This window comes from Aulonocara sp. 'chitande type north' Nkhata Bay, linkage group LG15, assembly GCF_057382095.1.
Source record: "Aulonocara sp. 'chitande type north' Nkhata Bay isolate Kocher_YH1m ecotype deep benthic linkage group LG15, A_spYH_male_GT1.1, whole genome shotgun sequence".
In the NCBI taxonomy this organism is placed as follows: domain Eukaryota; kingdom Metazoa; phylum Chordata; class Actinopteri; order Cichliformes; family Cichlidae; genus Aulonocara; species Aulonocara sp. 'chitande type north' Nkhata Bay.
The window spans coordinates 30,370,475-30,442,563 of NC_141358.1; the positions used below are offsets into that span (position 1 = coordinate 30,370,475).

Consider the following 72,089-nt stretch of genomic DNA (forward strand, 5'->3'; position numbering starts at 1 on the left):
TGGCTTTCCCAGTTTAAACAACTACTCTGAGGTGTAAATTATTCCAACCCAAGCACCACCACTAAGAAAAGGACACAAAAAGGACCTTTATTTGGCCCTTGATTGCTATGACCTTTGGGGGCAATGGTTGTTCCCCGTGGTGTTGTGGAAGAGGTGCTGTCCCAAGCGTCAATGCTTCATGTATGATATTCATTAATGATGTGACAGTGGAGCATAAGGTAGACCAGCAGAGTGGCGCAATGTCCGCAGCAAAGTGAATTTGCTGATGGATGCCAAGCTAGCTGGTTTTCCCCACTTTCAGCAGTGCATAGCATCCTGCTACTTCTACCAGCAGTGACATTATCAACATTATGGCTAACAGCCATCCATTTTTCTAATATTTGGAACACCCAAATTTCCATTTGAAAGTTCATTCAAAATGTATTACTATATGGCTTAAAAAGAAACTAGTGCTAGTGATCTGGTTGATGTTCAGAGGTTAACAAAGTAATTATTTACAATGAAATAGATGTTTCAGAATCTTTAAATAATTTCCCCATTACGATGTTAGAATGTCTGTATAGCAGAATGTGAATATGATTTATAAATAATTTCATTAACAAAGATCATTGTTATTATATTTAAGTCATTCTAGTTTTCCATACATGATCACATACTAGTAGCCTGATGACTATTTATGCCATCTGTCATCCATAATTGCTGTCTACATGCCTATATGTAGAACACAGTTAGACAGCAGATATTGTGACATCAAAACATTCTTTTTGCCCTTTTTTGTTTTGTAATTCTTACAGTTCAGTCATTTCAGGGCTCTTTTTTGCTCTGCTTTAAACCGCCTGTCTTCTGAACAGCCTGGTCTAATAACTCGTGTTCTAAGCTGTGTGGGTTCAGAGAGCCCAGGAGGGACATGTCACTGTGGCTGAAAATATCAATAAAGTTTTATTGGTCTGCAAGGACTGGATAAGAAAATAACAAATTATAGAACGCACTCTGGCACTGGAGTTACACGGCATTACATAACAATGCATAAAGCTAAGATTTAGTTGGCACGTTGGAAGGGAAATTTAGGACAGGACACCTACCGTAAAGCAAATGACTGGCCTGATAACTGACAGCATACATGAAAACATTTAAGGCATCAGTCTACTGGAAATTTAAAAGCATGGATTACCTTAGATATAATCGGTGTAATCACCAATCTAATGAAATCTTGCTCGTGTGACCTCCCCCTCCATGGACACACTGAGCATGCAAATACAAAATAACAAATAAATATGAAATAATGGGTCTTATTTTTCTGACAAGGAGAATATCTTTTGGCCTATATTAGAGGTTCTTTATGGAGCACACTGGACACAGAAGTTAAACATTGGGCCAGTAGGCCTTGATTGAAATCATTTCTGCTTTACATTGTTACAGCGATATGCCAAGAGCCAATCCTACAGAATATAGCCGTGGGTAATTTAAATGATTCTAAGATGACAAAGTTTACATTTCGGAATGATAAGTACAAAGACTGCCAGTTGCTAACATGGATATTCTCAGATTGGATGGTATGGGTGACCAAATTGTTGAATGTAATTTAATGTTTTAAATGCGCAAGTTGCATTTATGAAAGAATATGAAAGTCACACAATTTTTTCTATAATGTATATATTGTGAGGATTTCAATACGGAGATCATTTGGGGGGGGAAACGTGATTTTTACAAAGAATTTAATTAAGCAATTTGGCAATTAGACTCTAATGGTCTATCATAGAACTGAACCCCAGCTGTGAGTTAGGACAGAGTCCCTAAGAATCTAGTAGTTGATGAAGATGGAAGCTTTAATGGGGCTCAGAGTGACCAGGTTGGGGCACTGATAGGAGGAGGCGGATTGCACAAATTAGAGTGTGAAAGACAGAATAGCCCTGAGATTTAAAATATACAGAATGGAGGCTGATTGGCTCATGGAAGATGGGCAGGAAGCTGACTGGACTAGAACAGAGTAATGATTTCATTATTAGTCATTATTATTAGGGAGCTGTCACTTGGTGTTCCCTCTCTCTGCGGTAGAGTATCACTTCCTGTTCCAACACACAGTCGTGTTTTTGAGTAGCTTATCTGCAAAGCAAATTTAATTTAAAAACTTTAGATAACTTATTTTTTCATAGTATAATTTTCACGTGCTTCACCCGAAGCACTCTCTGTGTGTACTCTCTCCCTAATTTATTGCCAAAGTATTCACTCACTGTGTCTTTACCGTTTCGCTAGCTTAGTTTGTAGCCGACTCGCTAGTAGCATGGCCTCTTCACCCGTCCCTCCTGCACTTTCCTGCTAATTGTGTCAGATGTTTAGTTACTTCTCAGCCTCCTTTAGCAGTAATGATACTTGTAATAAATGTAGCTCTCCAAAAGTTGATTCTGTTCATCTGGACGTAGTGTTTTCAGTGGAAGAAACATTTCATCACTCATCCAAGTGACTTCTTCAGTCTAGAATAAATGTAGCCTTTTTGCAGCTCTGGAGGCCAGGATTACTGAAGTGGATACTCGGCTTCGCACCCTTGATACACCTGTAGCTAGCCAGGCCCCTGTAGCCGGTGCAGCCGAAGATAGGGTAGGCCCTGCTAGCTGCCTCCCGGCAGGCACCGAGTAACCAGGGAAAGATGACCAGTGTTGGGAAGGTTACTTTTAAAATGTATTCCAGTACAGAATACAGAATACATGCCCCAAAATGTATTTTGTAACGTATTCCGTTAAGTTACTCAATGTGAGTAACGTATTCTGAATACTTTGGAATACTTAATATATTGTCATGCTTTTTACAACTACATGAATGTTGCTATCACATCCTGCAAATCCTTGTTTGTTTTTCTTTACCAATTAACTGTTAGGCCCAACTTAAGATAATATATGTAATATAGAGGAGCAAAGACTTGGGTATGTTTGTATAAGCTGTTTTGTCTTCTTAAAGATAATAAAAAAAAGCACAGTCTTTCCTTAACATTTTTTTTATTTATAAAGCTGACAAGTGGAAGACAAACATAAAATATGCCATTGAAAAGTATTTACTGTTATGGTCACCAACATCACTTAGTTAAAACAAAAAGTAGCCTTGCACAAGGAGAAAAAATATCAGCATTTTCAATGACTGTTTTCTTATTAGGACAAAAAAAGGCAATATATAAAATTATACTCAAAAATGAAAAATATATTATTTTGGCATTTACTGTCAATATTATTCTTCCACCAATAATTTTAAATTACAAAAGATTTTTCAATACAACTCAGATATTCAAACTCAATGTAACAATGAGAAATTACATTTTAAACCTTACCCCTAGATATAATTTTTAAAACAAGACATATGTTTTAATGCAACTGAGCAACATTAACTTATGGCCATTTAACAAAGGCATGCAACAAAGAACTGTCCAAGGTGTCAGTGCTGAACTGCTTGGTTGAAAACCTTAATTGGCCACAAAAATCAAATAATTGGCGAACAATTGCAGTAAACATATGAGGTGCTGCTTTTTGAATGCATGCCAAAAACAAATACTAAAGACTACAAAATACTGAGGTTGCAAGCCCTATCTGTGAACAATATCAAGATAGTTTCAGCAGACTACCTACATCTGTTTCGCCTAGTCTATAGTCCAGTAAAGGCGGTTGTAACGCAGCAAGAGCACCTGTTCAAAGTGTTTGTCTGTCATGCGGTTACGGTGTGGGGTGAAAACAAGTCCTCCGTGGCTAAAGAGACGCTCGACAGGAGCACTTGACGGCAGAGTTGTATTGTATTTTAAGAAGAGGGCTCTGATCAATGGATATCCCTTTAATGAGGTCAATGTCTTATCTGAATCTTGAAGATACCTCTGTACCTCATCCTCCGCTGTAGAACAGGTCACCTGTGTACTCTGAAAACTGAAGAAGCTGTCGTCATCATCTTCCGGCTCATTTCCCACTGAGGCATGTCCAGTGGTGCTGGTGTCATTAGAAGGTTCTGTGTTGAGGAGACGGGCCTCTTGGACCATTGTTCTTCTCATGGATTCTCTCTCATCATCAGCAAGCCACCAGAGTCGAAATTTTGGGATGGTGGATGCTGCCATCCTTGCTTCATGGGAGGCTAATACAGCTGCAAATCGAGTGTCAATTGCTTTAATGATTGCTAAGAGGATGTGAGTTGAAAATTGCACTTGTGTCAACTTTTCAGATAACTTGGCTTTCAGACTGAGAAGGGTGGGAATCACATATCCGAAATAGCAGTTCTTTTCCCCCTGGAGCAGGTTGACTGAGTAGGCAAGTGGTTTCAGAATGGCTGCATACTCTTTGAGAAACACTGTCTCTTGAGGATGCAGTTTTGCCACCTTCAGTTGTTCACAGATTTCATTGAGCTGACTTTCAGGTAGATTCATTAGCTTCTCGATTGCATGGTATTCTGAGCTCCACCTAGTCACTGAAGGTACAACACATCTCATTTGGGCAATTTCTTCAATTACATCAGAAGCACCTGATGAGCGATGAGCCTTATTCCAGATGGCTGCACATTTTGCCTTTGCACTCCTATATAATTTTCTGGAAACACCCTGCTGTGAAGCAGCTTTATCAAGGTCAGTCGTGGCAATGAGATTTAGTGTGTGTGCAGCACATCGATGGTGTGGTGGCAAAAAGAAGTTCACCTCCTCGTGTTCTTGCTCCTCCTCAAGTACTGTAGTGACATCATTAAATTGTACATCATCTGTGTCTTCCAGATCATCTTCTGTTTCTGAATCTCCATATTCATTGAAAGCTTTTACAAAATTGCTCCCATTGTCTGTGACTGTAGCACTAACCTTGCCTTGGATTTGGAATTCAGCATGAACCTGACTTATTTTGGCGGCAATAACATCATAAGTGTGATGGCCTCTTATCCTCTCACATGCCAGTGCAGCAGACTTGCGATCCAATGTGTCTGACTCGACCCAGTGACATGTAATGCCAATGAAACTTCTGTGATGCGCAGTCCAGATATCTGCTGTTGTGCACACATTTTGAGTATGTAGAAGAATTTCAGTTATTGCTTCCTTCATTTTTGGAAAGGTTTTCTCAATGTGAGTCATCAATGTTTTTCTGCAAACAGGACTCCTGCCCCCACTTAGTCCTTCAACCATCTTACGGAATGAGGTGTTCTCAACGGTAGAAAAGGGCTGCACTTCATTGACTATGAAGTCAAATATCAAGGAATTTACTCTCCTTTGGGTGATGGCTGGAGTGCTAAGGATGGCTTGTTTGAGAGGAGGAGGGGCTGTGTCTTTGCCATCATCAACATGATCCAATGTATTTGCTTTGGGTAAACTGTGTATAACCCTGGGATGCATCCTCTGGAAAAAAAAAAAAAAGAGAGAGACCAACCAAAAAATAAAATATTACTGATGAAGAAATTGTTTTGTATTTGAGATCACTGCAAAAAGGTTGGGCAACTGGACGAATATCTCGACTATCAACAATAAGTTGAGCCTTTCGCCGATTGTTTTTACAAGAGGAATTTTTTAATTTTTTTTTGCCCATGAGTAAGTATAATAATAATAATAATAATGTTGGTTGAAGGTAAGAGAAGCAGTCAATGGAAAATATAATAGTGGTGTTTTAACGGCATAAACAAATGCAGCGATTCATTTACTCAAACTCATAACAGAATGAAAGAAAAGCAGTAGTCTATCTTCAGAAAAAACAAAAAACATTTAATTTAAATAAACAAACCACAATGGTGGGGAGGGATACAAAGAAACTGACTTCTTTTTCCACTTTAACTGTGTTCCAGTGTTTATGTCTTAGATACTCGACCAAAAAACAAATAAGTTAAAAACCAAAATGTCACTTCCAGCGACCATAAAAAAATATCAGAGGTAAAGTTATGTTTTTTGTGCAATTTGGTGCATCTCGAATAAATAAATGAATAATCCAAAAAGTAGCTATGTTAATACAGAAACTCCAACAAGAAAAAAAGAAAAAATATCCCCCCCAAACTAAACTTTCTATTTATGTTCTAAATGCGCAAATCAGTCCGTGCATTATTACATTGCTCCGCCCATTAACAAGTCACCTGCACGATTATGTTGGTTATCGTTTGACTGACGATTGTCGGTTGGAAAAATTTTTAATCTCGCCCAACCTTAATGTCCACCCTACTGTTAATCATTTTGGGATGGCTTTCACAACTGCACACCATAATTTACAGCTCGTTAATGCTATCCATCAAGTTTACCCGTCTATGAACTAACGTTAGCTAATGCCAGCTAACAATGTTAGCTAAAATCACAGCAATATTATATCGAAGCTACTGAAGTGGCACATAGCCTAGGTAGCTACCACAACTAAAATAAAATATTTGCAGTATGTTAACTTTAGTTTTTTTAAAATAACTTACTTTCAGATGTTTTCTTAGGTTGGAGGTGGAGTCTTTTGACGCAGAGAGCATCTTCTTCGCTGGCAAGCAGAGTTTGCATTGCACTGTGAAATTCCGCCCATCCCTTTCTTCTTTGAATATGAAATGTTGTTGGAACTTCCAACTCTGAAACGCATTCCTGCCCAACGTGCACTGCTGACTCTGTTGGCTGGCTCCGGCTGGCTCCGGCTCCATTGTTTGACTAACGCCACCAACAGGACGCTTTTTTTTTTTTTTTTTTTTTTTTTACAGCCTCTTCTCGCGTGTTTTGTTTGGGTTTTGAGCCGCAATGCGCGGCGTGGAATGACCAAAATTACAGAGGACCGCCGTGTATTCCATTTATTTCAACAAAGTAACTGTATTCTAAATACCACCTTTTTAAACGGTAACTGTAACGGAATACAGTTACTCATATTTTGTATTTTAAATACGTAACGGCGGTACATGTATTCCGTTACTCCCCAACTCTGAAGATGACGGCTGGGTGACGGTGAGGAGGAAGCATAGTCTTAAACTGAAGCCCCAGGTACACCACCAACTTGTTCATGTGTTTTTCCCCACTCGGCGACATACTCTGGTAATTGGCAATTCTGTTCTGAGACAGAATCGCCTATTGGAAAAGTTAGACTGGTGTATTCCTCAGTAAAGATGTTAAAACATGTTATCTAATGTTATTCTAAAAACATTCATTAGTGCTGGTAACAGGACGCTCAGTTACTTATGAGTTCCATTATAATACACCCTAAAGCTTGACCCTCTAATCTTTTCAATTTACATAATTCCTCCTGAACATAAAATCTCTAAGTTGAAATAATCTTTCACACCTCTGCAGTTGAGCTGTTAATTTGTGGTTGTTTTCTTAAACTGAAACAGTGTTTGTGATTTCAAAATGACAGTGACAAACTTGGCATAGAGTGTAGTTAATGGGCCACAACAGTGACGCAGGCTGAGGAAAATACTGGCTGGCACTCCAGCTGGCATGACACAGCAACTGGTGACATAGTGAGAGGACATCAGGAGTCATTTCCCCCACAGGACATGACTCAGCACAAAGTTACAGGCTTTTCCTTTCCTAATTTCTTCCAGGAAAGATGTGAATATCTCACGATGCGTTTACACTGCATATCAGGCTGTAGCAAAGCACAGCAGCCCCTCTGAGTGACATTCAATTACTGCAGGCCCTTTGGTGATGTTTTTACATTTTCTTCCTTGGACGACAGCACTCTCATTTCCATATGAAATTATACCATCGGTTCTCTTGGCAGCTGACTGCGGCTTGATGTTTTTCTTTTCTGCTTTTTTCACACTTTCCTAATTTCCCAAGCTTAGCTGAGCCAAGAGGGGGTCCAGGGGAGAAGTTCAAGCAGCTGCTGGAGCCATGTGAGCATTTCAAACTTCATAAGTTTGGATGAAGTCTGCTTGAGATCAACAAGCAGCCCGGCTTTATACTGATTGGGGGGAAAAAAGAAAAAGAAAATACATTCCAGTGCTGCTCTGCTTTCTGGAGATAACAGCTTTTACAGTAGAAGTCAGCAGGTGGCTTTTTTATCCTAAACAGAAAGTTTGGTGGTGGGCAGAGTTCTGGATGAATGACCAGCAGCAAGTGCAGTGTTTGTGCATATGTTTTTAATGTTTGTGCTGAAGCTTTTTTTTGCAGTTGTATTCTCCTCACACATGTATGTTATTTTGTATGTTTTGACAGGTCACTCATATTTATCCTCTATGCGGCAATATCTGACAAAAAAAAACTATGTTTAAAAGGGAGAGTGAATCTGAGGGCTGCAAGATATCCTTTGCATCCTAGTGGTAAAACCCATGTCAAGGGAACACTGTTGCTAGGTAACTGCCAAGTAGTTGATGTTGCAAAAGACTTCACCTGGCTCTTTTTTCAAAGAATATCCAAAGATTTTTTTTGCAGGAATGAGTCCTAAAATCCATAGGTTACCATTTTTGTGATTTCTGTTCCCTCTCCATTAAATAAAGGTTTTTACATGCAATAAGGCCTGTAGCTAACACAAGGTTGAACGCTTTTCACATTTTCTCCTACAAAATAAAAGAGAAGACTCGACAGCTGACATTGTATTGTCCATGTATAGTTTAAAATGTCCGCATTTTACATCTGCTGATAAAAATTAGCTGATGGGAAAGTACCAAAATCAAGTACAGTTCCAGTTTTACAGAAGTTCATGAATTTAGAAGGACACCGGTGTATCATTTTTGTAATTCAAGTTTACGGTCCTTTGAGGACTCAGTCCAGTGTCCTTGGTTACTAGCCCAGTTCTCAACAAAATCATGTTCTTTCATTAGCAGTAACATTAATCCGAAGTGGGATTAATGTTGCTGTGCACAGTCCCTGCAGTAACACCCATTGACATTACCTGACCACTGCTCTCGGGTTACTAACATTCCTAATATAGAGATGGCATGTTCCGTCTGGTATCTGATGTCACACTTTGGGCTTATGACTGTATCACTAAATCATCAGGACATTAATATGAAGGAACGGTGTATAATTCCCATTTTAGGTCCTTTTTATACCTTTGTATATCAAACAACAGTGTGAATAAGCAGTTGTAATGGGCCGGAAATGTTGCAAATATTCTCATTAACATTTACAGTTAAGTACAAACTAATGGAATTCCACACAATACAAACATGCATGTACTCTTAGTTTGTATCCCTTCCCTCAGAAGGAGTACACACTAAGTAACAAGAGAAACAACATCAGTAGGGATGGGTATCGAAACCCGGTTCTTGTTGAGAACCGGTTCCCACTGTTTCAATTCCTTGGAATTGTTTGCCATTTTTGCAAACGATTCCCTTATCGATTCCAGTCGCCCCAAATGACGTCACCACGTCATTTACCTGAATGAATGTCGTGTTTTTAATTCCGCTCCGGACTCGTGAATCTCAACCCAGCAGCAGCGGTAATGTTTTAGTGTTATCGCAGATTGCCCCGTACATGGGGCTGCACTGCGTTAGTGCGGTTAGCTCGTTAACACATTAGCGACGTCCAGTAACGTCATTATAACAAGATTAACCCTGACAGCTGCTTAACCAGGTGAAGGGACACTTTCTCTCGGTTGAACACGGAACACACACGCACACATACGCATGTACACTGACACAGACCTACACTCACCCTCCACCCCCCTCCAAATGCCTTCGAAACACCAGTATATATGGTTGGAAGGGTAAGATGGAACGGACTGGAACGGTTCGCAGCCGAGTGTGAAGCAGCGGGAATGAGGATCAGCACCTCCAAATCTGAGGCCATGGTTCTCAGCCGGAAAAGGGTGGAGTGCCCACTCCGGGTCGGGGATGAGTTCCTGCCACAAGTGGAGGAGTTCAAGTATCTCGGGGTCTTGTTCGCGAGTGATGGGAGAAGGGAGCCGGAGATCGACAGACGGATTGGGGCTGCAGCTGCAGTAATGCGGACGCTGCACCGGTCCGTCGTGGTGAAGAGGGAGCTGAGTGTAAAAGCAAAGCTCTCAATTTACCGGTCGATCTACGTCCCTACCCTCACCTATGGCCACGAGCTGTGGGTAGTGACCGAAAGAACGAGATCGCGGATACAAGCGGCAGAAATTAGCTTCCTCCGAAGGGTGGCTGGCCTCTCCCTTAGGGTGGGTGAGAAGTTCGGCCATCCGGGAGGGGCTCAGAGTAGAGCAGCTGCTGCTCCACATCGAAAGGAGCCAGCTGAGGTGGTTCGGGCATCTGACAAGGATGCCCCCTGGGCGCCTCCTGGGTGGGGTGTTCCAGGCATGTCCCACCGGGAGGAGGCCCCGGGGCAGACCCAGGACACGCTGGAGAGATTATATCTCTCGGCTGGCCTGGGAACGCCTTGGTATTCCCCCGGACAAGCTGGAGGAGGTGGCTGGGGAGAGGGAGGTCTGGGCCTCTTTGCTTAGGCTGCTGCCCCCGCGACCCGGCCCCGGACAAAGCGGATGAAGATGGATGGATGGATGGATGGATGGATGGGTAAGATGGTGCTGGCAAGGCTGGCAGCCTTAACCCAGTTTCCCTCGGGATGAATAAAGTATTATCAATCAATCAATCAATCAATATATGCGTGTTGCATCCAGTCAGTATATAATTGTATCTTGCTAGTCAAGCTTGCTAGCATTAGCTGTTAACTTCAAAATTATTCAAAATGTGGATCCCAAAATCTGTGGGTGAAACTAGAACTACTTTCATTGAAGGAGGGTATTTGCGTTTGGGAACTTTGTCTGGTTCCATTTCTACACAGGACAGAAAAATTATCATGAGCAAACAGTATAGTTTAGCATTTATTTTATAAATCTGCTGCTGCGTCATTGAAATGTAAATATCTGAACATATAAGTGAAATATGGGCCTATGGTGTTTAACAGTTTATTAAAGACTTCATTACAGACACACTAGAAGACTGTCTAACTATGTTCAAATTACTTTGGATGCATCTGAGCTCCACTCTAATTATTTACTGGTGACAAGAGCACAGTGAGTGGCTAATGAACAAATTTAATGAAGCTTTTTTTGCTCATGGACTCAGTCGAGTTAGTGGAACAATTTGCCTGAAAAGCTCCCAGCGTCATCTAAATCCACTGTATGACACACATTACTGAATTCTGTTCTAGCTTTAATATTTTCATAAAATACTAAAACCATTCAGATAAATTAAAAAGGGTAGTACTGGTAGCTCAGTTACCAGTATTACCCTCAGTGACCTCACTGTTTAGCTCCAGTGTGCCCAATACACGGCCTCCACACTAATGTCAAAGAGTTTGTGACCTTCACCAGATGAAAGAAAGGTCAGAGTGGCTTTTAGATGATGAGATCGATAAATAGCAGGTGCACCATTTCAAAAAGTGTACTACTGGAGCCATGCAGTCACTTCCAGATATAGATTAGCCCACTCTGTTTATAGAGGGTGGGTATAGAGGGTATAGTGTTGACAACACCATGAGTTATTTACCTTTTTTATGCCTGAATGAATCAGAGGTCAGTTATAGGTGGCTTGGACTTCTTTAAGTTTCTTGAAGACGTTTCTTCTCTCATCTGAGAAGTTTCTTCAGTTCTAAGAGTCTCCACCCACCCGGGGTCTATTTAGCATTTAGACTGCTAAATAGACACACACACACACACGTCTATTTAGCATTTAGACTGCTAAGCACAATGAATCTGAATAAGAGCAATTTTTAACAAATGTGCAGTATGACTCTATAATCTATTTAATGAAAGCAATGTCACAATGTCATAAGCCGGAGAACCAACAGGAGGCCCTCATTGTTCCTAACCTTGTTTAAAAACCCTGCAACCTGTTTTTGTTTTGATTGAACAAAAATCTAATAAGCATCTGTTTATAAAGTTGGTAAGTTCGGCAGCTTGGTGTAGCACTTTCTTTGAAGAGCTCCTGTGTTTATGATGAGTCTGAGAAGCATTGGTGTCTGGAAATGGAACTGAAATTATTACACACTGAGTAACACATTTTTCTCCTTGTGTCGTCAGATTTGCAGAATTGCAGAATTTCATATTATTATTTCCCAAACTTACATTGTCGTTGGCTGTCGTGGCTTTTGACACGAGAAGGGGATTTTTTTGTGTGTCTTGAGTCAGAATCTGGAGTTTAACAGTCAGACATCTCACCATCTGCCTGGTAATAATCAGTTTCTCGCTGCTGATCAGCAGCCCTTGTAATCCCCGACAGATATGAGGATCATTTTGTGCCATGAAGTCGTAATGATCTCAACCCCCACCTGAGCTCAAGCATCTTGTGGTATAATTGAAGTTGGGGAATAGTGGATTCACTGCTGTCTTGGTGATATTATGTAACCTCTGTTTGCCAATGCCTGGCAGTGTGACTGACTCAAGCTGACATCAAGTTGCCATGCAGGCTTGTCCTTGCGTGCACCTTTCTCTGCCACACCCGGCAGTGGCGTGCACAGACATTTTGGGGGGCAAGTGCTCCAGGGGGAAAAAAGGGCACTTTTTGCATATGTGGAAAACCTTTTCTTTTTATAATAAAAAAATCGCACAGGTTAAATGCAATTTGACTTTTATTTCAAAACATTCTCTAAAAATCAAAAATCACACCACAAAAAGATAAAATCTGTATCCAACTCTAAACTATATACATACATATTCTCAAGTGTCCATTAAATGGAGTGTACTGCTCTAAAGAAGCATCCTTCTTGGTGCCATGTCTTTGTAGATGTTGATGACCTCGTTGTAATTGATCTCCACATCTTTCTCAATGGCCAACAAGAGGAGATCAGACAACCTTTCTTCTCCACACAAACTTCTTAGTTTATTTTTGATTATTTTTAGCTTTGAAAAGGATCTTTCAACTGTCGCAGTTGTCACTGGTAGTGTTGCATAGCTCTGAATCATTTTGACAAAGGCAGGAAAGATCAGCTGGCCATTGTTTTCCCTCAGTATCAGAAATATTTCTCTGAGGTCTTTTGAACTAAAGCTGGAGTGGAAGACCTTTAATTCTGTTTTGAGCTGGTCCTCATCTTCTCCATAGAATTCACAGAGGATGTGGACAGCTTCAATGGCTTCTGGGTTTGGTGGGCCTACCCAGTTAGCATGCACAGTTAAGGGCTGGAAGGACTGAATGATTCTGGCCGTTGGGCTTCCAGTATTGTCCCCTTTGAACCTCCTGTTCAGTTCCCCAGTCATGATGTCCAGAAAGGTGAAATATACACCACTCCTGAAATATGCCTCCACTGACTCAAACTGAGCACCTACTTGAGACACTGTGGTGCTGTGTTGGAAACGCACTGGAACTTTCCGCTTTCTCTCCTGACCAGGCACCACGGTAGGTACTGGAATGTTGAAACTCTCTGCCTTCTCTGATGCACATCTAAATATCTCTCCAAATTTCTCCTCAGACCTCATGGTTTGCAATGTGTGAAGCACACCATCAATTACCTTGTAGGCAGTGGAATGGTCCAACCCTTCTTCCTGCAGAGAATCTGATGCCAAAGCAGTGACTTCGAATACTGGTGTGGTGATTTCCATGCAGAGAATGAACATAAAATTAATGGCATTTCTGTACATCTGAGCATCACCTTGGGCCAGGTTAGGTGGGTCACTGTCACTGATGTCATCAAGGAGCATCAAAATGGCTTTCAAATTTCTCTGAAGTGCCTTCAGTGCTTTTTCCCTGCAAGCCCATCGAGTATCTGACAGCTGCTGGAGCTCCATAACACGTTGTCCAGGAAAGAGAGACTCCTGAAATTTGACCAAGGCAGCATGACGCTTTGGGGAGCCTGAGCAAAAGGCATACAATTTCTCCACCAAGTTGAAAAATGTCACAAAATGCTTGCTGGACTTTGATGCCTCCACTAGTACCAAATTGAGGCAATGGGCTTTGCAGTGCACATAGAGGGCCTTCTCATTGTGTGCACGGATTCTAGCTTGGAGACCTTTATACATGCCACTCATGTTGGCTGCTCCATCATAGCCTTGACCATACATGTTCTTCATCTCTAGGCCATTCTTTTGCAGAAGCAAGAACACTGTATTCTCCAGCTCCTGGCCTGTAGTTGTATCAACATTGCACACTTCGATGAATCTCTCCTTTATTTGCATATGATGAAAATATCGCACAACAAATGACACTTGCTCTTTGTGTGAAACATCAGAGGTTTCATCAAGTAGAATGGAATACATTTCAGCCTCTTTTATTTCACGTTGTATCTCCTTCCTGATGTAAGTTCCTAGTGCTGCAATGATGTCATTTTGACTTCTGTTGGAAAGCAGTGACACCTGGGGCCTTGTCTTGGTGGCTTTAACTGTGGCAATTTTTTCCAAATGCATTTTCAGCACACTATCGTAGCGGGAAAATACATTGACTAATTCACGAAAATTGCCACGGTTATCACTGGACTCACTCCCATCATGACCTCGGAATGCTTGTCCCTGACGTGCAAGATACACTGTTAGGTCAATTAATCTTGTCAGGATTTCTTTGTTTGTCTGCCTCTCTCGCTCTCTAACTTCCACCCCTTTTACGTCTGAAACATCAAATGCAGACTGAAGGGCCTTTTTCTGGAAATTGATCCATCTAACCATGCTTGTCATGTGCATCTCTGCGCTGGAGTGTTGTTTGATTTTTTCAAGAGCAGTACTCCACTTTCTGATGCCATCAGTTGTCCAGGCTGTTCTGCTTTTATATTTTTCATCCGAGAGGAAAAGCCGACAACTAAAACAATGCATTGAATTAGCAGTGGGTGAGTATTCCAGCCACACATTAGCAGAAAACCACTGTTTCTGGAATGATCTCCCCTCAGTTTTGGGGTAAGGTATATCAGGCTGACATGGGCCCACATTGCAGCACATTGAAACGTATCTGTCATTGCGCTTTATTTTAAATGTATGGATGTGTGTTGGATCTGTTGGGTATTGTAAAGCTGCTAACTTTGACATTATGTGATCGATCGGTTCTTCCTCATTGTGGTCTTCAGAGAGCACTACATCAGTGTCTGTAGGCCTAACTGAACCTGTTGCTGCATTGGTCGCGGCTTCATCTGTTTCTATATCTCCCTCTTCTGCTATGCTGGTAGATGGCATAGAGCTGCTTCCCTGCTGTGACTGACTACAATGGAGCAATAATAATAATAATAGTATTATTATTTATCATAATAATAAGCTTAAACAGATCGTTTTAATAATAACCCATACTGCAAGTCTTGTAACATAGAAATAACTTTCGTAGGTACAAAATAATAGTTAGCTCAATGCCTGCTGATTAAGTTCATTAAAAACTAAGTGTGAACAGCTTTTAAGATTTTTCAATAGAATTAACTGCAAGGAGCAGGTTACATTAAAACATTAAAATAGAACCTGACTCTGCCCTTGACTCTGACCTTTCATCTTCATTTTCCTTTGCTTTCATCCAGGAGAGCAGAGAACTGCTTCCCTGGGCTGCCTGTTGTAGTAGATCCCTTTCTTTCTCCTTTCTCAGCCTCTCTTTCCTAGGCATTATGCTTGCTGAAATTAGTAAATAAATAGACCAAAATGTATGAGAACGAATAAGACTGACTGTGGTCATTACAAGAACAGGGCAGAATGGTCGTTTTCACAGGCAATTGGGAACTGCCTATTTTTCCTTTAGCAAATTAATGTGTTAATGTTGCCAATATGTTACACCAAAAAAAATTAACATGTCTAACCAGTGCTTCTCAAAACTTTTAACATGCACCACCCCCAACACCGTACCCTTCAAACTACCAATAACAACGTCACTGTTCTGTCACAATCAGGTCACAACACAGTGCGTAAATGTCTGCGAGCATCGCTGAGTCAGTAACAACCAGTTAGGCTAAAGACTGCATCTTTAGACAGTTGGACGGTGTTCTAACTTTCTCACAGGAGACACCTACTAAAGACAGTCAAAAACATTAATTTCAATCTTACCAAAGTAGGACAGTAGTTGACGTTAGTTATGGAAAGGCTAATCCACAAAAACGGAGAAACGTCCATAATTCTATTATTCATAATCATGTCAAGGTTTTAGGTTTTTCTGCAGTTCCATCTCTAAAAAGTGTGATGTCTTCCCGTCACTGACTTCAGTTTGAAAACTTTGTATTTATTCACAGATTTCCGTGAGATCATCCTAAAATTTGTAACGAAAAATGGGCTCAAAAGAGCCCTCTGCCTAACGGCATGTAGCCTTATTGGATTGGCCGTGAGCCCCGCCCCCCTCAGGGACTCCAGGACCGCGGCCACCCGCAGCACATGCTCCGCCCAGGTGTCGCTGTGGATGATCACGTCATCCAGGTAGGCGGCAGCATACGCCGCGTGCGGACGCAGTACCCGGTCCATGAGACGCTGGAAAGTGGCCGGGGCCCCGAACAGGCCGAACGGGAGTGTCACGAACTGGTACAAACCGTACGGAGTGGAGAAGGCCGTTTTCTCCCTGGCCTCGGCAGACAAGGGAATCTGCCAATAGCCCTTGGTTAAGTCCAGCGTCGTGAAAAAGCGGGCCGTGCCTAACCGGTCCAGGAGCTCATCGACCCGAGGCATGGGGTAGGCATCAAAGCGTGACACTTCGTTCACCCTGCGATAGTCGACACAGAACCGTATAGACCCATCCTTCTTCGCCACCAGAACGATGGGGCTACACCAGGCACTGTGCGACTCTTCTAATACTCCCATCCTCAGCATTTCCGCCAATTCCCTCTGCACGATTTTTCGCTTATGCTCCGGGAGCCTGTAGGGCCGTGAACGCACCGTCACGCCGGGCTGCGTCACGAAATGGTGCTCGATGAGGGACGTCCGGCCGGGCAGGGGGGAGAACACGTCCGCAAAACGCTGTTGCAACGCGACAACATCCGCTCTCTGGGCCTGTGTGAGATGGTCGTCACAAGGGAGGGAGGTGGGAATGATAGAATTTGGCACCTCAGGCCCCAACTCATCTCTCTCCTTCACCAGGCTCACCAGAGAAGCGGTTTCGACCTCTCGCCACTGTTTGAGGAGATTGAGGTGATAAATCTGCGCGGCTCCTCCCCTGTCCGACCGAGCGACCTCATAGTCCACGTCCCCGACACGCCGTGTGACCACAAAGGGACCTTGCCACTTGGCGAGCAACTTCGAGCTGGAAGAAGGGAGTAACACAAGCACTTTATCTCCCGGTGAAAATTGCCTGAGTCTAGCCCCTCTGTCATACAGGCGTTGCTGACGCTGCTGAGCCTGGAGCAAATTCTCCCGTGACAACCTCCCCAAAGTGTGGAGTTTTGCTCTCAGGTCCAACACGTACTGAATCTCATTTTTGGCGGGGCTCGGACCGTCCTCCCAGCTTTCTTTAATCAGGTCGAGCACCCCACGTGGCCTCCTGCCGAACAGCAGTTCAAAGGGAGAAAATCCCGTGGAGGCCTGGGGCACCTCCCGCACTGCGAATAACAGAGGGTCTAGCCAGTGATCCCAATTGCGTTCATCCTCGTTAATGAACTTCCGAATCATGGACTTTAAGGTCTTATTCAGCCGCTCCACCAGCCCGTCAGTCTGAGGGTGGTAGACGCTGGTCCGAATAGATTTAATGCCCAGTAATTCGTACAGTTCCCGCAGTGTACGAGACATAAACGACGTGCCCTGGTCAGTCAGTATCTCTTTCGGGATTCCGACTCGGGAGATGACCTGAAACAGTGCCTGCGCCACACACTTAGCCGAGATGGTGCGCAGCAGAACTGCTTCCGGGTACCGCGTTGCGTAATCCACCAGGACTAACACAAAGCGGTAACCGCGTGCACTCCGGTGAAACGGCCCGATGAGGTCCATGCCGATGCGCTCAAACGGGACCTCAATGAGGGGGAGAGGGCGCAGAGGCGCTCTCGGTATGGCCGGCTGGTTAACAAGTTGGCAGTCCGGGCAGGACGCGCACCAGCGGCGCACATCCGCTCGGATGCCCGGCCAATAAAATCGGGCCGTTATTCGCTCCAGAGTTTTCTCGTAGCCCATATGCCCTGCCATGGGGTTATAGTGGGCTGCCTGGAAAAGTGTTTCCCGGCGGCCCTGCGGCACCAACAACTGGGTGTGTGTTTCTTCAGTCTGAGTGTCACGACTCACTCGATATAAACGGTCATTTAATAAGACGAAACGCGGGTAGGTCTGCGCGGCCTCAGGGCGCACCACGTGACCATCAATAGCCATCACTTGGTCAAAGGCTGAGCGTAGGGTGCCGTCACGAGACTGCTCCAGTGGGAAATCACCCATGGGGGACACTTCCGGGGCTCCTCCCCCCCGGAGTCGGTGTCGGACGACCCCGCGTCACCGCTGAATGCCGCGCACACGCTACACCCCGCTTCCGGTCGTGATCGCACCCCCGCGTACTGCCCCAGTAGCTGATGAAACCCCGGCCAATTGGTACCCAGAATCAGGGTGTGCGACAGGCGCGGGCTAACCGCCGCCGTTACCCTATGTGTATGGCCCTTGTATTTTAGCAGCAGCGGCACCATGGGGTACCGGTGCACATCACCATGAACACACCTCACCTCCACCCATTCTGCCTCCAATAATGCCCCGGGGCGAACCAAGCCTTGGTGCACGAGGGTCTGTGTGCAGCCCGTGTCCACCAACGCCTGGCGTATATCCCCTCGAGTCCTTACCCGAATACTGTATGTCCCTCCTGGACCAGGGGAGGGTGCTGGGGCGCCAGCAACGCGGAACACCTGCCCCACTTCCATAAGCGGACAATCCCTCCTCAGGTGTCCCGGCTGCCCGCACTTCCAACACTCCGGCCCCGGCGTTTGTGCTGCCCTCCGTGGCTCGGGGGCGGCTCCACTCGGCTCGGTTCCCCTGGATGGCACCGCCGCCACGAAAGGGTTAGTGGGGCTCAGCGCCGGCAGCTGCTCTGCCTGCCCTGGTGCCGGCACACGGCGCCTCGGGGGCCGGCACTGGGGCCTGTTTGTTCGGCCTCCGTCCGGCGTCCCCGGGCTCCCCTGCTCCAGTGGCAAGGTGGTCCTCCGCCAGCGTCACCGCTACCTCCAAGCTTGCGGGCCGGTGGCACCGGACCCATCTCGCCGTCTCCGCTGGCAATCCCTCCGTGAACTGCTCCAGCACCACCTTGTCCACCAGCTTCGTCTCGCCCTCCGATGCTCCCGGCTGCAACCAGCGCACCGCCGCGTCGCGCAGCTGCCGGGCCCAGGCGAATGGTCGGTCCGTTGTAGCCAGCCGACAGGCCCGGAACCGCCGGCGATGGTCTTCGGCGGTGAGCCCCAGCCTGTCCACCACCGCCAGGCTCACATCCGGGAAGCTGCTCCTCGACGCCGGAGGCAGACTCAGAGCCGCTGTTTGTGCCTCCCCAGACAGCAGGGGAAGCAGCCGCGGAGCCCACTCCTCCCGCGGCCATTGGCAAGCCTCCGCCGTGGCACGGAAGGTCTCCAAAAAAACCTGTGGGTCGTCCCCGTCCCCCATCCGGGGCACCGCCACCGACAGTGGCGAGGGCTTCGGCATGGCAGCGGCCCCGACCAGCCGCTCCAGAACTTGCGTCTGTCGGTCCGTTTGCTCCCGCAGCGCGGCCAGGTGGGCACGCTGGTCGGCCGCCTGATCCCGGCTCATCGTCGCCATCTCCGCTAGCATCTGCGCCAAGAATTGCAGAGGCTGGGCGGGTGGCGCGGCCTGTGGGTCGGACATTCCCCCACCGGCACTTTCCTGGGTTTCGGCACCACTTGTGGAGTACACCAGGCATAAATACACGCACACGCAGGTATGTACTGCCAATTTCCACATTTATTGACGTGTTTGTTTTGACAGCTGAATCAGTCGCACAGCCTGACAGCTCACGAGCCCAGCTGATCTCTCCCTGGCCGCTCCTCCCCGTCTCACTATAAAAACACAGCGGAGGGAGACCATCATCAGTACATAAACACCATCAGCTGTCCTTACCGGCCTCGCAGCGCCGCCCTGTTGAGCCTTCTGCTCCACTCCTCCCCTGCAGCTGCGCCCGGGGCCACGCCTCCGCCACAGTTACATTTTAAATGTGTCGTTTTTTTGTTTATCCATATGGATGGATGGAGGGGGCAAGCTGGCAAAGTTTGTCATGTGCAGTTTCTGACAGGCTACTTCACAACAAAACAATTGCAGGTTGGTCTTAGAGGGCAAACAGAATAATTTCACTCGATTCATGGGTTACCTGACTGGTTGGGAAGGGAAAGAGATGCCGTGTTGTCCGCCGTGGCTCCCAGTCGCTATAGTTAGCCTACTATGCCTACTCCAAGTAGTCCTATGTCATGCCGCTGCTACACGCCTCACAACAAATGAACTGCAAGCGTGTTCACGTGACACGGTGACAGTGAAAAAGCGACAGGGTTCGGGTGTCTTTGAAGAAGGGGCACAAATCAAGCCATTATTTTCACACCTTTTTAAATCGCGCAGCTTTAAAAAAAAAAATCACGTCTTTCAAAAGGGCACTTTTTTGGACTGAGGGCAAAAGGGCAAGTGCTTCAGCACCACCTCGTCTCTATCTGTGCACGCCAGTGACACCCGGTGTATACAGTATGTGTGTCAAATAATCAGACACTAACATTGTTGCACAAAGGTCTGTAGGTGGAAAGATCTATCACACACAAAAAAGTCACATCAGTCGGTTTTTGATCTGCTAGCTTGATCATCTCCAAAAGATGCCACTCAGCTGCATGTAAAACCGTCACATTCTGCCAACAGCTAAATGAAGGGTGCGTTTAACTAATCCACTCATTTAGCTGCTCAACAGTTAGTAGGCCATTATTAGTGCTATCCTAACTGTTTTAACTATTTTATGTATTTATTTCAACTGTATGTAGTGCACTATAAAATCCGTGTATGGCAGTGTATAGCAGCTATTGTAATACAGGATCTGATCTGATATACACTTAGTTATATTGCATTTTATTATTTATATCTGTTTGTTTGAATTTTGTGATGACATATATTTAATTTCAGTGTGTTCTTTTGTTGAGTTCTGGTGTTTATAAAGTCAATTTGAGTACAGAGAACTTTGATCTTAGCGTGCGTTATCCCGCTGAAAGCAGCACTATAAGGAAATTCCTCTGACCTCCTTTATTAGAGGAAAAAAGCTCAAAAGTCAGACTTGTTAAATTTAAAGAAGCTATGTCCATTTTAAATTTAGCAGAAGAAGAGTACACTGTGGTGTACTCTTCTTCTGGTGTACTCAGGTAGCCTGTGGCATTTAAGAAGACTCAACAGGTACCAAAGAACCCAGATACTATCCCCAACCCATTACACCACCACCTGTGCAAAAAAAGTAACCTCATTTTCTTTTGCTGGCTAAAATTATTGCCACTCACTGTGGTCTTTGGCTATTTTAGCTTTTGTCTTTTAAGAGTTTCGTTTTCCTTAGGGCGAAAAAAGGAAAACTTTACCCTTCAAATTCTTAATGAACATTTCATTTTAAATATTAAAATGTCTATACTTGCAGGAGTAAAAGTTTCCTTTGTACCAGCTCCAAACCTGGTAAGCATTAAAAGTGAGTTTGTGAATAGGCTATAAGTGTCACGGTCCGGGGCAGCGGCCGTGTGGAGAGTGGAAGGAGGACTCAAATCGCAGCACTCATTCAGGTGTGAGGGTGATTTATTGATAATAACAAACATAAAGAGGAGATGGCAAAACAGAACTACGGATGAACTAAACTGGGTGAAACTACACAAAGGAGTGGCAAACCTGAACACGAAGGGAGAACAGCAGGGAGAACACGCAGAGGATTACACCAGGTAGGAACACAGACGACGCGACGAGGAGCAGAGGAAATCACACGCTATAAATACACAAAGAGACACTGGGAAATCACACACAGATGGGGGAAACAGCTGGACCTGATTAACCTGACGAGACAGGGGAACACTAACACCAGGGACCAACAGAGGGAGCACAAACCCAGAACCCAGTGTCTAAAATCCCAAACACAAACCATCCCAAAACAGCCATGAATAATAATGAAAGTAATAACAATAAGTACATAAACATAGAGTCACTGAGTCATGGTCGCAGGACCATGACAGTACCCCCCCCCCCCCCTCAAGGGCTGGCCCCCGACAGCCACAGAAACACACCACCAGATCCGGGTGGGCGGCAGGGGGCCCAGGACGGAGGGACCGGACCACGACCACGGACGGAGGCCCCAGAGTCCCAAAACAAAGATGAACACAAAACCCACAGGGGAGCAGAGTCCAAAGCACAGTTCAGGAGGCCGTCCACGAAGAAGGCAGCGGCGGTGCGTAAAGAGTTCAGGAGGCCGGCCGTGCGGAAGGCAACGGCGGCGCGTAAAGAGTTCAGGAGGCCGGCCGTGCGGAAGGCAACGGCGGTGCGTAAAGAGTTCAGGAGGCCGGCCGTGCGAAGGTAGCGGCGGCCACACAGGCGATGGCGGTCCGGGGGCCGGCCGTGTGGAAGGCAACGGCGGCCACTCAGGCGATGGCGGTCCGGGGGCCGGCCGTGCGGAAGGCAACGGCGGCCAGTCAGGCGACGGCGCTCGGCCAGTAGCCTAGCCAGCGGTCCAGAAAACGGCCGTTTAGCTCCAGACCCAAACGAGGCTGGGCCAGGCGAGGCTGAGGGCACGGAAGCCGGGACCGCAGCAGGCGGAGATGATGATGCAGACACAAAGGCTGGACCAGACGAGGATGCAGACACGAAGGCTGGACCAGCCGAGGGTGCAGACACGGAGGCTGGACCAGGCGAGGATGCAGACACGGAGGCTGGACCAGACGATGGAGACACGGAGGCTGGACCAGACGAAGACGAAGATGAAGTCGGGCCAGGCGAAGACGAAGATGAAGTCGGGCCAGGCGAAGACGAAGATGAAACCGGGCCAGGCGTGGATGAAACCGGGCCAGGCGTGGATGAAACCGGGCCAGGCGTGGAAGAAGCCGGGCCAGGCGTGGATGAAGCTGTAGCTGAAGCTGGGCTAGGCGAAGCAGACGCTGAAGCTGAAGCTGGGCCAGGTGAGGATGAAGCTGGGCCAGAACCAGGCGAGGCTGAAGCTTCAGGCTGAGGCGTGGCAGTAGCAGGTGGTAGCGCTGCAGGTGATGGTACTGCAGGAGGCGGCGCTGCAGCCACCGGTGGAGAAGCAGCCGCAGGTGGAGAAGCAGCCGCAGGTGGCCGGACGGGATCCTCGGGCCCCCCAGCCGACATGGCAGCAGGTGTGGGATGAGGCTGGACGAGCTCCTCGGGCCCCCCAGCCGAAGAAGCAGGAGGCCGGACGGGATCCTCGGGCCCCCCAGCCGACGTGGCAGCAGGTGTGGCATGAGGCTGGACGAGCTCCTCGGGCCCCCCAGCCGAAGAAGCAGGAGGCTGGACGGGCTCCTCGGGCCCCCCAGCGAAAACAGCCGCAGAACCAGTGGGCACCGGGGCCCCCGGCACACATGAAACAAAGCCAGTAGGCACGTGGGCCTCTGGCACACATGAAACAAAACAAGCAGGCACGTGGGCCTCTGGCACATGTGAAACAAAACCAGTAGGCACGTGGGCCTCTGGCACATGTGAAACAAAACCAGTAGGCACGTGGGCCTCTGGCACACATACGGAGGGCTGCAGCTGCGCAGAGCACTGACCCTGCTCAGGCAGTGACAGCCCGGTGCAGTTCACAGCTGGCATCTTGGCCACCAGGGGTCCAGAGTAAGCTGAGGGCAGCAACCCCGCCTCTGGGGAAGCCCCGGAGTGAGTAACAGTCACTAATGTTGCCAGCTGTTGAGGAACAGGTCCGTAATGTAACAGTTTGTCTCCCTGCTCAGAAACGGCGGTGGAAAAACAGTGTGAAAATTGTGGCTTAAGGGAGGCTAATGGTTGAGCTACAGACTGGGAAGCTTGTGGCTGGACACAGAACTGAGCCGGAGAATGGTGATAGAGTCCTGGCTCAGAAGGAGCGGCAGAGAAACAGTCTCTCGGTTTCACAGAGGGTCTGTACACGCCCACTTGCGAAGGGTCCGTTACCACGAAGGTGGGTAAGCGATCCGAACAGTCTCCCATCCCGCTCTGGATAGCCCCAGAAAACAGAGTCTCGGAATCTGGGGAAGCCAGAACATGTCGCTCGCTCACCGCCTCGGACTGCTCGGAAGTAAAAGCAGACGGGGGGTGAAGACCGAGGTCCAGAAGGAGGAACTCCCGCTCCCACGAACAAAGCGAGCCCAGAAGCCATGGGAGACCGGTCACCAGACGCTGTAGCCGCCTCTCTACAGCGCGCTGGGACGTGCCACCCGGGCTTTCCAGCCACAGGTCGATCAGCTCCTGTGTGGCATCGATGAGATTTTCCCGTAGTTCCCTGGATGGATTAAGCGCTGCTGGGTCCATGTTGTGGTCGCGTCGTACTGTCACGGTCCGGGGCAGCGGCCGTGTGGAGAGTGGAAGGAGGACTCAAAGCGCAGCACTCATTCAGGTGTGAGGGTGATTTATTGATAATAACAAACATAAAGAGGAGATGGCAAAACAGAACTACGGATGAACTAAACTGGGTGAAACTACACAAAGGAGTGGCAAACCTGAACACGAAGGGAGAACAGCAGGGAGAACACGCAGAGGATTACACCAGGTAGGAACACAGACGACGCGACGAGGAGCAGAGGAAATCACACGCTATAAATACACAAAGAGACACTGGGAAATCACACACAGATGGGGGAAACAGCTGGACCTGATTAACCTGACGAGACAGGGGAACACTAACACCAGGGACCAACAGAGGGAGCACAAACCCAGAACCCAGTGTCTAAAATCCCAAACACAAACCATCCCAAAACCTACGGAAGCATAGAGCTGCCACCCAGGCAAAAGAAAAATACAAGTGTATCACATTATAACGTGAAAGGTTTATTGTTCTAACAAGATACTTTTCCTGTTTGTACAATATACTATCATGTTTGTACAATATACTTTTCACGTTTGAACAACATAATATCACGTTATTACAATATACATAATTATCACGTTCGTACAATATAGGATCACGTTCGTACAATATAGGATCACGTTCGTACAATATAGGATCACGTTCGTACAATATAAATATTATATTGTACGAACGTGATAATTATGTATATTGTAATAACGTGATATTATGTTGTTCAAACGTGAAAAGTATATTGTACAAACATGATAGTATATTGTACAAACAGGAAAAGTATCTTGTTAGAACAATAAACCTTTCACGTTATAACGTGATACACTTGTATTTTTCTTTTGCCTGGGTGGCAGCTCTACGCTTCCGTACAAAACAGCCATGAATAATAATGAAAGTAATAACAATAAGTACATAAACATAGAGTCACTGAGTCATGGTCGCAGGACCATGACAATAAGCCCTTTCCATATGGTGATTTAAATCAGAAAATAGAAGCAGAACATGTGCATTTTAAGTTAGAAAACAAGTAAATAAATAGATTAAGGAAGGACGACAGGAACAGAGAGAGAAATCAGTGAAGACTAGAGAAGAGTAGTAGTAGACTGGGGCTAATTAGAGTAGCCCAGGTGACTTGCTGTTGACAGAATGTTAATGACTTGTATCGGCAGTGGCCAACTGCATTAAAACACAATATTTTGCTTTCATGAATTTAATGTTTGACCCATCCTGGTATTGTATATAGAGAACCCAACAGTTCCCCTTATTTTTCACCCTAGTGTGAAAATAATCATCCATCTGTCCATTTTGTTCCACTTACTGTAGCCAATTCAGGGCTGCACATCTGCTAAATTACAAATTAAAGAGGTGCAACTGCAGCTCTACAGTGTCTTGTAGCTCCTGCTTCCAGTTACCCACTGCAATATGATTTTTTTTTTTAGATTTGAATATCAAGCAATGAAAGGTGTAGGAATCTGTACTGTTTGTTTATTAGTTAACACAACAGATCTAACAGTCACTATTCAGTATAGTCAGCATGGCCTTGTTTAGTAGCTGGAAGATAAATACATTTGAGACGAACAGTGGTGTGTGTAAGGTGCATTTCAGGCAACTGTATTACTGCTGAAATGAACTAAAAAGATTAAAATGAAAAAATACCAGTTTTGCCACCCACGCATCCATCATTTTTGTACATTAATATTAGTGCTTTCACTAATTTGGTGACTCCTCGTGCTGCTAGAGACGGCACCACCCGACTTTTGTGATCAGCCCCAAGTGGTCATTTCTAGGAACTGCATACCTATCAGAGGTAGGCAAAAGTGCAGATATTCTAAGTAGAACTATAGATACTTCTGTTAAATAATACTGAACCAACTTATTTACTCCAGTGAAAGTGAAAGAGTACATGCTGGGAAATGTGATCAAAGTAGGAAAGGAAAAAGTAGATCTTTTTAGAACAATTGTCAGGGTCCTGGGTCGGAGTGACCCAGGATCCCTGAGCAGTTATGAATTATATTATTAGTGTATGTATATTTGGTGTTGCTGTCCTTCTCCCTGTTTACGCGCGCGTGTGTGTGTATGTATATGTGTTTCTGCGGGCGCCTTCAGGCCTGGTGGGTGTGGCCCTGCTCGCGGACTGGCCACACCCGAAGCCACACACCGGCTGCTGATCAGGCCTCGTCGGGGGAGCTACTTAGGAGAGTCATGGAGCTCCCACCGACGCGGGATCATTGTGTCAGACACCACGTTAGTCATCCAGTTGAGCCTAGTTAGTTAGTTAGTTAGTGTGTGTTTATGCCCGCGGTTGTATGTGTCCTGACGGCTGCTTCTATTGTGTCCCCAGGAGAAGTGTGGAGCACCAGACAGCAGCCAGCATGAGGAGTGCTGAAACACGGGAGCGGAGAGTAACAATACAACATGCTAACCTGTTTATCCTTCTCTAAACTACAGATGCAACATATGAATAACACAAAGTTAGTGTCACTGAGCAAACCTTATCTTAACATCTAATCTCTCTTCTTCCTTTCCTTTCCTCTCTTTCTTACATCTTTCTCTCTATCTGTAAGCAAAGTTAGCTGTCTTTCTTTTCTCTCCCTGTAAAACAGAGCAGCTGTGTCTTTAGCTAGCAACACACTGTGCAACAGAATTCACAGTTAGTCTGTTTGCTGATGTTTGTTGAGCTGATAGAAACTTTGCATTTGCAATTACCTGACAGTTAAAAAAATGTTATTCCTTTTATAACCACTAATTATTAAGTATAGAGCGGCTCCTCCCCAACCTCCTCCACCACAGGTACAACATGCCCAGGACCCTCTACAGTTAGCGGATGTCGGAGTGGAGGATGCCATCCTGTACCTCCTACTCAGAGCCCACTCACACCTGGACAAGGGAAAAGGCACAGTCAGGATCCCGTTTCTTGACTTTTCAAGTGCCTTTAATACAATTCGGCCCTGTCTTCTTCAGGGAAAACTAAACAGGATGCAGGTGGACCCCTGCCTGGTCGCTTGGATCTCCGACTACCTCACTGACAGACTGCAAAGTGGCAGAGAAAAGGACACTAAAGAAACTGCTGAACATTATGGACAATGCTGGGCATTCTCTGCACACGGTCGTAAATAATCAGAGGAGCCTATTCAGCGACAGGTTGCTTCTCCCAAAGTCAAGAAACAACAGACTTAAAAACTCCTTTGTCCCACACGCCATCAAACTGAGGGAGGGAAAACAAGAGGACAAAGGAGGGCGGAAACGACTAAGTTGCAGTGCTTTTTTTCACTGTGCAATATTCGCAATATTTTTTCTTATGTTCAACTGTGCAATAATCACTGTGCAATAGACTCACTCAAATGTGCAACCCACTGGTATTTCTATTTATCCCTATTATATATTCTGAATTTATATTTGCATAGGTTATCAAAAATATCTGCATCTAAATTACTTCAGGGTTGTTTTAAATTAAGCCACATTGATGTTTTGCCTAGCTCACTTATGCACCTATCATACATCATACATATGTTTCTATCATACATCTATGATAGAAACATATCCATCCAATAAGCTAACAAGTTCAATTTCATCATAAAAATAAAGCTGTACTAACAGACATCAAACTAAAAGGTAGATCTGACAATATTGGTCTTAATGTATACTTCATTGATCCCCGTGGGGAAATTCCTCTCTGCATTTAACCCAGTCGCTCAGTGAAGCAGTCGGCTGCCATTGGGCGCCCGGGGAGCAGCGTGTAGAGATGGTACCTTGCTCAGGGGTACCTCAGGGTAGCTGTTCAGGAGACTCGAACCCCTGACCTTCCGATCACAGGGCCAACGCTTTACCGACTGAGCTATCCCTGCCCTTGACTTGTGATTTTATTTTATTTCTTTATTTTTTTATCGGCTTGCAACAGCAGAAAGTCTCTCTGTGATGACATCTCAAATACTGATTGGCTGAGGCAGTTGCTGCCTCTTGGGTAACGTCCAAATGTTGGTCTCAGAAAAACAGCTACTTGGCAAATATCAGGATTTGCTGGGCAATGAGTGAAAAACTGACAAAACTGGTTGGAGAGGGTAGATTTCAGGTTTGTTAAGAGAGGTTCAAAATAAAAAGAAGAGCAAGAATTAGGCATTACCAGTGACACAGTTTGAATCTAATTGGAAAAAAAAACAGATTGATAGAGATGGACAGAGAGAGCCAAGGGCACCAAGAGAAAGTGTGCCAGATGCAAACAACCACCTACAGCGATGTCAAATGATCCCACTCCCTTTCCGAGTGTCTCATATCTGTTTTCACACAGGGTGGAACAAAGCTAGCAGGAACAATCAAAAGACAGAGATAGGGAATGACAGCATGAGAGCAGAGGACAGAAAGACAAACACAAGAACAAGAAGGAGGGAGGCAGATGGGCAAACTGAAAATAGCCAAAAGGCATAACAATAGAAGACTCTTCCAAAGCATCCTGAGCAGATCCTGGGACCATTAGTATACACACTGGGATTTGTGCAGTTTGGTCCCTTGTAATGTGACAATACATGTGGACTCACAACAGGAGAATTTGTCAGGGGAATAGGTTCTAACAAAGAGATGAGAGAATATTTGCCCTGAATATCATATGTGGTGCGTGGACTGTAAGATAGAGACATACGCATGGAGATACACAGAGAAGCTCCAGCTACAAAAGCTTTTGATATGTCTGATACAATGTCCTTAAAGGCACGGCCACAGGGGTGAGCCAGAGATGCAGCAAGAACAAAGAGTCTAGAGAACAGATGGAGTGAAGGAGACAGAAGGAAGCAAGGAAAGACAGAGGATGAGGAGAAGAGGGGAGTGAAACATATCAACTGTATGGGAACCAGAGGAAGCCATGCTGTGTTTCTGCAAGAACACATGGAGTTGCTCCTCACAGCAACTCATCAAAAGCAGCAGCTTTTTGATCTGAATGCTACACACACACACACACACACAGAGAGAGAGAGAGAGAGAGAGAGAGAGAGAGAGAGAGAGAGAGACAGGTATTTTCTTGCAGGCAAGCAAGGAAAATAAAAACTTACTGAAAAGACAGCTTTACCAGTTAAACCTCCACCATTTAAAGTTAAGTGGGTTTAATGGTGGAAAGCTCTTTTCTTTCCCCTCAACCCCCAACCAACTGCCAAAGGTCTTTTCCTGTTAAAAGGGAGTTCTTCCTCCCCATTGTTCTCCAGTTCTTGCAGATAGTGGAATATGTGACTTGTAACATTGTAGGGTCTTTTCTGTGGTGCTGTGGAAATATAATTGAATTGAAGTGAAACATTTGTCTTTGTGGAGAACAGATGTAGAATAAGACATCCCTTTACACATAAATGAATGAAATAAAAAAAAGGACCTATATTCCAGTGGCCTTTGCCAGCTCCTCAGATAACCAGATCAATGTGACGTAACACTCCTGACTACTGCATTATCGTACTGCTTTTGGATGGTGGATCAACATATTTAACAAGTAAGATCACTGTGTAAGACACAATGATACATAACCCTTAAAAAATAATTTACATGCAGATAAACACAATTATTTTAAACTGTTTTTGTTTGTTTTTTTTAATTCCCATCTGTGCTGTCTAATATTAGTCTGTGGATTGGATATTCCATTACACAACCAAATAAAGTTTCAGTCATGTATTCAAAAACCCAAAGATTTGTGTTTGCATCAAACAAGTCAGTAGGTGTGATTTTAAAGATTAAATGAATGGTGAAACATTATGATCTAATATCCAAGACATCTTTGTACTGTGTTGTACTGCCTAACCACCAGCCTGAACCCTGGAGAGAGTGGAGCTAATGAGTGTGTGTGAGTATGTTTATTAAAAATAACAATGTGATGAGGGTGAGGATGTGGTATCTCCTTTACCCTCTTAATATACTGGGCAAGATGTCTGACTGCATAGTTGTGGACCCGTGTCTTATGAAAGCCTTATTATGTTTATCCTGACTCCCTGAATGAGGAGAGAGCCAGATCCCGGTGATCTCTTTGTGCCTTATTTGTGCAGCATTTTGAGTCCTCACAGGTTAGAAGATCAGAACCAGTGATTGTTTCTGATGTTTTTAATGACTGCTTGGAGAGATTTTCTCTCTGTCTAGGTGGTAATCCCAAACCAGATAGTGATGGTGAGAACACTCTCCACAAAATTCCTGTAGGCTTGGATGAGGGCCTGATGTCTCACACAGGCTTTTCTCAGCAGCCTGATAAAGTACAGCTGCTGCTTTCTTTTTATTTTGTTGTGTGCCAAAACTGTGGACTTATCTTGGACAGTTTGTACCACAAAGCAGACCATATTTTTTCTGAAAACAGAACTTCCACCCACCATACAGCTTTTGTGAAAGGGGAAACTATTCATAGAGAAAAATAACCAAGCAACATGTCAAGATTTTTTATTTTATTTTATCAAAGTCAAATAATTTGTATAGATAATTTGTCCTTTAAACAATCAATGAATTTGTAATTGTAAGTCAGTGGTAACTCATTTAGGGTTAGGGTTTTGGGTTTCAGTCAGGTCAACATCCAGATCTTTTGAAGGAATTTTCACCTTCCGGGAAAACCAAATTGAAAAGTTTTTAATCTAGAAAAATAATGATACCAAAATCTGTGTATGCAGCTTCATTTGAAATTTAACATAATCTAGTCTCTGGAATAACAACATTTGAATGCCTATTTAATATTTGGCTAAAAGAAGATGCAACCCTAACCCTAGATCCCATCGATCTGCTTAATGATAGTACGTTTGTGCCACAGGAGCGACAGCTGATTGGATCATCCATTGCTGTTGATATTACATTTATTTTAAACTTCAGTGTATTCACTCAGCAACTGCTAAGTGTGAAAATCAGATCAGAGTCCACCATGGACCATGGAAACTTAAAAGACACTGTTACAAAAGGACATCATCAAATGGCAAGTGATTGTTTTTAACTGTCAAGTCCTTCTGACACTTTTCCCCATGTGATAACTGATGGACAGGAAATTGCAAACAGCTTTTAATGTGTTAAACTCTTTGGAAACACCCCACCATCCACCTGTGATATCTTTTTCTAAGTTTAATGCTCTTTTCGTTGTTGTCAAAGGAGCTTGCAAAGAAAAGCGTCTGGACTTCTTTAAGTTGCTTGAAGATGTTTCACCTCTCATCCGAGAAGCTTCTTCAGTTCTAAGGTCACATGGTGGAGAGTCCCAGATATAAACCTAGTGGGAGTAACCCCCCCCCCCCCCCCCCCCCCCACAGAGGGACAAAAGGACCCCCTGATGATCCTCTAATCGCCTGAGCCAAGATGTGAAACTGGGCGTGGGTCCCAATCAGTCAGGGTTTCGGGTGTGTTCATTGTGAAACCTGGCCCCACCTTATCATGCGAATTCCTGAGGTCAGATGGCCCAGGATGTGAGTGGGCGTTAAGGCGTCTGGGAAGGGATCTCAAAACTGGATTATAGATGGCAGAGAGTTGGTGTCGTAAACCACCGCCTCTGTTCAAAGATGGTCGCTCACAGTGGACATAGATGGCTTCTTTCACTCCTCTTTCAAACCATCTGTCCTCTCTGTCCAAAATGTGAACATTGGCATCCTCGAAAGAGTGTCCTTTATTCTTAAGATGCAGATGGACTGCTGAGTCTTGTCCTGTGGAGGTGGCTCTTCTGTGTTGTGCCATGCGCTTGTGAAGTGGCTGTTTGGTCTCTCCAATGTAGAGGTCTGAGCATTCCTCGCTGCACTGTACAGCATACACCACATTGTTAAGTTTGTGTTTTGGCGTTTTGTCTTTCGGGTGAACCAGTTTTTGTCTGAGCGTGTTGCTGGGTCTGAAATACACTGGGATGTCATGCTTGGAGAAAACTCTCCTGAGTTTCTCTGATACACCGGCTACATAGGGGATGACAATGTTGTTGCGTCTGTCCTTCTTATCCTCCCTCGCTGGTGTCTGGTCTTCTTTTCTGTGCCTCTTTGCTGACTTTAAGAACGCCCATTTAGGATAGCTGCATGTTTTGAGTGCTTCCTTTACATGTGTGTGTTCCTTCTTTTTTCCTTCAGGCTTAGAGGGAACATGTTCTGCCCGGTGGTGTAGGGTCCTAATTACTCCAAGTTTGTGTTCCAAAGGGTGATGGGAGTCAAAGAGGAGGTACTGGTCCGTGTGTGTGGGCTTCCGGTAAACTTCGATGTTGAGTTTGCCGTTCTCTTCAATGTGCACAGCGCAGTCCAGGAAAGGCAAACAGTCGTCCTTTGTGTCTTCCCTGGTGAACTTGATGTTTTTATCCACAGCGTTAATGTGCGCAGTGAAGGATTCCACTTCTTGTGTCTTGATTTTGACCCAGGTGTCGTCCACATATCTGTACCAGTGGCTGGGTACTCTTCCTTTGAAAGAGCCAAGAGCCTTCCTTTCCACTTCCTCCATGTAAAGGTTGGCTACAATAGGTGACACGTTGTTCGTTGTTGTTTTTCGCCGTCTACTCGGTAGATTTGTATTCTTTTCCTTTTCGTTTTTCCTTTTCCTAATTTTTGTGATTTTCGGACTTGTTTTTGACACTTGACATGACCCCAAGGCTCACCAGGGACTCCGGCTTTTCCGCTCCGCTCCCAATGAGTACTTTCCAGAGGAAATACTGCGTGGACACGGAAATCAAAACACTCACAATAACAAGGTAACCAGGAGGGGGTTAACGAAGAGTAGGGTGAGAGCCAGACTCAAGAGGGAGACACACAAAAAACGAGCGCTCCCATCCATTATCCTTGCTAATGTGCGGTCTCTCCACTCCAAGCTGGGCGAGCTGCAAGCCTGCGTCAACCACCTGCATGAGTACAGAAATGCCTCCGTTCTGACATTTACAGAATCGTGGTTAAACAACAGCGACGGTGACAGCACGCTGCACATTGATGGCTTTTCACCATCCCTTCGTATGGACAGAGACCGCGAACGCACCAGGAAGCAACATGGTAGCAGCGTGTGTCTGTATGTAAACAACAGCTGGTGCTCTACAGTCACTGTGAGGGAGAAGCTGTGCACTACAGACATTGAGCTTCTGGCTGTTTTCCTGCGCCCCTACTACCTCCCCAGAGAATTCCCACAGCTTTTCATCATCTTGGTTTACATCCACCCCAGAGCTGATGCAGCCAAAGCCACAGAGTACTTCAGCAACACTCTGTATATACTGGAACAATTATCACCGCACTCTCCCAAGTTCATCCTGGGTGAATTCAACCACTGTTCCCCTGACAATTCGCTTAACCATTTAAGACCTACCATAGAACCAAGTCCGCCAGAGCTTATATTATATTTTTACATGCTGTGGAGCCATTTTTGGGAGCATTTCATATTTGGACTATAATGACACTCCCGAAACATCAGCTTCTGTTCTATGGGAAGCAGGGAAAGCTGTGATGAGAGGTAAAATAATTTCTTTCTCATCACATAAAAAGAAAAAAGAAAAAAAATATTCAGGAATTAGAAAAAAACATCAAATCACTAGAAGAAGCCTACGCGTCCCACCATGATCAGGAAACATTGAACAAAATACGCAAAACAAAACTAGAATTAAATGAGATAATTAATAAAAAAACGAAATTCTTAGTACAAAGACTACGCTTACAAAATTATGAACATGGTAATAAATCCGGTCAATTTCTAGCAAACCAGCTAAAAATAAATAAAGAAAAAACAACTATATGTGCTGTTCAAGATTCATCTGGGAACACAATATATGAACCGATCCAAATAAACAACATTTTCAGGGATTTCTATAAAACGTTGTATTCACCACAAATAAACCCATCTAAAAAAGAAATTGATCAGTTTTTGGACAACATAACTCTTCCAAAATTATTAGACACTCAAGCAATGGCACTGGATTCACCACTGACACCGGGTGAACTCCAGGAAGTATGCCCAATAATAAGGCTCCAGGTCCAGACGGCTTTCCTGCAGAATTCTACAAAGAATTCTGGTCGATTCTAGCACCAGTTTTCTACAGAACGTTGTTGGAAATCAAAGAAAGGGGCAGACTTCCATCAAATATGAATTCTACAACATTAATCTCCTGCTAAAACCAGGCAAAGATCCTGTATATCCCTCAAGCTATCGTCCAATATCCCTTATAAATGTAGACCTTAAAATAATCTGCAAAGCTCTCTCAAAGAGACTGGAGAAAATAACCCCCCTCTTAATTCATCCTGACCAAACTGGTTTCATAAAAGGTAGGCACTCATCAACAAATACACGTAGATTACTTAATTTGATAGACTACTCATACAGTAAAAACCTAGAAACTACAATATTCTCTTTAGACGCAGAAAAAGCATTTGACAGAGTTAACTGGAAATTTCTATTTCCAACTTTACACAAATTTGGTTTTGGATCCTCTTTCATAAACTGGTTAAAAATATTATATAATTCCCCAACAGCTTGTGTCAGAACAAATGACCAGACATCCTCCAGCTTCTGTCTCCTGAGGGGCACTAGGCAGGGATGCCCACTCTCCCCTTCACTGTTTGCAATTTTTATTGAACCACTAGCAGCAGCAGCAATTAGACAGAATTCAGTAATTAAAGGCATAAAATGCAAGAACGTGGAACATAAAATCAGCCTTTATGCGGATGATGTGTTACTCTTTCTCCAAAATTCACAAACCAATATCTCTGGGGTGATTGAATTGATAAACTCTTTTGCAAGAATTTCAGATTACTCAATTAACTGGTCAAAATCTACAGTCCTACCGATTAATTGCTCCCTCCATAATTCCTCTTCTACACCACTGCAATCGGGAAATATAAAATATTTAGGTATTAATGTTTCTCCCAAGCTTGCAGATCTAACTAAATTAAACCATATCCCACTTTTAAAGAAGGTAGAAGATGATCTGGCTAGGTGAAAATGTCTACCCATATCACTCATGGGAAGGGTTGCCGCTATAAAAATGATGGTCTTACCAAAAATAAATTATTTATTCTCAATGATCCCAACTAAACCGCCACAAGATTGGTTCAGATCTCTAGATTCATGTATGTCCAAATTCCTTTGGAAAAATAAACCCCCACGTATAAGCTTAAAAACACTACAAAAGACCAAGGATAGAGGAGGATTAGAACTGCCTAACTTTCAGCACTACTTCTTAGCCAACAGGCTTCAGTTTATCTCAGGATGGCTAAAACATACCCTCTTAGATGAACCTTGGCTAGATGTAGAACAAGCACTTTGCAATAATCTAGAGATCTCAGACCTACCATTTATCAGCTCAAACATCCAACGACATGAATGCTTTAAAAGCATCAACATCAGCTCTTCTCTGACAGCATGGTGGGAGTTTCTAAAATTGACGGCGTCTTCATTAATGCAAACGTACACCTATCTGGAACAACCCTGACATATTACAAAACAATAATATGATAAACTTTTCAGATTGGAGTGGTAAAGGAATCAAATATTTAGAACATATACTAGAAGGAACAGAATTTATTTCATTTTACGGACTAGTTACACAATATGGGATCAACAAAAAAAGATTTTTAGAATATCAACAAATTAAATCCATAGTAAAAAAGAAATTTAAACCGGGTCAAGTTGAACTACAAACACCACCACAAAAACCCCCAAATTACTATCCAAAATATACAGAATGCTTTCTAAAACAGATGAATCAATATCACTTCCTATTGCAAAATGGGAAGCGGATTTATCAGTTAACTTAGACCTAAACTTCTGGTCTCAGACTTGCTTAAAAACCTTTCATCTAATCAGAAATCCCAGTCTTCAATTAATTCAATACAAAATATTACATAGAGTGCACTATACAGGTCATCGGATGTTCAAGATGGGCTTTACGTCTACCAACAACTGCTCACACTGCCAAACCAATTCACCGGACAATTATATCCACGCTCTTTGGTTCTGTCCACCAGTTCAGAAGTTTTGGCGCGAGATATGTGAAGACTTATCAAAGTGTCTGAAATTTAACATTCCAACTTCCCCCTTAGTGTGTTTGTTGGGCAGCTTAGATAATGTCACTTCAGAAAAGAATATAGCCCATATGGTTTTCACTGCCCTATGCATAGCCAAGAAAACAGTCCTCATGAACTGGAAAAATAAAAATAATCTTAATTCTAACCAATATAGAAATTATCTATTAGATTACATTAGTCTTGATACAGCCTCTGCCACCACATCAGATCAATTGCTCTGGGCTCCTTTGATCAGCTCCATCACCTAGTGGGGGTGAGGGGTCATAGTTTGGTCCCGCCTTCACTGTTGTGATTGGTGTGGGGGTAGGGACAGGCTTAGGGCGTCGGGGGGTTCCCCGGAGGCATCTTCCTTGGAGGGCTCAACCCGGGGTAGCTCTGTGGCTCTCAGGTGACTGTTTCCTCGTGGCTGCGTGCAGCGGGGCTAGGGGAGGGTCTGTGCTGACGGACGTGGGTTACCTGGCTGCCCCTGGGTGGGTCCGGGATGGGCGTGAGGTTCTGGGGGCGCTCCGTCTGGCTGGGCCTCGGGGGCTTGGGTCCTGGTTGGTGTGTTGCCGGAGTTGTGGGCGGGTGGGTGCATGGGGGCCCAGCCCTGGCGCAGGGTGCCACCGGTGCGTCGAGCCACCTGGGGGGCTCTTCAACTGGTGGGGGAGATTGTAACATCTTGCAGGAGCTTTCCTCTCTTCAGGAACTCTCTCTGCAGGAGGGGGAGATACAGGAGATGTGGAGGAAGATCTCAGCCTGGGCGTCTATTGTCTTATGTAGTCTGGAAGATGAGTGGATGGTGGGGTGGGTGCAGTTTTCTCTGTGGTGGGGTTGGGTGGACTGTCCCGGGCTCTGTGGGGCCGGGAGGCGCTGCTGCACTGGGCCCCGGTCTGGATGGGCCTGGGCCCCCTTTCCCTGGCGGGTCACGGAGTATGGGGGTGCCTACTGGGGTTAGCGGGGGAGCTGGCCCCTGGGAGGGGTCACTTGCCCCCCCCTTCCTTCCCTCCCCATCTCCAGCTGCCTCCCTCTTCCCGCTCCACCACAACCACCCACACATGCAGGGCCTTGGAGTAGGGGTATGTCACCAGGGTGCAGAGGAGGCTACCCCCCGTCCCCCCCCCCCCCCCCCCCCCCGTCCCCTTCTGGCTGCCTCTGCCTCAATTTTATCCCACAACTTAGACATTCACATTACTCACACTCTCATTACACATACATATAGGATCTTGGGGGTGGGCACGATACACGGAATCCAAATTACCATCAGGTTGTACACCTCACCCCTGGCGTCGTTGCCCACCTCTCAATTTTAAATACACGTAGACATTGAGGGCTAGCAGGAAGGACTATGCGCTTACCTGCTGCTCTCTGGCAGGTAGCTCCATGCCCTCCTGGGTTTTAAATGCACCTTAGAACACACATGCATCAACACTACAATGAGCGGGTGGAGGGAGGTTTGGAGTCTTCTCTCACCCCCATTCTCTGCGGCCTGCTGGAGCGGCGGGGCTAGGAGGAGGAGTTGGCCGTCCGACTGCGGTCTGGAGTGTGCGGCCTCCCTGCTGCTGCGGAGTCGGGGCGGTCTGCCTCTCCCCACCGCAGGGAAAAGGGTAACACCACCTGGGTCTCTTTATGTCTGTCTCCACGTTGGTTGAGTGTGGAGTAAGTGTATATGAGAGCATGAGGGTGGGAATGGATGTTTGTATCTGTGTGTGCCTGTATGTCTGTGTCTATATATCAGGTTGGGTATCAGATGCCACCTCTCTGGGGACATCTCAGACCCTCCAAGGTTTGGAGGCCTATCTCCCCCCATCACCCCTTCCCCTGCCAGTGGCGGACTCCCTCAGACATCGGTGTGTTGGTGGTTCTTTGTGTCTGGGGATGGGCGTCCAGGTACACACCGGCTCACTCCTTGGCGGCCGCTTATCGGGGCCTGGAGCATGGGGCTCGCTCGGGCCACTTCGGAGGTGGGGTGCCCCCGGCCTCTCGGCCTGGGGTTCGGTCACTCAGGCACAGCTGGCTGCCGGCGGAGCTCATGGGCGCGTCACTGCAACTCCCCCTGGCTTCTGCTCCACGGCTGCTGAGTGAGCCCTCATCTGGGACTCTCCTCAGCTCTTTCTGGGACAGTGGCGTGGCTGCCCCACTGTTAGTCTTCCTTGGTCTCTTGTGTTCTGGGGGCCTCTGGATGTCTGGAGTTTTGATCTCCTCCATACCTGCTTCATGCCCTGGAGGACGGGGCTGTGGCCCCCCCACACCCTCTAGCAGATCATTACATGAAGAAACCTTTTAAAAAAACAAGCGCGTCCATGCTCACATGTGTACACACGGGTGATCACACCCACAAACTACACCCTTTTTGGCTCCTACCTCAAAGCACACTGTGTTCTGTTGATCTTATGTGCTGCACAATAATGTTTAATATTTAGTATTTACTGTCATATTCCCATATATCATTGTGATGTTGTTTATTCTATTACTCTTGTTCTCTTCTGCTTGTTTTCTTTTTTCTTTCTCAGCAGGTGACCCAGGTGATTGATATATGCATTTTCTTTTTCTTTTTTTTTCTGCCCATTCTGTTGGTTTTTGTTTTTTGCCCTTCTCCCCCGTCCCTCTTCTCAGCTGTTTCTCTTTCCCTCTTTCTTTCTCCCCTTCTTTCCCCCAGTCAAGTCTGTCCCGTATTCAGTAAGTGAAAATAAAATAAACAATAAAAGGTGAATCAAATGGACCATTATGGCAAGGCTGGGATGGTCAATTTGGTAAAGTAAATCCGTTGGGCATCTTTCTTTGCCTTTAGACAATAATTCTGATGGCAAAAGAGCCAAACGGGACAGGCAAAAAAAAAAAAAAAAAAAAAACACCGCTATTGGTCTGACACTAACCCACATTTGCTGGATCCCTCCAAGACTGTTGGAACAACAAACGTGATGGTTTGGTGTGGTATATGGGGTACAACGATAGTGGGTCCAATCTTCATCAATGGAAACCTCAAGGCCACTGGATATTTGAAATTGCTACATGATGATAATGCATTATGCACTGAAGCTGGCACGTTTCCTGAGTTTTTCCAGCAAGATGGTGCACCACTACATTATGGGTGCCAGGTCCGAGCATTCCTAGATGAACAGTTTCCTGGAAAGTGGATTGGTCATCGTGGGCCAGTTGAATGGCCCCCAAGGCCTCCCGATCTGACCCCCTTAGACTTTTATCTTTGGGGTCATCTGAAGGCAATTGTCTATGGTGTGAAGATACGAGATGTGCAGCACCTGAAACTACGGATACTGGATGCCTGTGCTGGCATTTCTCCTGCGGTGTTGCTCTCAGTGTGTGAAGAATGGGAGAAGAGGGTTGCATTGACAATCCAACACAATGGGCAGTATAATTAAACACATTTTATAATTGTTCAGAAACTTGTAAATAACTCATGAAAGAATAAAGTCTTGGAGGGATCCATCCAATGTGGGTTAGTGTCAGACCAATAGCGGTGGTTTTGTTTGTTAACTTTGCCATTCGCATAAAAGTTTGCCTCATCACTGAACAAAATCTTCTGCATGAACTGAGGGTCCTGTTCCAATTTTTGTTTTCACGCCGTTTCTTCCCTCGCTGCATCGCAAGAGAAAATATCCGTTGCGATGTGGATGAGAATTTATGGCCTGACAGAGAGCAGCGCGTCGGTGGCCAGGGGGATGAGGATGGTGGCCAGGAAAGAGAGGGTGACAATGGCGACCACTGAAAATATTACTGTACTATAGTTCTGAAACTTTATTTACAGTATGGTAGGCTAGATTTTTTGGGGGGGGGTTTTGTTTTTTGTTTGTGTTTATAACTGTTCACATTTACAGAATCCTGTATATGTTTTCTTTTCACAGTATGTTCTCTAATGTTAACATTTCTTTGTACGAATAAAAATGTTTACAGTTTCCTTGAGTATGAGTGGTTTATTGGAGGCTGATTTTACTGTAAAATCTTTTAGTTTTAAACTATGCTCTGTTAACGCCCGGCTTCAGTTAATTCAATTTAAGGTTGTCCATAGACTGCACTATTCCAAAACCAAATTGAACAAGATTTTTCCTAACGTTTCCCCCAAATGTGATAAATGTAAACTTGTGGACGGTACTCTTGGCCATCTTTTTTGGTCCTGTTCTACGCTTACAGCCTTTTGGACTAGTATTTTTAGTTTCTATAGCACTGTTTATGATAGGCAACTGTATCCTGACTGTCTTATGGTGATCCTGGGCTGCTCCGGCGACTCCTTGGCACTTCCCTTTGCTGTTCAACAGGCCCTCATGTTTGGTATGGTGATTGCCAAACGTCTGATTCTGGGGCAGTGGAAATCTGCCTCCCCTCACTGCTTCAAGAGGTGGGTCGAGGAGATGGTCTCCTGTTTATACTTGGAAGAAATTCGGTTCTCTACGTCTGATTCCATGGAGAAGTTCAGGAAGATATGGGGGCCCTTTATAGACTACATTAAGAAGGACAGTTCACGCCCTGGGTCCTGACCATGTTGTTTTAACTGCTTTCATTCTGAGCTGTTGCCCATAACTGTTATTGCATAATTGTTATCGGCTCCTCAGCGATCTTTGTATTTGATCTTGTGGATTGGACTCACTGGATTGGAAGTTGTTTGACATGTATACCAGTTGCTTTTTTTTCTTCTCTGCTGTTCTTAATAAGTGCTGGCCGTGTACCCTGTTGTGGGGTTTGTTGCTCTGTTTTTTTTGTTTGTTTGTTTGTTTGTTTGTTTGTTTGTTTGTTTGTTTGTTTGTTTGTTTGTTTGTTCCTGTGTTTTGTTTTTGATTTTTTTTTGTTGTTGTTATTGTCTTTGTCTGTGTTCCTCTGTCCCACTGTTTGTGAATGTGTAAAAATTTTCAGAATCAGAATCAGAATCAGAAACTTTATTGTCATTGTCACGAGAACAACGAAATTAAGAATGGTCCCCGATCATTGCATCATCCCTAGCAATATCAAAATATAAATAAAACAATAAAATTCAATAAATAAAATAGATAGAATACTTAAAATACTAATAAGATGTAACAGTAAAACATTCACATACATTTCCACACACATGCTTCAGACCGTGCATAGATTAACACAAGAGTGGCGTGATGGACATTTTTTTTGTAGTATTCCGATGTGTTATTGCAGTTGGATAACAACTGTGTTTGAGTCTATTAGTCCTTGCTCTGATTGCCCTGTACCGTCTGCCTGAGGGCAACAGTTCGAACAGGAAGTGGCCAGGATGTGAGGTGTCTTTTATGATGTTTTGGGCCTTTTTAAAACAGTGGGCGTTGTGTAGAACTTCCAGTGTGGGGAGAGGGCAGCCAGTGATCTTTTGGGCAGTGTTAATGATCCCTTGGAGTGCTGTCCTCTGAGCCCCTGTGCAGCTAGTGTACCAAATACATATGCAGTAAGTTAGAACACTCTCAATGGTGGCTCTGTAGAAGGACACCAGCAGTCTCTGTGTGATGTTATTCCTCCTGAGAATTCTCAGGAAGTACAGTCTCTGTTGGGCCTTTTTCAGCAGCTCGGAGGTGTTCACACTCCAGGAAAGGTTCTCCTCTATATTGACTCCCAGGAAGCGGAAGCTTGCCACCCTTTCTACACAGTCCCCATTTATGAATAGTGGTTGGATCTCTGCCTTTTTCCTTCTGAAGTCTATTATGAGTTCTTTGGTTTTTGAAGTGTTGAGGAGGAGGTTATTGGCCTTACACCATGACGTCAGCTGCTCCACCTCGTTTCTGTATGTAGACTCATCTCCCTTGGAAATGAGCCCCACCACTGTGGTGTCGTCTGCAAATTTCACAAAGATGTTGCTGTGGTGGCGAGGAGTGCAGTCGTGTTGAAACAAATTTTGAAACTTGCATAAATAAATACATAAAAAAACTCTGTAATTTTAAAACTGTGTATATACTGTATATTCTGTGTATTTATTATCTCACTCTTATTGCCTGTTTATGCCCTGTCCTTATCTTCAACATCATGCTGCTCTGTTGTATCTTAATTGCCCCTTGGGGATAAATAAAGTCTTCTGATTCGGATTCTGATGTCACATTCTGATGTCACACAAACTTAACAATGTGGTGTATGCTGTACAGTGCAGCGAGGAATGCTCAGACCTCTACATTGGAGAGACCAAACAGCCACTTCACAAGCGCATGGCACAACACAGAAGAGCCACCTCCACAGGACAAGACTCAGCAGTCCATCTGCATCTTAAGAATAAAGGACACTCTTTCGAGGATGCCAATGTTCACATTTTGGACAGAGAGGACAGATGGTTTGAAAGAGGAGTGAAAGAAGCCATCTATGTCGACTGTGAGCGACCATCTTTGAACAGAGGCGGGGGTTTACGACACCAACTCTCTGCCATCTATAATCCAGTTTTGAGATCCCTTCCCAGACGCCTTAACACCCACTCACATCCTGGGCCAGCTGACCTCAGGAATTCGCATGATAAGGTGGGGCCAGGTTTCACAATGAGCTCACCCGAAACTCTGGCTGATTGGGACCCACGCCCAGTTTCACACCTTGGCTCAGGCGATTAGAGGATCATCAGGGGGTCCTTTTGTCCCTCTGTGGGGGGGTTACTCCCACTAGGTTTATATCTGGGACTCTCCACCATGTGACCTTAGAACTGAAGAAGCTTCTCGGATGAGAGGTGAAACGTCTTCAAGCAACTTAAAGAAGTCCAGATGCTTTTCTTTGCAAGCTCCTTTGACTACGATGACCTGGATGACTGAGAACCTTCACAGACACCCAGTCTTGTGATTTCCCTGAGAGGATTCTGGCCTATGCAGAAAGGTAGTGTGGACAAAGCATCTCCTTGGTTATATCCCACACTTGATGGTCACTTGTGGTTAGCCTCCAGTGTTGTTTGACACATCCCCATTAAGGTCCTGATGAAGGCTCTTAGGGTCCTGTTGATCTTGTATAGGTCTAGACATTCCAGGGTCCAGGTGTGGGGCATCAAGTTATAAGCCTTCTTGATGTCAATCCAGGTAGTGCACAGGTTGGTCAGCCTAGTCTTGCAGTCTTGGATGACTTCTCTGTCTTCTTCTCTGGTGTTTCGTTCCTCTGGTATTCTTGCCAATTTCTTTCTGTGCCCCACTCGTGTATTGAGCCATGTGCCTCTTCATCTTAGCCATGTGGTACTGAGGCAGGTTACTGGCCAGTAGTTGGATGGGGCCAGTCCCTTATGGGGGTCCTTGGGGATCAGGACTTTCTGACCATTCTGGGTGTCTGTCATCAACTAGCAGCTGCCAACAGCACACTATTTTCATCTCTTTCCCACTTGTGCCTTCTTGTTCCAGTAGCCCACTTCTCACACGGACGTTCTTAATCCATCAACGTCCAGATGTGGTATAGCTTCACTATTAGGGACCCTTACTGGATACAGACGATAGCTAGACAGACAGACAGACAGACAGACAGACAGACAGACAGACAGATAGATAGATAGATAGATAGATAGATAGATAGATAGAGAGAGAGAGAGAGAGAGAGAGAGAGAGAGAGAGAGAGAGAGAGATACAACGTAGTTGTGCTTTTTGATAGCACCTCAGTGGACACAGATGGAATTTTCCGCCCTGCTAGCCAGAAATCCAGCCTGAATGTCATATATCTTACATCTGCAGACAGGAATGAGATGAGCTTTCCTTCTTTTATGTCATCTGTATCTATTCTCCACATTTCCTCACACCAGTTTGACTTTGTTGCTTTCTTGTGTCTGCCGTCAGCTTACTATTGCATTTTGTTTCTTACTTTTATTGTTATCACACAACTGCAGTGTGACTGTATATTATTTTGAAGTGGACTCTGGAAAGAAGAGCTGCCATTGCTACTCCACATCCTCTAAAGACAGATCTATTTTTCATTCCTTTAATCAGTCTCCCCATATGTCTGTCTTTTTCTTTTTTCAGTTTTTAACAATGACTGTGTCCAAAATTCACCATCACTTCTAAAAAATATAAATAAAAAATAGAAATGCAGCTTGTCAACATCTGATGCTCATGCTCAGGAAATCCCACATGGAACAATAAGGATTTTTTCCCATTCTCTAATCCCCGTCCTATCCTTATAGGGATAAAAAATAAAAAACCTTTAAAAAAAAGAGAGAGAGAATAAATAAAACCCTTCCTACACATTCAGTCAGTCACTGCAATTTTGCTTATCATATGTTCGCCTGCAGTTATTTGAAATCAAGCTTCTGGTCAAATACCACTCTATTTTCATTATCTGTGAAAACTCTGAGTTGCTTCTGGTCATCTGCTGACAATTATGAGTGGACCTACATTTTCAGGTAGATAACAGATTCTGTACTGGACTGTATGAAGAACCTATCATACTGTATGTATTTTGGATGTTACTTTGTCGTCCATCTTCAAACCTTGAAGTTATGCAGGATACATTCTGCCACTTCCTTTTATGTCACGAACAGTGGGACTGATACTATGCCCTTTGGGTTTAGCACCATCTACACAGTTCTTCACCTTACTTCACTCGCCTTCCACCTCCTCACTAGCTTCTTGTGTCACATCAATATCACACCTTCATTCTCATCATAATATCAAACAGTCCAGTGAGAGCGTATCAGCTCAACCTTGGGCTGTATACAAATGCATTTGTAACCCATATTTAAGTATGGCTTGGATAAAATGTACCAAAACGAAGAAAAAAAAAGACTATTGATCTTAGAGTTTAGAGACACATTGGTGTTGCAATTTGTGAGCCAGCAGCCAGGAGATATTGTGGAACTGCATGAGACTCATCTTATTAAATATTGCAACAATAAGAAACAATCAAAACCGAAGTCTGGTAAAATGGAAATAGTAGTTAAAGAGTCGTCTGTGAAGGTTCTCAGTCATCCAGGTCATCGTAGTCAAAGGAGCTTGCAAAGAAAAGCGTCTGGACTTCTTTAAGTTGCTCGAAGACGTTTCACCCCTCATCCTAGAAGCTTCTTCTTCTCCGTAGAACTGAAGAAGCTTCTCGGTTCTAAGGAGAACTTCTTCACAGTCTAAGGTTCCGACCCCAACCTTAAACCAAAACCTGATTGATCTTAACTTGCCGACACAACTCTATCCCACACTTGAGCTTAATCCACAGAGTGTCCAGCAAGTAGTGGTTGAACATGTAGTGCGCAGTAGTGAAATGCCTTCACACTCGCCCATGCCAAGTAGGTTTAGAGCCTTCTCTGGGCGCATCCCCCACCCAAACAATGAAGCAGATTACAATACATGGCGCACAAGTATTGAAGTTCTCATAAATGACCCAGCCATTTCTGACTTGAACTGCACACAAAGAATATTTGACAGCCTTTTGCTGCCAGATATCACAAAGCATTTAGGCCTAGATGCTAAACCCTCTGAGTACCTGAAAGTACTAGACTGCATTTGGAGCTGTCAAAGATGGTGATGAGCTTTATGCGCGATTTATGAACACGCTTCAAAATAAAGGAGAAAGACCATCAGCCTATTTGCAAAGATTACATGTTTGTCTGACAAAAGCTATGCGGCACAGGGGTGTCAGTGCGTCAGATTTTCACAAGCAGTTGTTAAAGCAGTTCCTTCGTGGCTGTTGGGAGGACAGTCTCATCAGTGACCTCCAGTTAGGAGAAAGAAAGGAGAGTCCACCTTCGTTTTCTGAGTTACTCTTGCTTTTACACACTGAAGAAGAAGCAAGCGCCAGTCGGCAGTATGAGACAACATCTTGGTCAGAACAAACCTGGCCCCAACAATCCAAAGCAATGGGTCATGTCAAATGTACAAACAATAAGTAGCAGTGAATCAGACTTTGATGTGTAAAAGAAACAATTAGCTGATTTGAGTGCACACTGCACAACTTAACAGTTGGAAAATGGAAAACCAAAAACAAAATCAGCCCAAGCAATCAAAGTCAAAGTGCAAGACAATTAATGCCAAAGTTGAGGCCTGTCCCGTGAAAAAGAAGGTTTAAAACCAATGCAAAACCGCACCCTACTGCACTGTACTGCTTTTACTGTGGTGAGGACGGACACATTGCCTCATCATGTGAAAACGAACCAAACCCGTCCTTAGTTGCCAGAAAGAAAAAACAACTGAAAGAAAGACAAGCCAGTTGGGAAGCTTCAACTGGGGCCAGTGACGAGCCCCATTTATGGTAAATGGTAAATGGCCTGTATTTATATAGCGCTTTACTAGTCCCTAAGGACCCCAAAGTGCTTTACATATCCAGTCATCCACCCATTCACGCACACATTCACACACTTCACACAAATTTAAACTAATTCCAGCCTCCAGTGTGGAACAAGTAGGGGCTTCAGGAGACAATTCTCGTCCCAAACCACAAAGGGCCTTTTTAAAGAAAGCTCAGTAAAAAACACAGTCTGTAAGCCCCCAAAGGGTTTGGTTGGAACCAGAACTTCTGCTACTGTCATCATTGCTGGCAAAGAAACAAACTGTCTATTAGATACAGGGTCACAAGTGACAACAGTACCTCAGAGTTTTTATGAGCAGCACCTCTCAGACTTGCCTATAAACCTGCTGGGTGATCTCCTGGATGTAGAGGGTGCAAATGGCCAATCTGTCCCTTATTTAGGTTATGTAGAGCTCTCAATCACTTTTCCTAAGGATTTTGTGGGTTCAGGCATTAATGTTAACACCCTGGCATTAGTTATTCCTCCTCTGCGAGCTGAGGCGCGAGACCAGATTTTGATAGGTACAAACATTTAGATGCCCTTTATACTGACCTTCATGAGTCCAGTGCAAACTTTCAGCCAGTCCCCTATGGTTACCGAGCACTCCTTAAAATCCTCAGAATGCACCAGGAAGCAGCTAACAATTGCAGTCTTGGGTGTGCAAAATTAACAGGTAAACATCAAACTATCATGGAAGCACGGCAGACGGCAGTTTTGGAAGCCTCAGTGTACATCCCCAACTCCATCAATGAGAAATGTGCAGTTGTCGAACAGTCATCAGCCTTTCCCTTGCCCAGTGGTCTGCTTGTGTTGACTGGTCTTGTTAACCTGCCAGCCAAGCAGCCCTGTATAAGGGCTGCTTGGCTGGCAGGTTTTATTACGACTGGGCCAGTCGTAATAAAAAATGAAACTGATTCCGACATAGTTGTCCCTTCAGGCCGTGTGCTAGCCAACATTAATACCAGAGCCCTACACAAAGAACAAACAGAGGTCTCAAACCCCTCAGACCAGTCAGAAGATCCTTCTCAATCTAAAAAGATCAGTGTTGACTTTGGAAATGACTTACCTGCTGGATGGAAAGATCTTGCATCAAAAATGCTAAATTCTATGCCCGAAGTGTTTTCGCAGCATGAGTTAGATTTTGGACACACAAAAAAAGTACTGCACCATATCAAGCTCAGTGATGAAACCCCATTTAAATCCAGACCCCGACCAATACACCCACATGATGTGGAAGCTGTGAGGAAACACCTCCAGGAACTACTCGATGCAGGAGTAATACAGGAATCTGAATCCCCATTCACCTCCCCGATCGTAGTTGTCAGGAAAAAAGATGGTTCTGTTCGCTTGTGCATCGATTACAGGAGGTTAAACCTCAAACCAAAAGGTGCGTACGCACTCCCAAATCTGGAGGAAGCATTTTCCGCTCTGGCAGGGTCAAAATGGTTCTCAGTCTTGGATCTCAAGTTGGGATACTGTCAGATTGAGATGTCAGAGTCAGACAAGCAGAAAGCCTTGTCACCAATGCACCCTCCACATTTCAAAGGCTCACGGATCAGTGAATGGGTCCGATGAATCTTAAGGTCCTTGTCTTTATTGACGATCTCATTATTTTCTCATCATCCCTTGAAGAGCATGAGCAGCGCCTGAAGAAAGTCCTGTTGAGATTGAAAGAGTTTGGGTTGAATCTGGCACCCGAGAAATGTAAATTTTTCCACAACTCTGTTAAATATCTCACCCACATAGTTTCAGAGCGCAGGGTTGAAACAGATACAGAGACTCAAAAATGTCAAGAAGTGTTTGAACAGATCATTGGTAAGCTGACCTCAGCCCCAGTGTTGGGTTTTGCAGACCCCAAACTCCTGTATATCCTCCACACGGATGCTAGTACCATTGGCCTTGGTGCCGCTCTGTACCAACTTCAGGATGGGCAGTTGAGGGTCATAGCGTTTGCTCGCAGAGGACTTTCAAAAAGTGATATGAGATATCCGGTCCACAAGCTAGAATTCTTGGCTGTCACTGAAAAGTTCTCAGACTACCTTTATGGTACAGAATTCACAGTAGTGACAGACAGTAATCCATTAACATACTGTACATTCTAACATCTGCAAAACTGGACGTGACGAGTTACCGTTGGCTCTCAGCCTTGTCCACTTTTTCATTCCAACTTCAGTACAGGGCTGGTAAACAAAGCATAGATGTGGATGCGCTGTCTCATCGCTCTCATTGTAGTCCAGGTGATGAAGGAAAGTGAAAGGATCAAGCAATTCGCTCTCATTCACCTTAGCAGCGATGACATAGAAACAGTCCCTAGAGGGGTCGGACAGACCATCTGTGAAAGACACTCAGTTAATTCTCTAGACCTGGATCCAGAGTCACTTAGTTGAGTCTTTAGCCCTACATACTACTGCTGTTCCTGAAAACTTTGAGGAAGTAGGCGGGGGGGATAAGTTGGCAAACAGATGGAAGGATGATGTTTATTTGGTTCTGAGAAAAGCAGGTGAACTACCAGTCTATACAGTTAAACCAGAAGCGAAAGAAAGACCAGTCTGAACATTACACAGAGACTTGCTCCTCCCCTGTAGTTTCATACCTATCACAGAGTCAACAGAAAACAGTTCCCGAAAGCCCCATGCTCGGCGGAACACAAGGGTTGTTCAGGAGGATGGTGACTCAGAGTCTGAGTACTTACCAATACCTACCTGGATACCCATGTCCTTTTCTGCCAAGCCACCTAAAATGTCACCAGCTTTTGCTGTGCCCCGTACTGAAAGTGTACAAAGACCGTTTTCAGCTTATGATGAAACCAAACGTGTCAGCCCAATTGAACAAGACAATCTAACCGAACATGACAATTCCACCGGACATGACAATTCCACCAAATGTGACAATCTCACGGACAGAGACAAACAAACAGGGGAAATTAAGGAAACTGAGAACTTACCCGAGCGTGCAAACATACCTAAGTCCAGTTTGCTGGAAACCAACATTCAAGTTGATGATCCCGTGGAGAAAACCCAGCAAACTAGTGAACAAATCATGCCCAGTGAAAATGAAACAATGCTAGAGCGTCTCAATGAACAAGAAGCAATTATAAATGAGCAGCCTAGTTTACCTGGTTCACAAAATAGCTCTCGGGAAAGTCATGGCGTTCTTCGCCGATCTCAAAGATCACATCAGAGACCAGAAAGGTTGCAGTATTCAAAATTAGGTAACCCCTTACTGTATGTTGTTAATGCAGTACTCAATAGCCCAAACAAAGCCATTTCAAGCTCTATGCAGCTTAGCTATTTAGATGCACAGGGACGTGCATACCATCAAAGTGGGGAGGGTATAACCCATATTTAAGTATGGCTTGGATAAAATGTACCAAAATGAAAAAAAGGACTATTAATCTTAGCAGTTATACTCGGTTTATAGTGAATAAGCCATAGGTTCAGCAGTGAAAGAGTTAGCTGTTCTGAAGTAAATGTGAGTTGCTCTAAGCCAATGAGCTGCTGCAACGTGGTGCAGTGCCCCACCCGGCATCTCCGTCTGAGAGAGCACAGGCTTTTCCTCCTCTCTCGCAAATCCTCCATGAGCACGCTAGCGAGGAAAAATAGACGGAGATTCACGCATTTGAAACTGATGCACAGATTAATATGTGTTTTACTGTTTATTTTCAATTTGTAACATGGGTAACGTTACAAATAGTACATCTTAGGTAATAGCAAATTGTGAATTGTGATTATTGGCCTTAAGATTTAAGGTCTAAATATCAACACTTCACCGAGTTCTTTTGATTCCTCAGAGGCATCCAATGGAAGACAAAACACTGCTCAGTAGACCAGTTAACACTTTATTACTTCTAGAAGGGAGATGCGTCCTGCATGACACGCTGCCACAGATCTCAAAATGGTGGTGTGCCCCTAACAGTTTTATTGCAGAATCTCTCTCATTCTAGTCTAAACAACAGTGTCTCAGTAACTTTCCACTAGCGCCGGTCCCCTCTCATTTACATTTTCCTAGGCAAGCGTGAGCGAGAGTCTGCAGCTTTCTACTCCCCAAGGACACTTGGTCTCATGCCTTTATTTTTCAGGGCTGTGTCCACTTAATACTACACTATATAACTTTATAACACTTATTATTAATGAAAAGCATAATATTATTGAGGCACTGCAAATTATTTAATCCCAACATTACATGGGAACTTAATATGTCCTATAACGCTGTCGTTGACAGGTCAGGGGTTTTTTTTCCTTTGTGTTCTTCCTTTCGATGCATTGCAACGGATCCTGTAATCGATGGCGAGCCAATCCCATTGACGGACCAATTGACAGAGTGTGGTAGGCCAGCTGCAACAAAAAAAAAATCACACCACGCCACTTTGAACTTACTGTTCCCCTTCTTCACACACATCCCCCTGGACTTACGGACGGTTTATTTTAAGGACTTTTCACGGACTCTATACATCCCCACGAACAAGAAAGGAAGTGGGTGTGGGCGGTTGAATATATTTTTCCAACTCAATGGTTGTTGCAATCAGCTAACAAAGTATATGAAATTGCAGATGAATGTTGCCATTCGGATTCTGGTAATTGAAATTGTGGTTTATCTTGAATCAGAATCAGAAAGGGTTTGTTTGCCAAATGTTGAGCAGGTTTACAACATTAGAAAATTGCTGCAGTACTTAGTGCAAAACATACTGTCAGACAATGCTTAAATAAACATAAAAATTAAAATTAAAAGTGCTGAGTAGATAGATATATACATGAATGCAGGTGGTGATCAGTGCAAAGACGGAATGATGCAGTGAACACAGTGTAGGGTCATGTGTTAGTGGTGTGAACAGTCATATGGTTATTGTTCATGAGTCCAACAGCAGAGAGGAAGTAACTGTTCTTATGGCAAGAGGTTCTGGTGCGAATGGACCGGAGCTTCCTGCCTGAGGGGAGCAGGTCAAACAGACTGTGTCCAGGGTGAGAAGGGTCAGCTGTGATCCGAGCTGCACGCCCCAGTGTCCTGGAGGTGTACAGGTCCTGCAGAGATGGGAGTCTGCAGCCAATCACCTTCTCAGCAGAGTGCACAACACACTGCAGTCTCTGTTTGTCCCTGATAGTGGCTCCAGCATACCACACGGTGATGGAGGAGGTGAGGATGGACTCGATGATTGCAGTGTAGAATTGCATCATCGTCCGTGTTGGCAGGTTGAATTTCTTCAGCTGCCTCAGGAAGTACATCCTCTGCTAGGCTTTCTTTATGACGGAGGTGATGGTGGGCTCCCACTTCAGGTCCTGGGTGATAGTGGTACCCAGGAAGCGGAATGAGTCCACAGTGGTGATGAGGGTGTCAGTCAGGATGATGGGGGGGAGTGGGGCTGTGTGCTTCCTGAAGTTCACAATAATCTCCACTGTCTTCTGGGCATTCAGCACCAAGTTGTTGTGGCTGCACCAGGACACCAGATGTTCAACCTCCCTCCTGTAGGCAGACTCATCCCTGTCCGAGATGAGTCCAATAACGGTGGTGTCATCTGCAAACTTGATTAGCTAGACAGACTGGTGGGTGGAGGTGCAGCAGTTAGTGTACAGGGAGAAGAGCAGAGGAGAAAGAACACAGCCCTGAGGGGAGCCCATGCTGATGGTCCGGGAGTCCGAGACGTTCTTTCCCAGCCTCACATGCTGCTTCCTGTCCGTCAGGAAGTCAGTGATCCACCAGCAGATGGGATCAGGCACATTCATCTGGGAAAGCTTGCCTTGGAGATGGTCTGGAAGGATGGTGTTGAAGGCAGAGCTGAAGTCCACAAACAGGATCCTGGCATAGGTTCCTGGGGAGTCCAGATGCTGCAGGATGAAGTGTAGAGCCATGTTGATAGCATCGTCTACAGACCTGTTGGGGCTGGTGGAGGTGTGAAGGCTGCTTGATGGCTCGTCAAAACGGCAGTAAAAGTCGTTAAGGGTGTTGGCCAAGAGCACGTCATCAGTGGAGTGGGGGGTTTTAGGCTTGTAGTTGGTGATATTCCTAAAACTTTTCCCCACAGAGGCCGAGTCATTCTCTGAAATCTGCTGCTGCATCTTCTCAGAGTGCTGATGTTTAGCAATGTCCACTTCTTTAGTGAACCTGTACTTGGCCTCTCTGTAGCAGTCCCTGTCTCTGCTTCTGAACGCCTTTCTCTTTTCCAGCCACAGCTCTTTGAGTTTAGGAGTAAACCAGGGTTTGTCATTGTTATAACTCACCCTGGTGCGTGATGGCACAATGCTGTCCTCGCAGAAGTGGCTATAGGAGGTTACAGTGTCTGTAAACTTGAACTCTGATTTTACATTTAGAAGGGTGCACCCAGGTAAGGTTTTTTTAAGTGATTACTGTGATTGTACCACATGGTTGTCATTGAGGAAAAACTGGTACAAAAAAGGGATACATTTATTTGAAATGTTTTTGTATTTTTGTTGTTAATTTTCTCTTTTTTCTTTTCTGAATGAGTAAAAATACATGAGCCGGCATTTTCTTTTTCTTTTCTTTTTTTTCTTTTTTGTGTCCCGTTTGGATCTTTAGCCATCAGAATTGTTGTCTTAAGGCCAAGAAAGATGCCAAGTGAGCCGGCATTTTCAAAACTCACAGTTGCCTGAGTCTCATTCAGTTTGCCTCTCCTGTACGTAGCCGAACCTACTGCTCCAAAGCAGTGAGCTCTTTTGCATCAAATTTGGGTGAAGTACATTTTGATCTAAGAGTTTACAGACACATTGGTGTGACACATTTCATTCTGGTTTAGAGTAAGAATTACACCATGCCTTACTGTTGTTTAAATATGGAAACTTGTTTGTCATTGAAAAAAAAAAAACCATCTCACATAGATCCACAGACCAGAATTTCCATTACCATTCTCCTATTGCTGATCCTATGTCCAGATAAATGAGGAATACATCGCCCTGTGTTTGTGTGGTTTCTCACTGTCTCTTTGACTATCCTCCGATGTTCCAAAGACATGCATGTGTTAGCTTCATTGCCAAACCATGAGTATAAATCATTTTCTGGCTCTTTGTGTTAACCCTGTGCAATTTACATTGTAGATTCTCAGTCAATGCATCAAAACTATGAAGGAACACATATGGAATTGTAGTGAACAAAAAAGTGGTAAATAAATCAAAACATTTGTCAAAATAGCCACACCTTTGATTACTGCTTTTCATACTCTTGGCATTCTCTTGATGAGCTTCTTGAGGTCGTCACCTGTAATAGTTTTCCAACAGTCTTAAAAGAGTTCCCAGAGATGCTGAGCACTTGTTGGCCCTTTTGCCTTCACTCTGCATTCCATCTCATCCCAAACCATCTTGATTGGGTTAAGGTCAGGTGACTGTGGAGGCCAGGCCATCTGGCTTAGCACTCCATCACTCTCCTTCTTGGTTGCATAGCCTGGAGGCCTGGAGGTCCAGTTTTCAACTGGATGATCCAACAATTAAATGATTATCCAACTAAATGCAAACCAGATGGGATGGCATATCGATGTGGGATGCTGTGGTAGCGATGCTAGTTCAGTGTGACTTCAGTTTTGAATAAATTCCCAATAATTTAACCAGCAAAGCACCTATAGCGGCAACCTTTGGTCCCTTTTTACCGCTTGTGCAGGACGTAAAGGTTCTGACTCGTGCTTTTCTTGAATCGCTTAGTCAAAGGAGCTTGCAAAGAAAAGCGTCTGGACTTCTTTAAGTTGCTTGAAGACGTTTCACCTCTCATCCGAGAAGCTTCTTGGATGAGAGGTGAAACGTCTTCAAGCAACTTAAAGAAGTCCAGACGCTTTTCTTTGCAAGCTCCTTTGACTACGATGACCTGGATGACTGAGAACCTTCACAGACATATTGAATCGCTTATATGCCTTTCAGTAGCAAAATGAGGCGAAGGTAAAATGGGCAAAACATTTATTCTCCATACAAACCGAAAAATACAAACAAATGCCTCTGGTGGGAGCTCCGTATACATTCCCTTTATGTTACAACAAAAACAACATTAAACGGCGATGGTCAGAAAACTGTTGCTCCACGTCCTGCTTACTTGCCTAACCTTTCCTCCCCCCCCACATGCAGGCAAAATACACACCCCCTTTACGACATCTATCAACACTTTACAACAACACAAAAGACTAACAAGGCACTTTTAATTTATGGAGCACAGCATATTACATTATAACAAAAAATGATCAAGATTATAACACTCAAAGATCATGACAAATACTTAAATATGGCCTGACGTAAATGAGTAAAATATTGGCCTGAACTGTCTAAGCTCCAACAGCACCTCCGCACCATCACACCTTCTCCATGCTTCACAGTGCGAACCATGAGACCATCCATTCACCTTTTCTGTTTCACAAAGACACTGCGGGTGAAACCAAAGATCTCAAATTTAGACCACAGCACAAATTTCCACTGGTCTAACTGTCACGACCCAGACACAGGTAAGTGGACTCAAATGCAGACACCACACGGAGGCTCGGAGGTATAGTGCAAACAAACAATTTATTTGGCACTCAAAAAATGGCACACCATGAAGGAGGTAAAAGAAACAAAAAATGCTATACGTGAACTAAGGGCGAGAGGGAAAACATAGACCTCTGAACATTGGCTACCTACTAACATAAAGTTTCTGATTATGGTACTAAGAATCTGTAGCTACAAACACACTGTGATTAGCAAGGGCTAGCAGATAAGCTGTTACCAGGAATGCTGAGAAAGTAAACAAGTGTTGGCTAGACCATCTCCAAAATAATTGTTAAACCAATAAACACACTGCGTGCGCAGCAGCAAAGCCAAAAGGAAATAGTCTCTTTATTGGGCTGGGCACGTTATTTGGGATTTTCCGGAGCAGGCATACAAGGTAACGGGTCACAGGGTTTCTCTGAGTCACTGTAATGAAAGGAGTGTAGAGTCAATGTGCGCCCCACGCAGCAGTGCAAGAAGTGGTGGCAACAAAGTACATAGTCTTACTTGTCTGGGTTGATGGCGAGGCTAGGAGGGGATTAGTGGTCCAAGTGAGGCTAAACCAGTTCGTGTACACTCACTCTGAAGTGTAGGGCAGGGAGGCAGGCAGGTGAATAGCACCGAGAATAGTAGCAGGCCAGCGACGGGGAGTTGAGTGGTTACAGGCAGCAAGATCAAATCCACTGTGAAGGTGTGTTAGCTGACATTCCGGCGAGGAATGTTTGAGAACGCTGGTCTTAAGAGCCTCCCAGAAAATTACACACAGGTGCCACAAACGAGGGGGTGTGGTGACTCTGCCCAGTGATGGATTTACTGGCACGCAGGAAAACCCAGCACTCACCCGGACCATGACACTAATGTCTATTCCTTGTGTTTCTTGGCCCAAATAAATCTCTTCTGATTGTTGCGGTCCTCATGTGAGCCAATTTCATCATAGCGCTTGATGGTTTTTGCAACAGCACTTGGAGACACATTCAAAGTTTTAGCAATTTTCTACACTGTCAGCTGTGTACCAACCTGACTTCTGCACAACACAACTGATGGTCTCAACCCCATTAGGAAGGCAAGAAATTCCATAAATGAACCCTGACAAGGCACACCTGGGAAGTGAAAACCATTTCAGGTGACTACTAGGGGTGCAACAATATTCGTATCGATATTGAACCGTTCGATACAGTGCTTTCGGTTCGGTACGCATATGTATCGAACAATACAACATTTGTAATTTATTTTATCAACTTTCCTTCTGACGATGCTGTCTGTGTTGAGCGCTCAGTGAATCTGCGTTCGACTACTCCGCCTAGGCTGCACTGTCGAGCGCAGATCCACTGAGTGCTCAACACAGACAGCATAGTCAGAAGGAAGAGCGCAGGGCAAGCTAGCAAGACAGAAGTTAAGCTCTCCAGATCTGGCGTTTGGAATTATTTTGGTTTTCATGTGACGTATGACCCTGAAGGTAAGCGAGTCATGGACTAAAGTAAAAGAGTATGTTGGATGTGCCGTGCAATGCTCAATTACATGGGTGGGAGCTAGTGTGTTAACGTGTTGGCCGTCTAGCCCCATGCACGGGGCGATCGGCGGTAGCTCGTTAACGGAGATTTGCCGTGTTGTGGCGTTAAGGTCATTTCAACGAGATTAACCTGAAATCACTAGTGGGAACACAACGAATATGACTGCACATTTACGCCGACATCATCCTAGTGCAAAGACAAAAACAACAAGCATGCTACTAACTTTAGCCGAGTCATTTAGACAGCTGTTAGCACGTGATTCTCCTTATGCTGCTGAGAATATAGCCCAGAAGAAGCGGATAGTATAGCTTTTATTTTGGAAAGAGACATTTCTCTGTAATAAACTCTCTTTTCCAAAGATGAGTGATTCCTCAATCAGATACAGGGCTTGCAATATCACTAGCCCGACGTCCTGGGGCTAGCGATTTTTTTCAGTCGGGCTACCAAAATCTATCTCTTCCCTGCCCGTCGGGCTATTGTAGGAAGAAAAATATATGTCAATGCTTTTGCATTCTTTCAGAAATGTAGCTGGGTAATTATGTCATTGGCATCGGTGAGCCACTGTCAATATGTGACATATTGAAATCGCGTTTGAATTTGCGCTTGTTTTTTTGCTTTCACTTTGCAATCGCGCGAACTGTGTATAGAGAGCGACAGCACTGATCTGTGAGTGATGAAAATTTGTGCACCAATTCCTCTGACATCGTCTTATTAATCGTTAGCTCACTATGCAAACATGACAAGTGAAATCTCCCGCAGCAAGCTTAAACATGTGAGAGGTTGAGGATATATATATTTCATTTCTTCTGAGCCAAATAAGACAGGTCAGGGTGAAGAAGTGACAGCCAAAGAAAAGCTTACCACAAAACGGAGAAGTTATGACAAATCAGACTATAAGGCAAAAAGAAAGTGCAGCTTCATGGTTTCATGGACAAAAGAATTTCTGTGGCTGCAATATGACGAGCTAAATAACCAGGGCTGCACATAAGTGGTCCGCAGGTGCGCATTCGCTGTCAAAATAAAAAACGCGCACAAGGGTTAGGGTTAAATTTAAAAACTGTACTTTTGAGTTAAAATATATATTTATAATTTTAATAAATGACAAATAAAAAAGGCATGAACATTTTTTTTGTATCGAAAAAATATCGAACCGTGACACCAAAGTATCGAACCGAACCGAACCGTGAATTTTGTGTATCGTTGCACCCCTAGTGACTACATCATGCAGCTTACTGAGAGAAGGTTTGCAGCACTGTCAACAAAGCAAAGGGTGGCTTTCAGGAATCTAAAATGTAAGATATGTTTATTTATCAATTTTTTTCTTCGCTACATAATTCCATATATCTTTCTTCATATATTTGATGTATCCATTATGTAGAAAGTAGTACAGGAAAAATATGAAATAAGAAGTTGTGTCCAAATTTTTGACTGGTATAGAAAAAGATTTTTCATCATTGTTACGTCCCCACTTAAAAGTCTAGGCGATGAGGGTGGGGGACAGTAACAGTTAGATCCAGATGGAATGAAAAGAACGCCAGGCAGAGGTATTTAACATAAAATAGATCTTTATTGTAGGCAAACACCTCAATAATCATATAAATGGCAACAACAAAAGGAGACAGCACCGCTGCTTTAATGAGAAATCAGGGAGGTCAACCCAAAGTGGTAATGACCACTTCAACAAAGAAAGCAACAATAAGGCTTCAACAGAAAGAGACAGCAACGCTGCTAACAAACAATATCCGGGCAGGCCACACAAACTAATGAAGGCCGCCGTCACTCATGGGCAATCACTGCTCAGTTAAGCACTACTCACACACCAGAGCCACACACCAGAAGGCTGGTCACACGCAGCAGGCTGTTCCACACCTAAGCCAGTAGCACACTCTGACCAGCACAGAGGAAAACCACCTCTCCTTCCTCTTCCACACTGCTCTTCTCCAGCTTATATCACCCCTGAGGGTAATTGGTTGTAACGAGAGCAGATGAGCAGCAGGTGTGACCTAAAGGAGAGGGCAGGGGCAGAGAGAGACAAGGGGAGGGGCCAGAACAAAGGAGGAGGAGGGAGAGAAGACAACACCACGCCCACACACTCCCACAGCCTCCCAGGATGTAACATTCCCCCCACCCTAAATCCACACTATACAAAACACAGAAGAAACTCATCACTATGCACTGCGTGAGAGTGCATCAGCCACCAGATTTTCCGTCCCTTTCTTGTGCTGGATAACCAGATCATAATCCTGCACCAGCAAAGCCCAGCGCATTAGTCGTTGGTTGTGGTTGTACATGCGCTGGAGGAAAGTGAGGGGGTTGTGATCTGTATACACCGTTACCGGAAAGGAGCTAGAGCCCACATACACAGTGAAGTGCTGCAAGGCCATCAGCATCGCTAGAGCCTCTTTCTCTATGGTGGAATAGTTTAGCTGATGGCGCTTGTACTTTACAGAGTAGTAGCAGACTGGGTGACACACACCCTCTGCGTCGTCTTGTAACAGCACCGCACCAGCTCCGGTGGCACTGGCGTCGACTTCCAGCTTGAAAGGCTGAGAGAAGTTAGGGGCAGCTGCAAAGGAGGGATTTTGCAGACTCGAATGCGTGCTGGCATTCCCCTGACCACTCAAAAGGGACTTTGGGGCTACATAGCCTTGTCAAAGGGGCCACAACTACCGCAAAGTTCTTGCAAAAACAGCGGTAGTATCCAGTCATGCCCAGGAACCGTTTTAACTCCCGCCTAGTGGCTGGGGCCGGGTAGCTGAGGATAGCCTCGACTTTTGCCTCCACTGGGCGTACCCGCCCGAAACCCACCTGTTTCCCCAGGTACATGACTGTCGCTTTGGCGAACTCGCACTTAGCGAGATTTAGAGTCAACGAGGCGTCAGCCAGTCGCTGAAATACTGATCGTAGGATGGCCACATGCTCTTCCCACGTGGCTGTGTATATCACTACATCATCCAAGTACACATTACATTGAGGCACATCTCCTACAACCAGCTGCATCAACCGCTGAAATGTGGCCGGAGCGTTTTCCATGCCAAATGCCATCACGGTGTACTGCATGAAATGGTCGGGTGTGACAAATGCAGAAATGTCAGAGGCTCTGGGGGTCAAAGGCACCTGCCAATATCCTTTAAGAAGGTCCAGTTTGGAAATAAATGTGGCAGGACCTATGTTATCAAAGCAGTCCTCCATACGAGGAAGTGGAAAAGAATCGGCGACAGTCACTGCATTTACCTTACGGTAGTCTGTGCAGAAACGTGGGGTGCCATCAGACTTGGGCGTAAGTAAACATGGAGAGCTCCAAGGGCTGTGACTCTGTTTCGCCAAACCATTCTCCACTAGATAACTGACCTCCTTCCTCATCACCTCGCGCTTTCCCATAGGGCAGCGGTACGCGTGCTGTTTGATTGGGGTTGCGTCACCAACATCGATATCATGTTCACAAACATTAGTACGCGAGGGCACATCACCAAAGAGAGAGGGGTAGGAGTGCAATAGATTAAGCACATCTTCGCATTGTGAAGGGGACAGATGAGACAAGTGGGCCGTTACTTCGGCTAAGTAAGCTGAATTCGCCAACCGTCCACACTGTTGTCCCTCAGAAAGTATATGCAGATCGTCATCAGCACTGGCCTCTACACTCAGCACGGTGGCGGAGACAGAGCTGGAGGTTGTCGCACTGTCAACAGTCTCATGGGTTTCCCTACCATGGTAGGGTTTTAACATGTTGATGTGGCACAGGCGTGTTTTCCTCCTACGCTCTGGGGTACTGAGAACATAATCTGTCTCAGACACTTTCCTCACTATGACATACGGTCCCGCAAAACGGGCCGTAAGAGCAGAACCAGGCACCGGTAGCAACACTAAGACCTTGTCCCCAGCCTGAAAATGCCTTTTCACAGCCTTTCTGTCATGCCACGTCTTCATGCACGCCTGGGCAGTACACAGGGCCTCTTTTGCTAATGAGGTAGCACGTTGCCAACAATCCTTACATGTTTTCACAAAATCTGCCACGTTAGTTTTTGGAACACCCCCACTAAGGAACCTCTCTTTCAACATCTTTAGCGGGCCCCGCACCTCGCGGCCAAACACAAGTGTAGCTGGGCTGAACCCTAAGGACTCCTGCTTAACATTGCGTATTGCGAACAGTACAAAGGGGACACCCTCATCCCAGCTTCTGCCCGTGTCATGGCAGTACTTTTTTAGCATGGCCTTAAGTGTTTGGTGCCAACGCTCAAGTGCACCTTGCGACTCTGGGTGATAAGCACTAGACACAGAATGAGAGACGCCCAGGGAAGCTAAAGTCTGTTTAAATGCTCGAGATAAGAAATTAGTTCCCTGGTCTGTTTGCACTGTTTTTGGAAGACCAAAGGTGGTGAAAAACTTGATTAGCGCCTTAGTAATGTTTGCAGTGGTGACCCTCCGCAGAGGAATTGCTTCGGGGAACCTTGTGGACAAACACATTATGGTCAACAAAAACTGATTGCCTGCTCGTGTTCTTGGCAACGGACCAACACAATCGACCAAAACATGCTCGAATGGCTCACCAACAGCAGGTATTGGACATAGTGGGGCGGGGGGCACAGTTTGGTTTGGTTTGCCCACCAGTTGACACGTATGACAAGTATTACAATACTTCGCAACATCTGCCTTCATCGCCGGCCAGAAGAAGTGCTGCAGAATACGGTCATATGTTTTAGTTATCCCCAAATGTCCTGACCATGAATGGTCATGGGCTAATTGTAGCACGTGCTGACGCAAACTAGCCGGGACCACTATCTGTTGGACTACACTCCAGTCCTCCCCTGGCTTTGAAGTCCACCTGCGCATTAGCAATCCATCACATACAACAAATGTCTTTTTCCTGTCTCCTGTCAGATGATCACTCTCATCTACGGCAGCAAAACATTTGGTTAACGATGGGTCTGCTTTCTGAGCGATAATAAGGGCCTCCCGTGTGAGGAGAGGGGGGGCTGCGGGTTCAGGAGCAGGCTCAGCCACTTCTTGAGCCAGTTCCTTGGCATCAGGACCCACCTCCCCCTCCGAGGGCATCACATCCATCTCCAGCATAGAGCCGACCACTGACCCTGACAAGTCAACCACTTCTCCCTGCCGATGGGCCTGTGACCGGGTAAGAACACCTACGGGAAATACATCCGGGTGCTGCCGGTTTAAAACATCTGGCAAGGGGCTTGGGTCAGGGGTCTTTATGACCTCTGGGGTAGGATAAACCTTCCCGCCTGCAATGTCATTGCCCATTATGAAGTCTACACCATCAATCGGGAAGCAAGGACACACAGCTACAGGAAAAGCACCACTTATTAGGTCACTCTGCACCCAAATTCGATGGAGGGGGGCTGGCACATAAGTCATTCCAACGCCCCTAACAATAACGTCAGTGCCGCTGGCGGTCTTTTCATCAAAGGCAAGTGCACTAGCCAGTATGAGGGACTGTGAACCACCTGTGTCACGTAAAATGGTCACAGTACGCCCATCTCCAGGCTTACCAGAGAGTGACACCGCTCCTTTGAAAATGAAAGGTTTAAAACATTCGTCAGGCGTTTCAGTGCTAAGTGGTCTGCTACCAGGAGAAGCGTTTTTAATCAGCCCTATCCCTTTTGGTTTACGTGGTGTTGAAACTGGCTGTCTCCGCCTGTAGGCCTCGCAGTCGGCTATTAAATGGCCGGATTTAAAACAGTAGAAACATTTCCGGTCTGACCTGGGACAAGGCACAGGCACCTCTCTCCTTGTGTCTTGCTCACCACTAGCACCGCTAGCCTTTGCTAGTATGTCGCGTCGCTCATGCTTAACAACACTGGTTTTATGGACGAGTGCAAACTCGTCAGCCAGGGTTGCGGTCTGCTGCAACGTAGAGACCTTCTGCTCGTTCAGATATACCGCCATCCGCTCGGTGACGCAGTTTTAAAATTCCTCAATGAGAATTAATTCCCGTACCAAAGCTAGGTCTGCAGCTTTACAGGCCATACACCACCGATCAAAGAGGACACTCTTTTCTCTTGCGAAATCCAGGAAGGATTGACCCTGCACCTTTTTCAGCCCCCGAAATCGCTGCCTGTAAGCCTCGGGGACTAGCTCATAGGCTAACGGGATTGCACTTTTCAGTTTGTCGTAGTCCAAGCTGCATTCAGCGGACAACGAGGAACAAACTTCCTGTGCCTTGCCCACCAGCTTGCACTGTAGCAGGATGGCCCACGCATCCCGCGGCCAACGCAAGGCTGTCGCTATCCGCTCAAACGATTCAAAATAAATCTCCACCTCAGTGTCACGAAATGCAGGGACCAGACGACTATTCCTTCCTACATCAAACTGAACATCTGTATGTGACAGCGAAGCCACCACAGGAGGGGTGGAGGCCTGCTGGAGTTCCAGCTGTCGCAGCTTGACCTTCGTCTCCGCCTCCACTTTCATCAGCTCAACCTCTCTAGCCCTAGCCAGTTCTGCGTCCAAACGCCTAAGCTCTACCTCCCTCTTCAGCTGGAACTCTCTCTCACGCTGCTCCTTCTCCAGCTGGAGACGAGCCAGACGGATTTTGAGCCTAGCATCCTGCTTAGAACCCTCTGATGACTGGGTGGAGAGTGGATCAAAACGGGGCAGCGTCACTAGCCCCCCCTCGGGCAACCCCTGGTCCATAGGTGTAGACACTGATGGTTCTACAACCTGGCCTGGAACGTGAGGCGCCGCACTTGGTCCAGCCGGACCGGGTGTGCTCGGGGGTTCTTGCATTACAACCACCCTCTTCTCCAACAACCCGGACACCAGAGCGGCTTTCAGCTCGGCTTTGCGTAGACCAGTGGAGACACTGATCCCGTAATATGTAGCCAGCTCATGCAGATCCCTCTTCCTACAAACATCCAGCAGGGCAAGCAACAGCTCTGCCGTAAACCCAGCAATATCAAAAGTGGCCATGAAAACTCAAAATGGCCTGCAAAACACAAGCAAACCACTAAAGGGCTACACACAACGCCTTCACTACAGAACTACACACAGGCGAAATAAAAATGTGTTGTGTCAAGTCAACCATTAATTAAAAAATTCTACCCACACTCCCCCCAGTCCTGCCTACTCAGACTCTAGCCTGTCCTAGCTTCTGGAGCGTACCAGGCTCGAGGCCACTTTAAAGGCAAATCATCAAGTGCCACAGGCACCGACAAGCCTACCCCCAACAGAGAATTAATCCCCACCCGGGTTTGCTCCGAAAATAAAAAAGGCAAAACAAAAAACGAGTGTCCGAAGGAAGAGCAAATGCTCAGCTAGACACTCCCCTGTGCTAGCCGGGGAGAGCAGCAGCTAGCCAAATGACCTTCACACAACACACAAACACCTGTTCACACTTGTAATCAACCCAATTCCTTTCATTGGAATTGGGTTGATTACAGCCCCCACTTTGTTACGTCCCCACTTAAAAGTCTAGGCGATGAGGGTGGGGGACAGTAACAGTTAGATCCAGGTGGAATGAAAAGAACGCCAGGCAGAGGTATTTAACATAAAATAGATCTTTATTGTAGGCAAACACCTCAATAATCATATAAATGGCAACAACAAAAGGAGACAGCACCGCTGCTTTAATGAGAAATCAGGGAGGTCAACCCAAAGTGGTAATGACCACTTCAACAAAGAAAGCAACAATAAGGCTTCAACAGAAAGAGACAGCAACGCTGCTAACAAACAATATCCGGGCAGGCCACACAAACTAATGAAGGCCGCCGTCACTCATGGGCAATCACTGCTCAGTTAAGCACTACTCACACACCAGAGCCACACACCAGAAGGCTGGTCACACGCAGCAGGCTGTTCCACACCTAAGCCAGTAGCACACTCTGACCAGCACAGAGGAAAACCACCTCTCCTTCCTCTTCCACACTGCTCTTCTCCAGCTTATATCACCCCTGAGGGTAATTGGTTGTAACGAGAGCAGATGAGCAGCAGGTGTGACCTAAAGGAGAGGGCAGGGGCAGAGAGAGACAAGGGGAGGGGCCAGAACGAAGGAGGAGGAGAGAGAGAAGACAACACCACGCCCACACACTCCCACAGCCTCCCAGGATGTAACAATCATGTTGTATTTCAGTTTCTTAATATAATATACACAATACAATTTTATTTATATAGCACATTTAAAACCAAAGGTAGACCAAAGTGCTTCACAATAATGCAATAAGTCATTGATATAAAACATTAACAAAGTACAAAAACAAGCACCAGTACAAATACTAACAGATGGGAAACACTAATTAAACCAGGAGTGTGGGCTAAATAAAACAGATATCGGGCCTCAGTTCAGAGATAGGGTCAATTCAAAATATAAAATATTACGTTTTCAACCATGTTTTGAAAGATTGAGTAGAGTCCGAGGCACGAATAGTAACAGGAAGACTATTCCAGAGGTTCGGTGCAGCTGAGACAAAAGCACGATCGCCCCTGTCTTCAGGCAGGACCTAGGTTGGACCAAGAGTAGTTGACCAGATGATCTTAAGGCTCGACTACGAGTATACAAGCTAAGAAGGTCGGCAAGATAGCTAGGGGAGATGAAGGATAGGTTGTTTAATAGTTGCACTAGTCTTAATAATATTTAAGACTAGTGCAATGGTGTTGTTGTTATAGAGCAGGCGTCAGCAACCCTAGGGTTGCTGTCGTGCCATCAGAAGGGTTAACTGATGGCACGACCATAGCTGGACTGGCCATCGGGCATACCAGGCATTTGCTCGGTGGCCCGGTGACTTTTCTTTTCTTTGTAACTGTCATGGTCCTGGGTCGTTGACCCAGCGTTTTGTGTTTATTCTGATTTGTATTAGTTTAGGGTTGAACCTGTAGTTTGGTGTATTGTCAGCCCTACCTGTGTCTGTCCTTGGTGTTCTGTTCATGTCCCCGTGTTGTGTTGTAAATCAGTCTGTGTTTCCTGTTTTACTTTGAGGGCTCGTGTTCTGGATTTCCTGTTCTGTTCTGAAGGTCTGTGTCTGTTGTCATGGTGTTCAGCTTGTCTCCTCCTGTCCTCATGTGTATTAGGTTCAGCTGTTCTTCCCTCCTGTATGTGATTACCTGATTACCTTGTGTGTGTATATTTAGTGGGTGTCGGTCTGTGTTGGTGGTCGGCTCGTCTGCGTTCATCCATGTATCACTGCGTTAAATGCATTCATCTGCCTGCATTACTCTGCGTCTCTCTGCCCCGCACTCCTTTGTATGGTCTCAGGTTTGCTCTTTAGTTTCTCCCAGTTTAGGTTTCCGTTTGTAATTGCTCATGCTGCGTTGCCTGTTTTTGCCACCTCCACCTTGTAAATAAACATCACTCGTATCATCAGTTTGCTGCATTTTGGGTCCTCCTTTTCCTCCACACCACACGGCTCACTCCGCCAGCCGTGACATTACGAGCTGACCAAACATGGACCCAGCAGCATCCGCTCCTTCCCAGGAGTTTCGGGAGGAAGTAATCGACACAGTCGCAAGGTTGGTCAACCGGTGGCTCGAGCAGGAGGGAGAAGAGTTCCACCGCGCTGTAGAAGCCAGGCTACAGCAGCTAATCTCTGCTCACTCCTGGCTGCTGGACTCTCTTCACCCGCTCGCACAGGACTTCATACTCAACGAACTGCACCTTCACCCACCAGCCGCTACCGCTTCCCAACCCAGCCCGGCGGTGAAGATTTTGCCCGGCCCGCCGGAGGTTTTGCCCGGCCCGCCGGAGGTTTTGCCCGGGAGGAAGCGACAATCACGCCGTCGGCGCGTCGCCCCACCGCCGGAGATTAGGACTTCGGAACTGCCGGCTGTGGTGAGTGAAAAAGACACTCCGTCTGTTTCGCCAGCTCGAATGACTGTTTATTCCGGGGCTGTGTTTGTTGAGCCAGCTGCCCAGCCGGTAGCTCGGTTAGCTGCCCTGCAGCCGCTACCTCAGTTAGCCACTCAATCGCCACCTCCATTACTGTCACAGCCAGACCTATTAGACACTTTGTTACAATCCATAGCTCAGTCAATAGCTCAGTTGGCTAGAGACTCATCAGCCTTATTATCAGCCCAGCCGTCATCTTCGCCTACTCCTCCGGTACTACAAGTTGAGTCCATCCAACCGGAAAAGCACTGTTTTTCACCTGTTCATGTCAAGCAGAGAGACACACCACATAACGCAGTAGTCAGTCCGCAACAGCTGGCCAGCCCAGAGACTGTGATGCACTCCAGGGCCTCCCCAGAGGCTGGGTCCCAGCCCCCGGCCGACTCTGGACCCCTGGAGGTTAAGAAGCCAGCTGAGGACTGCATCCGGCTGTCGCTGCCTGAGCTGAGTCAATGCTCTGTGCAGCTGCAGTCTGCTTTGTGTTTGCCAGAGGCCCGTGCGCCTGCTGGTTCTGATCTGTTCCTGCCAGAGGCCCGTGCGCCTACTGGCTCTGTTCTGTGCCTGCCAGAGGCCCGTGCGCCTACTGGTTCCATTCTGTTCCTGCCAGAGGCCCGTGTGCCTGCTGGTTCTAAACTGTGCCTGCCAGAGGCCCGTGTGCCTACTGGTTCTGAACTGTCCCCGCCAGAGGTCCCCGCGCCTGCTGGTTTTGTCCTGTGTGTTCCAGGGGCCCCTGTGCCCACTGGTCCTGAGCCTGTCTCGTCAGCTGGGGGGCCCGAGGAGCCCGTCCAGCCTCAAGACTCGTCAGCTGGAGGTTCAGGAGAACCGAGCCAGCTTCCTGCCTCGTCAGCTGGGGGGCCCGAGGAGCCCGCCCAGCTTCCTGTCTCGCCAGCTGGAGGGTCCGAGGAGCCCGCCCAGCTTTCTGCCTCATCAGCTGGGGGACCCGAGGAGCCCGACCAGCTTTCTGCCTCGTCAGCTGGGGGGCCCGAGGAGCCCGTCCAGCCCCAAGACTCATCATTGCCGCCAGCTGCAGCCTCTGTGTCTCCATCCTCGCCAGCTGTGGCCTCTGTGTCTTCATCCTCACCGTCGCCTGGTCCGGCTTCGGCATCCTCGTCAGCGTCGCCTGGTCCAGTCTCCTCATCGGCTTCAGCGTCGCCTGGTCCAGTCTCCTCATCAGCTTCAGCGTCGCCTGGTCCGGCTACCGCTTCAGTCTCGTCTGGTCCAGCCTCTGCTTCAGCTTCAGCTTCGCCTGGTCCAGCCTCTGCTTCGGTCTCGTCTGGTGCTACGAAGGCCATGCCGCCATCGGGTCCCAGACTGCCGCCTCGACATCAGCGGTTGTCTGTCAGGCCGCGGGTGGAGCGTCATCGTCGATACGGACGACCTCCTAGACGCCGCCGCTGCCTTCCGCACGGTCGGCCTCCAGACCCGTGTCATCACCGCCGTTGCTGTCCGCACGGTCGGCCGCCTGAACTTTGTCCCCGTTGCTGTCGGCACGGTCAGCCGCCTGACCGGTTTCCCCGTTGCCGCCGCTGCCGTGTGCACGGTCGGCCCCCTGAACTGCCTCCGCTCCGCCGCCGTTGCCTTCCGCTCGGTCGGCTTTCGGAGCTGTGTCGCCGACGTGGCCGGCCTCAGAACATGAACTGTCCTGGACTTCTGAGCTGTCAGCCTCCGGGCCGGCCTCCTGAACTGTGTTTTTGTTCTTGTGCTCCAGCACGTGTGTTTTTGTTTTGGACAATTCCCTCGGTCCGCTGGAGCTTGTTTTGTTCGGTGTTGGTCCCTCCGTCCTGGGCCCCCGCCGCCCGCCCTGGGTTGGTCGTTTGTTTTTGTTTTGGGCTGTCTGGAGCCAGCCCTTGGAGGGGGGTACTGTCATGGTCCTGGGTCGTTGACCCAGCGTTTTGTGTTTATTCTGATTTGTATTAGTTTAGGGTTGAACCTGTAGTTTGGTGTATTGTCAGCCCTACCTGTGTCTGTCCTTGGTGCTCTGTTCATGTCCCCGTGTTGTGTTGTAAATCAGTCTGTGTTTCCTGTTTTACTTTGAGGGCTCGTGTTCTGGATTTCCTGTTCTGTTCTGAAGGTCTGTGTCTGTTGTCATGGTGTTCAGCTTGTCTCCTCCTGTCCTCATGTGTATTAGGTTCAGCTGTTCTTCCCTCCTGTGTGTGATTACCTGATTACCTTGTGTGTGTATATTTAGTGGGTGTCGGTCTGTGTTGGTGGTCGGCTCGTCTGCGTTCATCCATGTATCACTGCGTTAAATGCATTCATCTGCCTGCATTACTCTGCGTCTCTCTGCCCCGCACTCCTTTGTATGGTCTCAGGTTTGCTCTTTAGTTTCTCCCAGTTTAGGTTTCCGTTTGTAATTGCTCATGCTGCGTTGCCTGTTTTTGCCACCTCCACCTTGTAAATAAACATCACTCGTATCATCAGTTTGCTGCATTTTGGGTCCTCCTTTTCCTCCACACCACACGGCTCACTCCGCCAGCCATGACAGTAACGGTATAAATAATGAAAGGTGGTGGATTGGCCGGTGTGTAAAAATAACTTGTTTGGTGGTGGCTATGGTGGAGCTTCCACAGATTCAGTAAAATTAACAAGTGGTGGAGGCCAGGATGAGGGAGAGGGGAGGCAGGAGGAGGAGAGACCCGAGTGTCAGGTGAACTGAACTTCAGGTAAGAAGTTATGACCTGCAGTCTATCTGGGTCAGATATAAACCAAGTTTAGGTGGAGTTTATTTTCGTTGTGCTGACTTTTTACAGTCAGTTACAATAACTCGTACTGCGTATGATGGAGTTTCTATACAGCTGGGTGGGTGCTATGATGTTACTGATAGTGAACTTTATTTTATTCATAAGATTAGTTAGTAGAGTTGCCAACCATCCCGTAAAAAACGGAATCGTCCCGTATTCAGAGAAATTATTACGCGTTTCGTGTTGAGCTGAGAAGGGACACAGTTTGTCTAGGATGGAAAAAGACACAAAGCTGGAGTTATTCTGTCGTTACGCTGCACAGCTGCCTCTTCTCCTCTCATTCTCTCCCCCTCTCTCTCCTGTTGCTACTTTAATCATGAAACTGATCAATGATCAGCTGATCGGCTTTTCTTTCTTGTTTGTTTATCGCCCACTTTGCGCCAGAAAGAGGAAACTGCCGGATGTCGCGCTAAACAATAGCAGCATGTGTATGCTTGATCAGTTGTTGTTAGAATTTATTTAATATTAATTTCTAGATGTTTGCTGGAGCCACAGCTGGAAAAGCTCCTGGTCATGATATCAGTTTGGATATGTGAAGAGAGGGAAACATGAAGATGAAACCAGGAGATGTCCATACTGAATCATCAGAGCTGAACAGGTGATGGAGAAACAGGTTTACCTTTTAGGTGACATGAATGAGTTGAAGGGAAGTTATGAACCGTTTCTGAGAGACAAATAACACCAGGATCCTTTTCTAAGTAGCTGACGGCTGGTAACTGCAGGGGCGGGTATAGCAAAGTTTTGCCAGGGGGGCCAAGTAGGGCATTAACAGGGAAAGGGGGGCACAAAGAAATACTTTCTTATTCTCATTTAAAATGTCTGGCTGTTATTAAATAATTATCTGAAGCTTACAACCAAAGTTTTTATCTGACATTAAATGTATAGAAATCATACATATACCAACAAGATTGTACATCACTGTCACAACAGCATTTGTTATCATTCAAAGGCTTTATGGCTTTAATACCTGGTGGGCCGGTCTTTAGTCAAAATGCCCGGGCTGTTTTTTTTTTTTGTCCCAGTCCAGCCCTGGGCATGACACGCAGTCTGAGAAGGTGCATTAAAAAATAAATGGCTGTGCCAGCGGTGCACATCACAAATCAGCTCGCATAGACACATTAGTTGTGCCGCTTCTTAATGGTAGCTAAACGTATCTTAGCTAACAACCCTGTGGTGGGGCGTGGTCTGCGGTGCCGTGCAGGGAGGGCGGACGCACCTGCACGGCATCCTTAATCATGCCCGCCTAGTTAAAAACACAGGGACTCAGGGGTTTGGGTGTGTTGTGGTGAGATGTAAATAAAGATGGCTCCGAATGATACTCCGTGGTCCCGCCGTGCCATATCCTCGCCACAAACCCCAACTACCAGATTCAACTTGGAATTGGGGACGTTGTTAGCTTTCCACATTCCGACACTTCAAAAGCTTCAGGAGCTTTCCGCTCAGCACAGCATCAGCACCGTGGAAATACACGGATACATCCGTAGACTCGAGACACAATGCATTTTTGGGACTTTCAGGTGTATGAACCAATGTTTTATTTTCTGATCAAACCAGAAATCTTTATTGAGCAGTTAACTGGCTGAGTTAATGCCAGTTAATGCAACATGGAAGCAGCTGGAATCCATAGCTGTGCGTGTTCATGGAGCTTGCATTTTCACCTGCTGGACATCACTACCTGACAAGTTTAACTGTCTTCAGAACATTGCAGAGGCCTTATTGACAGTATTTGGCTCTACATATCTGTGTGAACATTTTTTCTCTCGCATGAAGAGTGTCCTCAGGTAGCCGTCTGAATGCTGGACACTCGGAGACTTGCGTCTCTGAGTGGGAGACCAGAGATCACATTAACATGTGTGTCTCTATATTAACAAACATGCCATATTGGCCCAGTTTATTTTTCTTATCATTGTTGTGAGGAGACCATAATTAGTGTTTGCATTTTCTGTTGTACAGTTCATTTGCTGTTATGGAGTTCTTGTTATGGATTTGTTTCAAAATAGCTGATAAGTATTTGCTGATAGCTGCCAACATCTGCAAACAAATATAATTCTATAAAGTGGTTATATATATATATATATAGTGTAACTGTTCATATAGAGCGTTATTAAATTTATTGCTAATGCAATTATATAGCACACTGACTTCTGAGGAAATTTTAAATGGTATAGAATGTGGTTAGGTTGAATGGATTTGTGACAAAACATTGGCATTTTAAAAGGATCAGTGGTTATGTAAGATCGTGTAACGTTGATAAAGCATGCATTTTAACCCAAACCATCACTTTTCCTTTAATTCAGTACAGTCAACTCTGTTACTCCATTGCCACTATAAAAAAACTGTTTGTTTGTTGTTTATCTGTGTACCACTTGCTGCAGTACAGTCCAATGGGTAACATCAGAGGGTTAGGTACAACTAATCTATCTGGTTGTTTTGAATATAAAATAAACGATAAGCTCTTTAATATAATAAATATGTAAAGCAGAAAGTGGAAATTAATTATTTTACCTTCATTAGAATGACTGTGACCATGTTCATAAGGCACACAGGAAGTAAACGTCCCCTTCATATACAATACATCCTTTGATGTTGATAAAACTCCCTAGTGATCAGCAGGGGAGACCTTAGCTTTGTTTTGTACCCAGTAATCTCCTCCCACTGGTGTCATTACAGGAGGCAGCAGAGAAAATCCTCCACTCTATTTTCAGTCTCTGCTTATATGCTCTGCTGCTCTGTCTCTGATTGGTATTCCTGTCTATCAATTCTATCCATCTCTCACTCAGCTGCCCCTTCATTCTTCCTCACCGCTTTGCTGTTGCCACATCAGTAGCTTTAGTCTGTCTCTGACTTACTACTCCTTCTTCCACCCTGTCCATTCTTTCCTTTCCACCAGTGCAACACTCTTGTCTGTGCCTCTGAAAAATGCTGACAGACATGTTTCAGAAATGGCTTTTCCTTGTGAAAAATCCCACTGGTCAGCCAAATGCTTAGAATACCTAAAAGAGCAAATATCTCCTGCTGGTATAGCTTGATGACATATTTTTGATAAAAGTTCTAGCACAGAGGCAACTTCCCAGCAAAAGAGAGAGAAAAAAATCAAGGGAATACATGACACCACAGCATGTAGTGAAATTCCATGTAGCCTAAGTGAAGATAAAGATTGTTTATCCATCTAGCAAAAAGTCTTACACTATCTTTCTCAGGCCTTACTGAGGCACCACATTTGGTTACTTGTATTGAATTACACTATGAT

The 72,089-nt window shown here is 45.6% G+C and overlaps 3 protein-coding genes across 3 annotated transcripts in view; 1 reads left to right on the plus strand and 2 right to left on the minus strand.

Annotated features, from left to right (window-relative positions):
• Positions 1 to 12,554: 12,554 nt before the first annotated feature.
• LOC147313356 (zinc finger MYM-type protein 1-like) lies at positions 12,555 to 13,976 on the minus strand. Its single transcript, XM_086262938.1, has one exon. It carries the CDS (start codon positions 13,974 to 13,976, stop codon positions 12,555 to 12,557), a length of 1,422 nt encoding a protein of 473 aa, XP_086119064.1.
• A 3,632-nt stretch (positions 13,977 to 17,608) lies between these two features.
• Positions 17,609 to 19,613, minus strand: LOC147313357 (uncharacterized). The gene is made up of 2 exons (XM_086262939.1): positions 18,802 to 19,613; positions 17,609 to 17,798 (listed from the first exon to the last, which is right to left on the minus strand). The coding sequence occupies exons 1-2, from the start codon at positions 19,611 to 19,613 to the stop codon at positions 17,609 to 17,611; spliced, it is 1,002 nt and encodes a 333-aa protein (XP_086119065.1).
• A 46,044-nt stretch (positions 19,614 to 65,657) lies between these two features.
• LOC147313358 (uncharacterized) overlaps positions 65,658 to 72,089 on the plus strand; it is a 14,233-nt gene continuing 7,801 nt past the window's right edge. The window contains exons 1-4 of the mRNA XM_086262940.1: positions 65,658 to 66,651; positions 66,820 to 67,066; positions 67,153 to 67,309; positions 67,354 to 67,638. Of these exons, the coding sequence (XP_086119066.1) occupies positions 65,658 to 66,651; positions 66,820 to 67,066; positions 67,153 to 67,309; positions 67,354 to 67,638 (1,683 nt within the window). The remainder of the gene's footprint in view (positions 66,652 to 66,819; positions 67,067 to 67,152; positions 67,310 to 67,353; positions 67,639 to 72,089) is intronic.

Coding starts and splice junctions, on each gene's coding strand:
- LOC147313356 (XM_086262938.1), bottom strand. CDS start 13,976: ATGCAAATAAAGGAGAGATTCATCGAAGTGTGCAATGTTGATACAACT.
- LOC147313357 (XM_086262939.1), bottom strand. CDS start 19,613: ATGTGGAAATTGGCAGTACATACCTGCGTGTGCGTGTATTTATGCCTG. Junction 17,799..18,801: donor GAGCCCGGGGACGCCGGACG/GAGGCCGAACAA, acceptor GCCCGATTTTAT/TGGCCGGGCATCCGAGCGGA.